We start from the raw sequence: 60,948 nt of genomic DNA, 5'->3' as shown, positions 1-60,948 counted from the left end.
AAGCCAGCTGGATGACTTTGGGCTAGTCACGCTCTCTTAGCCCCACCTACCTCACAGGGGAGTCTGTTGTGGGGAAGGTAAGGTAATTGTAAGCCAGTTTGATTCTTCCTTAAGTGGTAGAGAAAGTCGGCATATAAAAACCAACTCTTCTTCTTGTTCACCTCTCGTCTCTGTGTGTTGACTGGGTTTTTTTTTTCTTTTTTGTTGAGTCCACTGTGACATTTTCTTTACATTGGAGGCCACTACATTAAAGCTCCTTCCTACACAGCTCAGATAACATCAGAAACCACAATGTATCATGAGGAGCCAGCTTTGTGGACTCTTCCCATGGGGCCAGATGTTACAGGGAGGAGTAGGGGTGTGGCTGTTCGCATTGTGACCTCAAGCGAAGGGCTTAGAAAAGGAGGCCTGTGCCATCCCCATCTTAAAACAAGCCTTTGTAAACCAGGGAACAGAAATACCCAAGTCCCAAAGAATGAATCATTCTGCCATTAAAGAAAAATGACTAGCCTTGTAAACCATATAAACATGTTAGTTTTGACTATTTATATCTTAAACATTTCACACTGCGTGTGGGATGGTTGTTGCTGTGCCACGTTTAATTTTGTTATATGTCCATTTCTGATGTAAGGCTGTAAAAGCATGTTTGTGTCAGGCAGGCTTGTAAAAATAACTAATTGTCCAATATAACCAAATAATTAATCCCCAGCAGAGATGCTTTCAGTAACTTTCTTCTTCTTTTCCCCCATCTTCAGAGCATGGTTGTTCTCACGTGGAGTTCTTACTTGCTAATTGAGGTAGTGGGTGGGAAAGCGGCATGCTATAAATCGTCTGATCTCAGAAACTATGGTATTTGCGAGGCCACCAAGGAAGGTTCTGCAGAAGAAGACAATGGCTGTTTATGCTTAGTAATTAGCAGCACGTTCCAGGCTGAAGTACCCCGCATATTTTTTTGATTTCTTCACTCTGAACCGTCATTCCAGTCGTCACTGCGAAGCCAGCACATACCTGCTTCGCATTTCTTAAGAGCCCCTTTAACGCGACCTTTTGTATTTGCTCCGCCCCCGCATCGAAGCATTTACCGAAGGAACCATGAAAAATCACAGCCGCGGCGTAGCTATGCAAACAACCATTGCTAATGGCTATGCAAACGAAGGAACAAAGGAGCAGGCAAGTGGGAGTGGTGGAATTTGTTTGACTTTCTCCTCTTGCATCGGGACCGTGAATAGTCATTTTAAAGGGCGGATTTTAAAAAGCAGCTTTGAGCGAGCATCAAAATCGACCGTGCATAAATGGTCAATGGCGAACTACCTCTGCTTTTCATTTGCCTTGGAAGCTCCTTGCTGGGGTCACCATAAGTCAGCTGTGACTTGATGGCGCTTCACACACACACACACCCCATTGTGGTGCTTGATTTCATAAAAGGTCTCATTTTATAGATAGGAAACTTGTGAATGGATACTGCAAAGCAGAAACACACCCTGCTGCCCATTATGTGGAAACGTGCATCAATTCTAATTGACCCAATCACTGTGTGCTTTTAAGAAAAGGTACCGCAGTAAGAGTTACTCACATTTTTTATTCACTCTTGTCAGGTAGTAGGATTTCCAAACAGCTGATTTTACTTCCAGCAAGCTCCATCTACAAAAATGCCGCTAAGTTAACATTTTGTCCAAACTTGAAGATTCTCTTATGCAAGTAAAGGACTTATTTATAGTTTCTTAGGAACTATAATACTGAACAATCTGAAAGGAATTTATATCCTCGCCAGAACAGCTGAGGGTGATTACTAGCTAGCATGTGGTGTCTTGAAGCCTCCCTAAACATACATTTATTTTGTAGAGCCCTTATGGCTTTTGTATGTGCAAAGGTGTATTTTAGGGGTCTGGCTAGCTAAGCAGGTTCAACCCTGGCAAGTATTTGGATGGGAGACCTCCAAGGAATACCAGGGTCATGACGTGGAGGCAGGCAATTGCAAACTACCTCTGAATGTCTCTTGCCTTGAAAACCCCATGAGGGGTCACCATAAGTCAGATGTGACTTGACTGCAAAAAGAGAGAAAAAGAAAGTGGTTGTTAGATTAATTGTGCTGTGGCCAGCTGCTGTTCTCATAAGAACGTAAGAAGAGCCCTGCTGGATCAGACCCGTGGTCCATCTAATTTGGCATCCTGTCTCATAGAGTGGCCAACCAGCTCCTCTGGAGAGCCAGCAACAGGGCATATAGAGACCAAGGCCTTCCCCTGATGTTGCCTCCTGGCACTGGGATTCAGAGCTTGACTGCCTCTGAATGTGGAGGTCCCCTCTAGTCGCCAGGGCTAGCAGCCACAGATCTATCCTCCATGAATCTCATCCCCCTTTAAAGCGGTCTATCCCTGCGGCCATCACTACATCCTCTGGCAGCGAAATCTACATTTTAATCACTCACTGTGTAAAGCAGTATTTCCTTTTGTCCATCCTGAATCTACTGCCTATTTGCTTCATTGGATGCCCTGGAGTGCTACTTGCAGGGGGGGGGAGTTCTCTTTGCCAACCCATTGATTAACAGTGCAGTCCTTATGCAGAATTTCTTTTTCTTAGAACAGGGGTGGGGAACGTCGGCCCGGGGGCAATTTAAGGCCCTCGAAATCATTTGGTCTGGCCCTTCATCTAGCTCAGAAGGATCTAAGACTGGCTGGGGGTGGAAGTGGCGACAATGGAGGGGTTAAAGGAGGCAGGGTCAGAATGTGGTGTGTGTGTGTGTGTGAGTTCTTAGCCAGTGTGTCCTCATTTCATCCCTGCAGGCGGAGGTAGCAGGAGACAGCTGTAGAATCCGGCCCCCACCATGCAGAGCAGGAGCAACTCCGGCATGTGGCTGGACGGCTACGCCCGGCTGGTGCAACAGACCATCCTGTGCCACCAGGTGGGCAAGTACACCCCTGGTTGGATGCCTGCCTGCTTGCCAGTGCCGGGGGGGGGGCATCTGGGGCAGCTGCCTGCTTGGGGCTTGGTCGGCTAATTTTTAAGTTGATAATTTTGTATGGCCCGCAAATGATGTTATAAATATCCAAACGGCCCTTGGGGGAAAAAAGGTTCCCCATCCCTGTCTTAGAAGATAACAGGCAGGAAGGGGGAAGTCCAGCTCATTGCTCTCCAGCCTCGTCCAGTCCAACATTCAAGCACATTCAAGCTGCCATATTCAGTCTACTTTTTCTAAAGCTGCCCCCTTCGGTGTTAATGGGACTATTTGAGCAGTAGGTGGTGTGTAGAACGCTGAAAGCCATCCTTACTGCACTGCGAGGCTTTCTGCGTGGCGTGCAGTTAGGCCTTGCCTATGTACAAGCACGTCGTTCTTTTGGTTCGATAGTGGGAACATCTGGATTTCATGAGCGTTGCTTCCTGCTTGCTGCACTGAAATGTCCTAAAGCGTGCACTTATTACGTACTACGCTCGGATCTATGCCTGACCTGAGATCTTACCTCATCTTAGAAACTTGTGAAGGAGAACGTCGAAGTGCTAACGCAAATGAGGACCAGTTTTGATAAACCAGGTCAGACGGTGGGTCTCTTCAAAAGACTGTCTTGTAAATATCCAGGAAAATACTACAGTTTTTTATTTGTATTCTTGAATGGAACTGTGCGGATTATATCAAACACTGGACATTTTTTAAAACCACTTCAGGGGCCCAAATGCTTTGTTACCTTTCGTAGTCAATTATCAGTTTATTAATATAGATTTGTAGTTCATGCTGGCACAAATTTTATTTATTTGCTTCATTTATACCCCACCATTCTGCCCAGTGGGGACCAAGAGTGGCTTACATCATTCCCTTCTCTTCTACTGTATCCTCACAACAATCCTGTGAGGTAGGTAAGGCAGTGGCTTTGTGACCGGTCCAAGGTAACTCAGTGAGTTTCCAAGGCAGAGTGGGGATTGGAACCTGGATCTCCCCAATGTTGGATCGTAGTCCAACATTCTAACCACTGCACACACTCTGGGTGGTATGTAAAATGTAACCTACCCAGGTGCTTCCAAAGGAAGTCAGACTTTTCTAGTACTCGCGCCACCTTTCATAGGGATTGCCCAGCAGTAGAAGTTGGGGTGGTTTGGAGATAGGGATGCCAGTTTCCAGGTGGGGCCTGGGCATCCCCCGAAATTACAGCTCCTCTCCAGACTATAAACCTCCCAAAAACCTCCTGCCGATGGCGAAGAGGAACTTGGCAACTCTACACATAATGCACATGAACAAGCCCTCCATTCTTGTTACCCCCCTCCCCCTTTCCCAAGGTATAAAATCAGGCTCTTTGGGGAAGGCCAAGTCTATCAGTTGAGGGAGCAGGTCTCCTCGTGGCCTTTGGCAAAGCCAAGCATAACGCAGTTCCCAGTTTGAGAGAGGCGGGGGTGGAGGAGGACAAGAGAAGAGCTCGTTCTCTTCTCCTCTGCCCCATTCGACTCCAGGCTGCTCCAGGGTTTACAGTGCCTCAGCAGAGCGCAAGGCAGGGGGCGGGAAAGAGGGGCTCATCAGGCATTCTAAACTATTAATGGTCACCAGCCCCCAAAACTCTTCTCCCCCTGTGAGTGTTTAGAACATGCGCTAAGCCAAACCCCAGAAGTCTCATGTGCCCAAAGCCTACCATGGTCACTGTCGATGCACAGTCCTTGAAAGGGAGGCGGCAAGAAGACAAGGAACTGGAAGGTCCTGCAGGTGGAAGAGTGGAGGGTGCCTCGGCTGGGGGAAGGAGGGAGATTTGAAAGGCCAAGGAAGGCTACCTGGGGGTGTATGTCTCCCACTACATAGAACTTGACACCTTTGAACATCTCAGGAACCTTTAGCTCCCCCTCCTCTTCACTCGCCATAGTCTTGCCCAACTAACAGCTACAGCTTCTGCCTTACCAAGGGCTGCCACTACCCTCTCCATTTCCCCCCCCTCCTAGAAGCAGCCTAATCGGGGGAATGGGGTGCATGAGCTGCAGAACAAGCCATCTCTTCTGTGCAATTGAGCCTCCCCCACCTCCTAGCAGCAGCCTAATCGGGAGAACGGGATGCATGTGCTGCAGAATGAGCCTCCCACCTCCCAGCAACAGCCTAATTGGAGGAACGCGGTGTGTGCACTGCACAATGAGGCATCTGCTGGGCAATTGAGCCTCCCGCACCTCCTAGCAGCAGCCTAATTGGGGGAACAGGGCATGCACACTGCAAAACGAGCCATCTCTTCCAATGCAATTGAGTCTCCCCCACCTCCAAGCAGCAGCCTAATTGGGGGAATGGGGCTCGTGCTCTGTAGAATGAGCCATCTCTGCTGGGCAATTGAGCTTCCCCCACCTCCTAGCAGCAGCCTAATCGGGGGACAGGCACACGCGCTGCAGAACGAGCCATCTCTTCTGGGCAATTGAGCCTTTCCCACCTCCTGCCGCCCTCCCTGTCCACCGCCCAGGGACCTGCGCCCTTCATCCCCCTAGATCCACCCCTGGTTAATTCATTTCTAAACATTATCCTGTTCCATTCAAAGATATCTTCCATTCGGCCAAACTGCTCAAAGTGTAAGTGAAGGTAAAGTAATAACACAAATGTGTTTTTGTTTAGGTCACTGCAACAATATCCATGGCCTGGCCAAAGCTATCAACCAGATTGCTGCAGCTTTATTTACCATTCACAAGGGAAGCATTGAAGACCGAATTCTTGGCTGTATGGACAGTTTTGATTTCGGACCAATCTCCTCCAGAAATCAGTCTCTTATTTCCACTAAGAGTGTCAGCTGTGCTGTGATTAACATTTTACAGTTTTAGTTTTTGTCTTGAAGCCAAATGACATTATGGTGGCTTTCTTTTATGCAAGCAGTGATTACAAAGCTGATTGTAAAGGATTTGACCAGCACATAAACATCAGTTTCTGCTTGACTCTTCTTGACTTGCAATAATAACTATCTGATCCAGGAACCTCTAGCGCTTATCTGTGCAATTATGGGCTACCTGTTCCCTTTACTATCGTGGAACGCTCTGCGTTCAAAATCTCCTAGCATTCCTAATGTGAAAATGGTAACTTGTCTTACACAAATTGTACTTGATGCTAGAAATTGCTCATGGGGCTAGAGACTTGCTTTGTTTTTTCAAACGAAAGCTGGGACTTCAGAGAACCTGCTTAACCTATCACTACAACTGCATATCGACATATTGATATTTTAGTGCTGATTTTTTTAAAGGGGGGTGCTATGATGCCACCCATGATGACAGCATCCTGATTATTTAAGGCACATGTGGAAGACTCCACAACTGTGAAAATGCAGTGGAAGGGCAGAATTGCGAAAGAACCATGCCCAAACCAATTCCAATGCTTGTGGCTTGACTGCCAAGAAAATCAGGAGTAAATTGAGAGTGCGGAAAAGCCCTATGTTGCCTCAGTTTTACTTGTAAACTGTTGAGCTGTTCTACTTTATGGCCTGGCGAAGAGTTTTATGGATTATAAACTTTCCCCAATGTGGTTGTATTTCTGACCAGTGGCCTCTTAAAATGGTTGTACCACAAATATAACCTTGGCTGATCTGTATTTTAGAATCTCATTTATGTTCAAAAGAGAGAGAAACACTATTTCAACTATGATTTTTTTTTTCATATTCGATCATACAGGGATCATAATTGCTTGTTAAATTACAAGAATTCCCTTTAGTGTTTATTTTAGTGTTCCTAGATTCCATCTGTGTGTAAACTATTCCAAATAGGGAGATTTACAATCTGTATCTATTGTTCTTCTCTTGACCTGGATGGCCCAGGGTAGCCCGATCTCATCAGATCTTGAAAGCTAAGCAGGGTCGGTCCTGGTTAGTAATTGGATGGGAGACCACTGAGGAAGTCCAGGGTTGCTACACAGATGCAGGCAATGGCAAGCCACCTCTGAACGTCTCTTGACTTGAAAACCCTATGGGGACACCATAAGTCAGCTGCAATTTGATGGCTCATTCCACCATCACCACCTATTGTTCATTGGGGGGGGACTGGGTGTGCATTTCTGTGACATTTTCACTCCAATTAATTACTTTAATGTTATCTAATACTAAGAAATATTCTAAAGCTGCTTGTCCTTCAACGACAGTCTTCTCCATACAATCTGAAATGGCAACAAGTAGTTTTGTTTGTATAAAGGCTACATAGTGGGACTTTTAAAAGACTAATGTCATTTATGCATGGGTACTTGGACTCAAGTATAGGAGCCCCGTGGAGCTCTGCTCATGACCTGAGTTCGATCCAGGTAGCCGGCTCAAGGTTGACTCAGCCTTCCATCCTTTCAAGGTCGATAAAATGAGTACCCAACTTGCTGGGGGTAAAGGGAAGATGACTGGGGAAGGCATTGGCAAAACCACCCCATGGTCACCCCGTGTGATGTCACCCCATGGGTCAGGAATGACCCGGTGCTTGCACAGGGGACCTTTACCTTTACCTATACTTGGACTCATGTTCGCCCTCTGTCTGATTTGAATATTCCTTGGAATTATGCATGTGTTTTCCTTCCATGAGACATGAGCTCACTGCCAGCCTTAACAATGTCCGGCTCTTCCCATTTCTCTGTTAATCCGACTTTTCCCTCTAACCTGAGCTCAGCCCGGTTCAAATAGTCGTGCAGCTGGTAAAGCAGGGGAAACAGCCAATCACGAAGCAACATGTAAAGAGGCGGGGATTCAAGTGCTTCCTGCTTCCTGCTACCTCGGAGCTCTTTCTGAGCAAAAAAAAAAAAGGCTTTTTAAAAACGAGGCTGGGATTTCTCCTCCCCCCTTTTTTTCAGATTTCTCCTTTTTTTTGTTTTTTGTTCTTAACATGCTTCTTTATGTGGCAGTTGGGTTTTTTTTGGTGTGTGTGTGTGATTATCTTTCACAGTGAGCACCGCGAAGTAAGCCAATTACAGAGCAGCATTTAAAGGGGTAGGACTTGATTTGAGCCTGGGAGATTGCCAGTCCATAAATTCCCAATAGGAACTTGTGAATCTGGCAAGCAACAAACCTCAGGTAAAACGCCCATGCATAAATGACTTAACTTGCATGGTGCCCATTGGCATTAACTTGCACCCTGCTGTATAATGCACATTCTTATGCATTTATCAACAGTTGATAAAATGTTAGCCCTTCAACCACTTTTTATATGTTTTAAAAGTTTGACATTTAAGGGTACTTTCTGTCACGACATCAGGAGTTGTTGAAATGTCCATTGGGCTGTGGGGGTAGAGTTGGCTCATTGGTTTCAATGTATCTCTGTATTCTCAGAGTACCCAACATTCAGGGCCCCTCTTTGCTGGGTAGCCCACTCATGCACATTTAAAGAAAAGCAAAAACGAAACTGGCCTTCTTGTATTTTATTTCTCTGACTTCAGCATAAACTGGAAAATAACAGCTTTTTCTAGACAGCCCATTTTGTATGGATGAACCGAGAACCAAATGGATGCACAATAGCACGGTATTCATGAATCTTTGGCTCGCTTCTTGCATTTCTGTTAAGCCACACTGGGCTTGGCAGTACGTGCCTCTGAGACCTCATGTGGTTCTCCATAGTAGCTTTCTGTAGCCATGTAACTTTGGAAAGGATCCTGGAAGCCTTGATACAAGCAGTTTCTAGATGTCCTCTTTGCAAGGACTGCTTGGAGGGTTTAAGGCAGGGGTGGGGAACCTTTTTTCCGCCAAGGGCCATTTGGATATTTATAACATCATTCGCAGGCCATATAAAATTATCAACTTAAAAATTAGCCGACCAAGCCCCAAGTAGGCAGCCAGATGACCCCCCACCCCCGGGCAAGAAGGCAGGCATCCAACCGGTGGTGCACTCACCCACCTGGTGGCACAGGATGGTCTGTTGCACCAGCCAGGCATAGCCGTCCAGCCACACGCCAGAGTTGCTCCTGCTCTGCATGGTCGGGGCCGGATTCTATAGCCGGCTCCTGCTACCTCCACCTGCAGGAGTGAAATGAGGACACACTGGCTAAGAACTTACCCCTGCTCGCGCATTCTGGCCCTGACCCCTTCAACCCCTCCATTGTCGCCACTTCCACCCCCAGCCCTCTCATAGTACAGAGGGAATACGTTTCTCCATGGCCCGGGTGGGAAAGGGTTAACACAGTTTCTTGGGTGGTCCTAGCAGCTTCATAGGTAATGACTCTTCTGCAAGAGGGAAAAAAGGTTCCTTTTCTCAGCAAAACAAACTCACATCTGCCTTGATTAGAGGCTATTCCTGTCCACGGGAGGGGGCAGATCACCAGTCTTAGATCCTTTTGAGCTAGAGATCTGCCAGGACCCACGAAGGGCCAGACCAAAGGATTTCACGGGCCTTAAACGGCCCCCGTGCCAGATGTTCCCCACCCCTGGTTTAAGGGACTCTATGGTATTGAAGTCCCTCCCCTCCCCAAACCCTCTCCTCAGGCTCCGCCCCAAAAATCTCTCGCCGGTGGCAAAGAGGGGCCTGGCAACCCTACCTTGAGAGCTCTTATCCAGCCCATGAGCCAGCCAAGGCAGCCAGCCCTGCAGTCCTGATCTGGGCTGGCGAGGCATGGCCAAGTGACATTTATGTTATAGCCAGCCCTTGTAACAAATGAATTCTACACCCCTGTTCTAGAGGATCATGTCTGGTTGGAGAAAGTCACCCGTCACCGACACTGATGGACCGGTTCTCCCATTCTTGAACATTCATTCTGGTCTGGCAATTGCAGCAGCTTGGTGACAGCCCATAATCCAAACACCACCGGGACATAATACGTCCACTAAAATGTTCAAATATAGAACCAAACCCTCCTGGCCGTGGCTCAGTGCTTCTCTGCAAAATACTATCACAAAGAACAAAGCGCCTTTGAAAACCCGCTTGTAGATGCACGCATACACAACTCATGCATACAGCTCCCCCAAGCAGAGCTGTTTTTTATGCTGAAAGTTTATCGCATAAAATAAAACCATTTATTTAAAGCTTTAAATCTATGCCATAAAAAGTTACAAAAGGACTGATGTGAATCATTTCCAAGCCAGGATTGCTGAATCTGAGACTATACTGGGAAATTGTTTTTCTCTGCCATGACACCCTTTTTCTCCTTTCCCCGTTGCTGCTGCCCTCCTCTTTTACTTAAGAGCAGGAGCTCCCAATACCCCTTCCCTTCCTGTGTTGCCTGTAGATGCCTGCTAACAAGAGGAGGGCTGGAAGCTTCAGATCCAGGCAACAAGGGATTAGTGTTGCCAAGTCCCTCTTCGCCACCTGAGGAGGGTGGGGTTTGGGGAGGGACTAGAGTCCAGTTGCCAAAGCGGCCTTTTTCTCCAGGTGAACTGATCTCTATCGGCTGGAGATCAGTTGTAATAGCAGGAGATCTCCAGCTAGTACCTGGAGGCTGACAACCCTATGAGGGATGCAAGGGGGCAGGCGCAGAGAGCCAGGGGGAGGCCTGGGGAGAGTCTTCTTAAAACATATTAAAATCTTCCAGTTGTTCTCTGTAGTCACCAGCAGATCGATGTTGATTCTAGCAGACTTGCAGCCAATCGAGGATGGATGGCACCCCTACACATCCCATTAAAAAGCCTTGAAATGAGATTGTGATTGCTTCAGCATGGGGGGGGGGGGCGTGACTGCCGTGAAATGGAAATAAGGAACTGTGCTTTGTGTAGGGTTGCCAATCTTCGGGTAAGGCCTGGAGATTTCCCAGAAATAGAACTCATCTCCAGACTACAGAGATCAGTTCCATTGGAGAAAATGGCTATAGGGTAGATACTATGGCATTGTACCCTCCTGAGGTTATTGGATGTCCCACTTGACATCTTTGAACATCTCCTCAGGAATCTTTAGGTCCCCCTCCTCTTTGCTCACCGTAGTCTCGCCCACAAAGCCCTCCCCCTCCATGCTCCCCCTCTCAAATCTCCAGGAATTTCCCAGCCAGGAGTTGGCAACCCTATTGTGTCTCCCCACACCTCTTCATTCGACTCTAGGGTTGCCAGTTCTGTGTTGAGAAATAGCAGGAGATTTGAGGGGTGGGGCCTGAGGAGGGTGGGGTCCTTAGTGGGGTCTAATGCCATAGAGTCCACCTTCCAAGGAGCCATTTTCTCCAGGTGAACTGATCTCTGAGCCCTCTGGAGGTTGGCAGCCCTATTCGACACCCTTGGTGCTGAATTTTGCTAATATGCATTACCTTTCTTTCAGCTGCCCCAGTGGAGAACCCCAGAGCCATAGGTCCAGTGGAGAATCCTTTCCTTTAATTTTATCCAATGGTTGTACCTCTCCACTTGGCAGTTCCCTTGAAGGGTGTTTCAGCAGTAGGTTATGATGTGGCAGGAGGATTGGAGCAGCAAAAGACTGGTGTTCCAAGAGTGGGGGGGGAAATCCCTTTTTAAATTCCACTTTTCCTGTGCAAGCCAAGATTATGTGTGCAAAAAAACAGAGAAGGCAGTCAGAGAATAGAACCAATAAAGATTCTGCGGTGTCAGGATTCATAGCTAAGCAAAAATGTATTCTCAAGTTTGTACATCTAACAATTCTAGTAGATGCTTCATTGACCGCTTAGGAAGCTGAGACAATGTCTGTTTTTACTTCCCCTCCTCTTGTGTGTGGATATTAATTATGTAGACCAGCATTTAGTAGGTGGAAATATCTCCATCCATTCAACTGGCAGATTTTTGGGTGAATTTTGAGGCTGTACTGCTAGTTTAAAAAAAAACAGTATTCCCAAGTCTGTGGTTTTGGTTTTTTAAAAAATAATTGTATTCATAGTGTATTACTGCCAATAAAATTACTGGAAAACATTTAAGAATAAATCAAAAGGGCTTATAATAGAAGCTCTAGCAAAACATTTGAAAATAATTGATGTGTTAAAAATAAATGCAATCTCCCCCCCCCCCCCCCGGATTTAAAGCATCAAATAGTGTATTTTTTCCAGCTGATTTACATATGTATGCATTGGGGAAGATTCCCAACACTTTTCTATATGCCTTTTTAAAAAATTTCAGTCCAAAAGAAAAAAAAAACACAAGAAAATTCTAGAAAAAATATATGCCACAGTACAATCTCAAATGAACTGGGGTGGGGAACCTTTTTTCTGCCAAGGGCCATTTGGATATTTATAACATCATTTGCGGGCCATACAAAATTATCAACTTAAAAATTAGCCGACCAAGCCCCAAGCAGGCAGCTCCCTCAGAGGATGCCCCCCCCCCTGCATGGGCAAGCAGGCAGGCATCAACCGGTGGCTCACTCACCCACCTGGTGGCACAGGATGGTCTGTTGCACCAGCCGGGCGTAGCCATCCAGCCTCACGCCAGAGTTGCTCCTGCTCCACATGGTTGGGGCTCTGCATGGTTGGGGCCAGAGGAAATGAGGACACACTGGCTAAGAACTCGCTCCCCCCTGCCCCCTTTAACCCCTCAATTTTTGCCACTTCCGCCTCCAGCCCTCTTGTACTACAGAGGGAATACATTTCTCCATGGCCCGGGTGGGAAAGGGTTAACACAGTTTCTTGGGCGGTCCTAGCAGCTCCATAGCTAACAACTCTTCTGCAAGGGGGAAAAAGGTTCCTTTTCTCGCAAAACAAGTTCTTGAAGGGCTGTCATATAGAGGAGGGTGCCGAGTTGTTTTCTGTTGCCCCAGAAGGTCGGACCAGAACCAACAGGTTGAAATTAAATCAAAAGAGTTTCTGTCTAAACATTAGGAAGAATTTTCTAACAGAGCAGTTCCTCAGTGGAACAGGCTTCCTCGGGAGGTGGTAAGCTCTCCTTCCCTGGAGGTTTTTAAGCAGAGGCTAGATGGCCATCTGTCAGCAATGCTGATTCTATGACCTTAGGCAGATCATGAGAGGGAGGGGATCTTGGCCATCTTCTGGCCATGGAGTATAGTTCACTGTGTGTGTGTGTGTGTGTGTGTGGGGAGGTAGTTGTGAATATCCTGCATTGTGCAGGGGGCTGGACTAGATGACCCTGGTGATCCTTTCCAACACTGATTCTATAAACATCATATAATGAAAATAGCAAGAAGCCAGACTGAAAAATCTCATTATATAATGGGTAAAGTTTTGGAATTAAGAAATCTGAATAGGTTTTATTCTATTCAATAGGCAACCCATCTGGTCCTGGAGATTTGCCATTATTCACATTTATCATCACTATCCCCCCCACCCTGTCAAAGATAGGACATTTTGGATGACTTTCATTCATAGGGTCGCAATGAGTCGGAAGCGACTTGACGGCACTTAACACACACACACAATTAAAAAAAGAAACAAAACAATATTTAAAAATGAGCTACTTTGGCATAGCTTACCTCGGTTATCTGTAGGGGGTAAGGTAAAATGGAGCAAAATACATTATTTTACCTCACCACCTACTGGTAATTAAGTTATGTGAGAGTTTGTTGAGAGCACGTTGAGGTGTTAGCCAGAATACAAATTAACACAGACCCTTAGCTGTGTTGACTCTGCCACACTGGCAGAAAACGCTTACTGTGGGTCCAGTGTAAACAGAAGAGCTAAATTTATGCTCACAGCTGATCTGCATGGTGGGACGACCCATTTAATCACAATTGAGAAGCCTGTGCACTTACTTAAAAAATAGTCCGAGGGAATTCATCGGGTATAAGCAATAAGGACAGACATCCTCCAAGTAAAAGATTTATAAAAGCTGTATGGATGGGTGGGTAATGGTTGCATGGTCCTACCCATCTGTTTAGCTTGGAAAGAAGGCGGTTAAGGGGAGACATGATAGAGGTCTATAAAATTATGCATCGTGTGGAGAGAGTGGACAGGGAGAAGCTTTTCTCCCTCTCTCATCATACTAGAACGCGGGGTCATCTGCTGAAGCTGGGGGGCGAGAGATTCAAAACAGATAAAAGGAAGTATTTCTTCACACCATACAGAGTTAAACTGTGGATCTCCCTGCCCCAGGATGTAGTGATGGCTGCCAACTGGGAAGGCTTTAAGAGGGGAGTGGACATGTTCGTGGAGGAGTTCGTGGAGGAGAGGGCTATCCATGGCTACTAGTCAAAATGGATACTTGTCATGATGCATACCTATTCTCTCCAGGATCAGAGGATAATGCCTATTATATAGTGCTGTAGAACACAGGCAGGATAATGCTGCTGCGGTCTTCTTGTTTGTGGGCTTCCTAGAGGAACCTGGTTGGCCACTGTGTGAACAGACTGCTAAACTTGACAGACCTTGGTCTGATCCTGCAGGGCCTTTCTTAAGTTCTTCTTATCCACTTTGGTCATCCTCAAAAACCCTGCTTCAGTTCCCCCTACCATCTGAGGCTAGGCGGGGATGACCTGAGAATGGGCCTTCTCCCAATGAGATTCGTGTATCTCCCGTTATCAGTGTCTTTCACCATCAGGTGAAGACTTTTTTTTGTTTTGTCTGGCATAATCCCAATAATGGTTTCTGGGCCCCCTTCTACCGTTGTTTGTTCATGTGTTTTTAACTGAATTTTATATTTTTGTCTGTATTTTATTTAAATGTTTTAATGTTTGTTTGTTTTTTATGTTTGCCTCCTTGTGGACCCTGATAGGGTAAAAGGCTGCATTAAAATGTCTTAATCAAATAAATAATTACTGGGAAGTAAATGGCACTGAAATCTTCGGGTTTTAATTGGTGTGTAATCCTGAGCATGTTTACTAGGAAGTAACTGGCGGGATTTAATTGGGGTGCAATCCTGAGCATATTTACTAGGAAGTAAAGGGCACTGAAATCTGTAGGATTTATTTGGTGTGCAATCCTGAGCATATTTACTAGGAAGTAAACAGCACTGAAGCCAGTGGGTTTTAATTGGTGTGCAATCCCGAGCGTATTTACTGACAAGACACTGAAATCTGTGAGATTTATTAACAATCTTGGGGATGTCAAAAGCACCAATCTTTGACCTTTCTTTTCCTTCAGTCTTGGGGAAAACCAGCATCTCCTTCAGCAGCAGTGATGCACCCCTCAAGGGAAAGGCATGTTTTCCTAACTTTTCTGCCTGCGAGACAAATCAATCGGACTGTATGGGCTGAAGGGGAGGGGGAGAGAGAGAGAGAGAGCAGAGGGGGTGGTGGGTTGGAGGGAGCGGAGGGTATCCGTTTCTTTCGGCCTGGCGAGCGGAGTGAACGAGCTGGCTGAAAACAAAGGCATATTTCAAGGGTGTAGAGCAAAGGTGATTTCCTGTCGGAGGTGCCTCTCTGGGCGCTTTTCTGCGGCTGCTCGACTGGCCAGGAGGATTAGGCCATTTATTCATGGAAGGTTTTGCCCTGGATTTCCCCCTCTTTAGATGCACATTTTCCCCTCCGAATTCTCAAAGCTCTACATGGGTACTTATGGTTGAGTTTTGAGAATATGGATGGGGGAAACGTGCATCTAAAGAGGGGCAAATCCAAGGCAAAAACCTCCCATGCATAAATGGTAATAGTTTCCTTGGGCGAAAATGCATGGTCACTTTAGCCTCCTTTATTCCCTGTTTCAGCCACGATTCAGCCAGGATTGAACGCATGCATTTTGCCGAACGTGCATTCAATCCTGGCTGAATCCTGGCTGAAACAGGGAATAAAGGAGGCTAAAGCGAGACGACAAGAGTCACTGGAAAAGACAGTCATGCTAGGAAAAGTTGAGGGCGGCAGGAAAAGAGGAAGACCCAACAAGAGATGGATGGACTCAATAAAGGAAGCCACAGCCTTCAATTTGCAGGATCTGAGCAAGGCTGTCAAAGACAGGACATTTTGGAGGACTTTCATTCATAGGGTCGCCATGAGTCGGAAGCGACTTGACGGCACTTAACACACACACAAAGCGACCATGCGTTTTTGCCCCTCTTCTCCAGCTGGGAGGGCGGCGATCTCCGCAGGTCGCTTCTGATCGGTCCAGCGAAGGAGATTGAAAACTCTACACGAGGGCTTATTTTTGAGTTTTAAGAATTTGGATGGGGGAAATGTGCATCCAGAGAGCAGCAGATCCAAGGCAAAACCTCCCAGGCATAAATGGCCTAAGCGGGAAGCGAAGGGGGTGGGGGTAGGGGAGTAGACGGTGGCGGCCAGAGAGTATCTGGTTTCTGTTTCCCCCTGCGGATTAAACGTATCTCGACCCACGTGGCAAGAGCTTCCTTGGACCGCTGCAAATCCCCCCAGTTCTTTCGGTAGGGGGCGGGGTGGGGAAGGGTGGATGAGGACAATGGAAGCCTTTTTCTTGCAGAAGACCGCAGGGGGGCTGGGTGTGTGTGTAAAAGAGCTTATCGAGAACTTTTTGTCGTCGACGCTGCGGGGGGCGGGAAGAGCAAAACGGATTCCTTTTAGCATAAAGAAGTCTGGCCATTTATGCCGGGGAGGTTTTGCCTTGGATTTGCCGCTCCCTAGATGCACGTCCCCCACCCCCCCATCCCAATCCTACAAACTCAACAATAAGCCCCCATGCAGAGTTTGGAGAATTCGGATGGGGGAAACGCGCATCTAGAGAGCGGCAAATCCAAGGCAAAACCTCCCGTGCGTAAAAAGCGTGTTTATGGAAGCAAAATGGGATATCGCACAAGTAAAATCCCGCTCCTCTCTTTTGGGATTCCGGCGCCTGGAAGAGGGTGCAGGGATCCCTCCCGCCCCCTCGGAGACCCCCCACTTGCTGCCCAGCGATGCCCCTAATTAGGGGGCTTTCACACAGGCCGAATAATGCACTTTCAATCCACTTCCAGTGCACTTCCAGGCTGGATTTTACTGCGGGAACCGGCAAGATCCACTTACAAACCGTGGTTAAAGCATATTGAAAGTGGACTGAAAGTGCATTATTTCGGCGTGTGCAAAGGCGCCCACTGAAATGGCAAAATCAACCTGCCAGGGCGAAAACGCACGGGAGGTTTGGCCTTGGATGTGCCGCTCTCTCGATGCACATTTTCCCCATCCGAATTCTCCAAACTCTGCATGGGGAGCTTATTGTTGAGTTCTGAGAATTTGGCTGGGGGGGGGGGGGAATGTGCAATTGTCGTCTTAAGTGCCGTCAAGTCGCTTCCAACTCATGGCGACCCTATGAACGAAAGTCCTCCAAAATGTCCTATCTTTGACAGCCTTGTTCAGATCTTGCAAACTGAAGGCTGTGGAAAATATTGTCGAAGGCTTTCACGGTCAGAGTTCATTGGTTCTCGTAGGTTGTTCGGGCTGTGTGACCGGGGTCTTGGTCTTTTCTTTCCTGACGTTTCGCCAGCAGCTGTGGCCGGCATCTTCAGAGGAGTCACACTGAAGGACAGTGGCTTCCTTTATTGAGTCCATCCATCTCTTGTTGGGTCTTCTTCTAACGCGCAATTCGAGGGCGGCAAAGCCAAGGCCAAACCTCCCCGTGCGTTTTGGCCCTGGCAAAAGGTCGTCGAAGTGCACTGACGGTGGCTTGAAAGTGCATTATTCAGGACGTGCGAAAGAGCCATCGATCTTTCTGCAGATCCCGCAGCTAGGGCAGGGCCGGCTTGGGGGGGGGGGGGGGGTAAACCGAAGGGGCGGCGGGGGGGGGGGGAGGTCCGACAGAACGCGTCCCATCCCGGCGGGAGCGATCCTCTCCCGCGACCCCCGCTTTGCAAAAGGAGGAGGGAGGGGAGCTGCTGCTGGGGGGGGGGAGGGAGGGAGGAGCCGGGGCGGCCTCCTCGGCGGGGAGGCGGGCGAGTGAAAAAGGAGCCGACGGCAGCCGCCCGGGGAGAAAGCCGGGCTCGCCCGCCCAGCTTGCAACGGGGCCTTTCCTGGCCGCGCCGTCCCTTTTCTCCGCCGCCGCCCAACTTTGGCAAACTTTGGGCAAACTTGGGGCAACTCCTCCCAACCTTGGGGCAGCTCCGCGCTCGGCGCGCGCTCCCCCGATGTGGTGACCCGGAGGCGCGCCCCGGTTCCCCCGTGCCCGGTGCGACGGGAGAGGCGCGCTGGCTCGGCGGGGGCCGGCGGGGAGCGGCGGCGGGCGGGCGAGGATGGCGCCGCCGCCGGCCGCCCTGGCCGGGCTGCTGCTGCTGGTGTGGGGCTGGGCGTGCCCGGCGCGGGGGGCGGCGTGCGAGCCGGTGCGCCTGCCGCTGTGCCAGTCGCTGCCCTGGAACATGACCAAGATGCCCAACCACCTGCACCACAGCACGCAGGCCAACGCCCTGCTGGCCATCGAGCAGTTCGAGGGGCTGCTGGGCGTGCGCTGCAGCGGCGACCTGCTCTTCTTCCTGTGCGCCATGTACGCGCCCATCTGCACCCTCGACTTCCAGCACGAGCCCATCAAGCCCTGCCGGGCCGTGTGCCAGCGGGCCCGCGCCGGCTGCGAGCCCGTCCTGCGCAGGTACGGCCACGCCTGGCCCGACAGCCTCGCCTGCGACGAGCTGCCCGTCTACGACCGCGGCGTCTGCATCTCGCCCGAGGCCATCGTCACCGCCGAGGGCTCCGGTGAGTCGGGCTGCAAAGCGCCCCTCCCTGCCCCCTGCCCCCTATCCCCTATCCCCTGCTCGCCCCCCCCTTCCCCCAACCCGATCCCCCCCAGCCCCAACCCGCAGCCTCTGCTGCCCGCCGGCTTCTCCCAGGACCCGCATCCCGCTGGGGGGCGCTTCCGCACATGCCCGATCGTGCGCTTCCAGTCCGCTTTCAATGCGCCTTCACGATCGCTGGCGAGTCGCAGTGGGGAAGCTCAAGTGACTAAACGGAGGCTGTCGCAGTTTGGTCGTGCCGTGAGACAAGAGCCGCTGGAAGAAGACGGCGTGTACTAAAACGAATGACAAGTCAGCCCATTGGAAGCAATGGGAGAGGCTGCACAGCCCATTGAAGAGAATGGGGAAAGGGAGTGCCGGTTGACTTGCATTGATTCGTTTTAGTACATCCCGGAAGAAGACAGTCATGGTAGGAAGAGTTGAGGGCGGCAGGAAAAGAGGAAGGACCCAGCAAGAGGTGGATGGACTCAATAAAGGAAGCCCCAGCCTTCAATTTGCAAGATCTGAGCGAGGCTGTTAGATAGGACCTTTTGGAGGACTTTCATTCATAGGGTCGCCATGAGTCGGAAGCGACTTGACGGCATTTCACACACACACACAGCCGTGTTTGTCTGCAGTAGTAGAAAAGAGCAAGAGTCCAGTAGCTCCTTAAAGACTAGCAAAAATATTTTCTGGCAGGGTGTGAGCTTTCGCGAGCCACAGCTCACGAAAGCTCATACCCTGCCAGGAAATATTTTGATTGTTTGCAAGTGGATCTTGCCAGTTCACCCGGCAAAGTCCAACTTCAGAGTGCATTGAAAGGGCATTATTCCGCGTGGGGGAAAGTGCCCTGGGTCTCTCCACACTTGGGGCGCTTTCACACTTGCTGAATCCACTTCCCATGCACTTTGCAGCTGGGTTTTACTGTGGGCGCTTTCACACATCCTGAATCATGCACTTCCAATCCATTTTCAGTGCACTTTAACCGTCGTTTGCAAGGGGATTTTCCCACTTCACACAGCAAAATCAAGCTGCAAAGTGCGTTGAAATTGGATTGAAAGTGCATTATTCAGGATGTGGGACAAAATCCAATTGCAAACTATTGTTAAAGTGCATTGAAAGTGCATGATTCAGCATGTGGGAACACTCGCCTTGCTGAAGCAGAAGCTGCTTCGAAACTTTTTCACACATTCTGGATCATGCACTTTCAGTCCACTTCCAATGCACTTTGCAGCTGGGTTTTACTGTGGGCGCTTTCTTTCATCCTGAATAATGCACTTTCAGTCCACTTGCAATGCACTTTAACAATAGTTTGCAAGTGGATTTTGCCGTTTCACACAGCAAAATCTAGCTGCAAAGTGGATTGAAAGGGCATTATTCAGACTCTCTGCTTTTTGGGACCCACTTACAAAAGTCACACTGTGGGGCTCTTCTCCCTCTCCAGCATAAAAAATGCAGGAATGCCGCATCAGTCCACAGTGGACTCTTTCTGCTCAGCATTTGTAGAGAGATAGCACGACTGAGTGACAAGTATTGTGGTCCATTGGCAAACGCAACTTTGCCACCCAGGTAGCCATAGCCTCCTCTTGCACATCACCCCACCACTCCAACACCCTATCGGTTTAGGGCCCAACTGCGTGAGAGTCAAGACCCCCTTTGGATCCCACCCCTCCAGTTTTAGGATCAAAGCACAGGTAGAGAGAGAGAGAGAGGACGATACCTTGACAGCTCTGATCTGCAACACCCCTCTATGCTCCCTACTCTATGTATTTATTCGGTTAAAACATGCGGACCCCGCCTTTCCTACGGTGACTTGAGGTGTCTTACAAAAGCTTGACCAACAGGCACCAAATGGTTAGACAGATGAAACAGTTGATTGTAATAAATTACAGTATTTATTTAAATATAAGACTAAGTTTTTTCCACAGTATGCCATCAAAAAGGGAGGGGAGGTGTCTTACTTTAGCATGAGTTACAGGACACTTTCACGCATGCTGAATAATGCACTTTCAATCCACTTTCAATGCACTTTAACAATCATTTGCAAATGGATCTTGCTGTTTCACACAGTAAAACCCAGTTACAAAGTGCATTGAAAGTGGATTGAAAGTGCATCATTCAGCATGTGTGAAAGCACCTAGTCATGCCCAATGATATTTTTGTCTCTCTGCATGGATAACATTTTAAAGGGAGTGCCTTGCATCCAGGGTCATCTTCCTTTCCAGTAAAGAGAGTACCTGTTGCATCCTTAGCTGCCACAAATTAATTCTCTACCAATGAATTGCTTAAACAGGACATCCTTTTCCGAAAGGAGGCTGGTGAGGAAGCCCTCTGCATATGCTCTGGGAGCCTGTTCCAGAAAAGAACTGGGCAACATAGAGGAACCTCTGAGGTTGCTCCAAAGCCCAGGATGGAATGGGAGATGTGGCCCATCAGGTCTGGCCCCAGGGAGTGCAGGGCTTTAAAGGTCAATACCAGCTCCTTGAATTGGACCCGGAAACAAAGAAATCTACTTCTGAGGCTAGGCTACAAGGCCTTGAAAGTCAAGGCTGGTCTCTCCTTGTGCCTTTGCTCTCCAACTTGCCATTCCTTTATTTGGTTGAATGGCCTGGTTCATGCCTGCTGAAGAATGAGGTAGTAGAATACAGAGGTGGTGGAGCTGGAGGTCCCATTTTGGACAGGAGGGGACAGATTTCAGTTCCAGATGTTCCTTCGCATGGAATATTAGCATAGCTAGGAGAAGGCTTTGAACCCAGGGGTGTCAAATTCAAATGTTACGAGGGCTGGATATGACATAAATGTCACTTGGCCGGGCCATGGCCAAATTGAGAGCGTGGGGAGGGGGCTGGCTGGCTCATGGGCCAGATAAAGAGCTCTCAAGGGGCTGGATCCAGCCCTTGGGCCTTACGTTTGACACCCCTGTTCTAACCCCTTCTTGCCTGTTGGGCTGTTTTTCTGCCTGAAGGGAGTGTTTAACATGGGGCTCTGTAGTCCTCCACCTGTGGTCTGATATGGGATGGTCCATTCTGTCTCCTCAGCGTTTTGTCATAAGAACATAAGAAAGGCCATGCTGGATCAGACCGAGGTCCATCAAGCCCAGCAGTCTGTTCACACAGTGGCCAACCAGGTGCCTCTAGGAAGCCCACAAGTAAGACGACTACAGAAGCATTGTCCTGCCTGTGTTCCACAGCACTTAATATAATAGGCCTGCTCCTCTGATCCTGGAGAGAATAGGTGTGCATCATGACTAGTATCCATTTTAACTAGTAGCCATGAATACCCCTCTCCTCCATGAACATGTCCGCTCCCCTCTTAAAGCCTTCCAAGTTGGCAGCCATCACCACATCCTGGGGCAGGGAGTTCCACAATTTAACTATGCATTCTGTGAAGAAATACTTCCTTTTATCTGTTTTGAATCTCGCCCTCCAGCTTCAGCAGATGACCCCACGTTCTAGTATTATGAGAGTATTATCACCTTGTTCTAGGGTTACTGACTCCTGGTTGGGCAATTCCTGGAGATTTGTGGTGGGGGGACCTGAGGAGGGTGGGGTTTGGGGGAGGGGAGGGACCTCAGCAGGGTGTAATGCCGTAGACTCCGCCCTCCAGAGCTGCCATTTTTTTCCTGGGGAACTGATCTTGGTCATCTGGAGATCAGTTGTAATTCCAGGCGATCTTCACGCCCCACCTGGAGTGTGGCAACCCTACTTTGTTCCCACCCCGTTATATGGCCTGTGTAAATCAGGCCATTCTGAAGCCCACCCTCCCATGAAACAGTAAACCACCCCCTTTGCAAATCTCCACAGAAACCCCAAATCTTGCAGAGCCGTGTCCATTTTCAGTGATCCCTCCCCCCTCCCGTAATCCTCTCTGATCTTCACAAACTCAAACCATGTGCTGCTGTGCGGATCGGCCAGCTTCTCCCACGAGATGGGCCTCCCCTCCATAAACATCCCTTTCTCTCAGCGAGCTGTCACTCCTTTTGCATTCCTCGCTGCTTTGGCAGATGACCACATGCTCACCTTCGGCTTAAACCGCCTCGCCTGATAACCACAACTCCAGAATCTGCAAAGCCCACCAGGGTTCCTCACCTTGGGTGATCCTCTTCTCTGTCCACACTAAAAAAGAAAAAAAAAAGGATGAATTTTCTTGTCCTAAATCACAGAGAAGCCATTCACCTATTTCATAATCTTAAGTCTTCCTCTTGTATGCTTCGGAAATGTAGCCTCGTTTTAAAAGGGGGTGGGGTGGAGAGATCCAGCGTGGTGTAGTGGTTGAGAGCGGTGGTTTGGAGCGGTGGACTCTCCACGTGAGCGGTGGATGCTAATCTGGTGAACCGGGTTGGTTTCCCCACTCCTACACATGAAGCCAGGTGGGTGACCTTGGGCTAGTCACCTTAGAGCTCTCTCAGCCCCACCTACCTCACAGGGTGCCTGTTGTGGGGAGGGGAAGGGAAGGTGATTGTTAGCCGGTTTGATTCTTCCTTAAGTGGTAGAGAAAATCGGCATATAAACACCAACTCTTCTTCTTCTTCTTCTTCCTCTTCCCCCCTTAAAGCCCAGCCCTATAGCAGCTGGGTGCCCTGACCTGGGTAGCCCAGGCTAGCCTGATCTTGTCAGATTTCAGAAGCTAAGCGGGATCAGCCTGGTTAGTACTCAGATGGGAGACCACCAAAGAAGACCAGGGTTGCTACAGAGAGGAAGGCCATGTCAAACCACCCGTGTTCACCTGTTGCTTTGAAAACCCTACGGAGTCACCATAAATTGGCTGTGACTCGACAGCATTTTCCACCACCATATCCCTTAAAACGCAGGTGGCCATTTTTTTATTGATTGTTGTAAACCTGAGCTCTCCTAGAATCTTGTTGGTATCTATCTGCTTAGCCAAGCCCCAAAAACAATTCCCTGCCCACTATGTCCCTCCCAACTTGTTTCCCTTATTCAGCTTCACGCAAAGAAGCTAGAAGTGAAATCAGTCTCGGGTTGCTCCAGTTCAGACTGCTGATTCAGGGAGAGGGGCTGTGGTTCAGTGCTAGAGCATCAGCTTGGCATGCTGAAGGTCCCAGGTTCAATCCCCGGCATCTCCAGTTAAAGGGACTAGGCAAGTAGGTGATGTGAAAGACCCCTGCCTGAGACCCTGGAGAGCCGCTGCTGGTCTGAGTAGACGATACTGACTTTGATGGACCAAGGGTCTGATTCAGTATGAGTGTGCTCATGTGTGTGTTTATGTGTGATGGTGGAACCTCTCCTCAGATTAGAAACCTTCCCCTCAACTTCATGCACACAGAAAACTAATTACTTGGGGAAAGGCTTACGTGCTGACTTTCTCATGTGCAGAAGTTTGGGTTTTTTTGCCCCTTTCTAAGAACACACCAGATCTGGAGAGAGATGGGTTCATATCCCCACTCACCCATGAAGCTTACCTTGCATTAGGCACTTAACCGACCTTACAGGGTCGTTGTGGAGGGAAAAGGGAGGAGGGGAGAATCATATACACTGCTCTGAGCTCCTCAGAGGAAAAATGGGACAAACATCTGATAGGGAAGACCATTACCAAACCGTAAGCAGCCTGAAGTATTGGGATCCGGGAACGGTTAGTCTGATGTTAGTTTAGTCCTAAACCACAATGCTTTCATATTTCATGTTCTCCTTTCCCATCCAGCGTTTTCCTTTCATTTTTCTCGCTTCAGATCCTTTTGAAAAGTCCGCAAAGGTCAGGAAATCGTAGATAACATAATTGCAAGATCCTGCTTGCATTTGACCAGTTAGAAGTTGCATCCTGAAACAGAAAGCTCATTGAATCCAATGGTGGTGTTTCATAACCCATTATGAACTGACTGATTTTAGGATCAAATGAAATAATTAATACTCATGCATGTTCCGTACCCCTGTGCCCTTTTTGGCCCCTGAAAAGGTAGTAGTGACAGCAGGAATCATTTACACATGAAGGGGAAGTTCTGATTCCTCACTCCTGGGGCAGCCCCCATCCTCCCCAGTGCTACTTCTGGGGGATGGGGAACCCCCAGGAATATCTGGGGAAATTGGAGGTCTCCTATGAGAGAGAGGATTGGTGAGAATCACCCTATCCCTCTGCGCCCCCGGGATCCAAGCCATGGTGTGTGCACGTTTTTCTCAGCAAGCAGGAAGAGGGTTAATCAACCCTTTCTATTTCATGCCTCTATTTCACATTGCTTCCCCAAGCTGCTTTTTTAAAGTAAAAAAAGGGGTCAGTGGGGAGAAGTCACACACCCTTGCAGGTTTGTAGCTTTGGTCTGAATCTCTGTGTGGCTTTTACCTAATGCCCGTAGCCCGGTGAGAGCTAGCATGGCACAGTGGTTAAGAGTGGGCAGACTTCAATTTTGGGTTCGATTCCACGCTCCTCCACACGAAGCCAGTTGGTGTAGTGGTTAAGAGTGGGGGTTTGGAGCAGTGAACTCTGATCTGGAGAACCGGATTTGATCCCCCACTCCTCCACATGAGCGGCAGACGCTAATCTGGTGAACCAGGTTGGTTTCCCCACTCCTACGCATGAAGGCATGGGTGGCCTTGGGCTAGTTACAGCTCTTAGAGCTCTCAGCCCCACCTATCTCACAGAATGTCTGTTGTGGGGAGGGGAAGGGAAGGTGATTGTACGCCAGTTTGATTCTCCCTTAAGTGGTAGAGAAAGTCGGCATATAAAAAAACAACTCTTCTTAGGTGACCCTGGGCCAGTCACAGTTCTCTCAGAACTCTCTCAGCCCATACACAAGCAGGCAATGACAAACCGCCTCTGAACATCTCTTGCCTTGAAAACCCTGTGGGGTCGCCGTGAGTCAGCTGTGACTTGACGGCACACACCCACCCTACTATGCTACCATTTCTGTGTCGCCTGCTTAGACTGACCCTGAGACATGGAGTCCTCAGACGGTGGCCAAAAAACCACAATGAAATCTTGCAATATTTCTTGGTGGGGGGAAAGCAGACATTGCTTCAACGATTTGGGGTTTTTTCTAACCCCCTAGGGCTTTTCTCAGGCTTGTAGGAAAAAATGTCCATCTGTCTCTGGCCCCATTGTGTGGATGTTTTGATCCAGCCTCTTGCCTTGAAAACCCTGTGGGGTCACCGTAAGTCAGCTGTGACTTGGGGGCATCCCTTCCTAGTGGGGGGTGGGCAGTTGCAGGGGGGGGAGCTTTCTTTTTCTTTTTAATCCGCATATGAATTTCAAAGGAGTGTTGTAGAGCAGAGAGAAAGAAAAAAGAAGACTCTAAGGAAGGGGCGCTGCTGCAGGGGTTGGGTGGGGAAAACATTCTTGTACGGAAAAGGGGAATGCTCAGATATAGAGATCCGAACTCTGGGCACAGGAGGAGGGTGCAGGACATTAGTGTCGCTGGTAAGTGGCACTAACTTGTGCGCTGCCGAAAGGCTCGTCGGGAAACCCGCAGTGCGATCCTTAGCAGAGTTATGCCTGCTCTTTTCTGTGGTTTTAGAGGGGTGCAGCTCTCCTTAGGATTGCACGGCCGTACGAGTTCTCCGTACGGCGATTGAGGCTTTGGAACAAGAAAGAATGCCTAATGATAGGATCTCGCGGAAAACGTAATCCCCCTGCAAAAAAGCGAAACACAAGCCCTCTAATTTAAAGGAAGGGTGCCCAGATGCCATGCCGAACAGAGCCTCCACTGCACAGTTGTCTAGTAAGGAAAACATCTGGAAAGGGTCTCCTTGCCCCCCCCCCCAGTCGTTTCAAAAGCCTTTTATACCACGTTGCGCTCTGTGGCTTGGGAGGCAGGACTGTGAGTTGAAAGGCAAAGAAAGGGGTGCCCGGAAGCGGTGCCTGGCTGGCCCAAGGCATGATCGGGGATTTAGGCCAGGCCTGTAGAGCTGCAAGGGGTACGTGGTTCCTCCTGATCTGGCAGCCCATGCAGCTGCTTGGGTCACTTGGGCATTGAACGGGCCCTGGCAGCGGTGTGCCAAAGGAAGAAGCCTTTGCGTGGCCCAGCCTGACGGATTGGGTTTCTGCCTTCCCTTGGCGGCAGTGGGGCTGTTGCCTGCTCCATAAGAACGCCGCGTAAGCTGTGCCTTTCTTCTTTCCTATCTTATTTATTTATTCATTGATACCCACTTTTCTCCCCAGTGGGGACCCAGAGCGGCTTAAAACATTCCTCTGTTTCATCCTTACGACAACCCTGTAAGGTAGGTTAGGTTGAGAGTTCCAGACTAGCCCCAAGTCATCCAGCAAGCTTCCATGGCAGAGTGGGGGTTTGATCCTGGGCTAGCCAGATCCTAGTCATACACTCTAACAACTATACCATGTGGCACTTCTGTCTTGGGACAAAAGCAAGGGAAAAAGAAGAAGAGTTGGTTTTCATATTCCAGTTTTCTCTACCACTTGAGGAAGAATCAAATGGGCTTACAATCACCTTCCCTCCCCCTCCCCACAACAGACACCCTGTGAGGTAGGTGAGGCTGAGAGAGCTCTCAGAGAGCTGTGACTAGCCCAAGGTCACCCAGCGGGCTTCATGTGTAGGAGTGGGGAATCAAACCCGGTTCTCCAGATCAGAGTCCACCGCTCCAAACCACCGCTCTTAACCACCACACCACACTGGGAGCGAACAAGGATCTTCCCTTCATCCAGCAGACCGTCGGTGTAACCGTTAGCCATCAGGTGAAGCAACGTGGTGCAGTGGTTAGGGTTTGGGGCTGGGAGTGCGAGGGTCAAACCCCCCACTTAGTCATAAAGATCACTGGGTGACCTTCTCCCTCCGCCTGATCTAAATGGCAGGGATTTTGTGAGGGTAAAATGGAAGCAGGGGGGCGGACTGTGTGTGTCCCTTGGCGTAGCGGTGAGATAAAAAAGGATAGGCAGAAGTGATTTTACTGCCTCTGCCCAAGGAAGAACGAAGTGGCTGGAACACCTGGGAGGGCCAGCGTGGTGTAGTGGTTAAGAGTGGCGGGATGGAGCGGTTCCTGCAGGTTCACACGTGCATCTCGCAAAGACAGGGCTCTGGATTAAAGCTTCAAGTTTGTGGGCATGCTCGTACAAAGCATTCATACGAAGGCATTCATCGCGCGGTGGCGTGAGGGTTGATGTGGGAGCCCGTCCGACAGTGCAAAGCAGAACAGGCCTGTGTTCATGCTCCGGAGCGATTCTGCCTTGCTTTCGTGAGGGCGGATCCCTCCATTCTCTCTCAGGTGGACGTGCCGCTTAGCTCTGGACCGGTTTTGCTGCAGCAGAGCTCCTGCCGATATCCTGCAGCGTCATCTTTGAGTGTGACCCCCTTAAAATGTCTTCTGTCACGGTTTCTTTGCCTGCTTCCCCCGTCGAATAGCCCCGTTTTCTCTGCCTCCCTCGGGCTAATTCTAGCTCTCGCTTCTCCCTCGGCCGTGTATTTTGACATCTGCTCTTCCAGTTCCAGCCATGCAAAACCTCACTCCCCGGGTTTGTCTGTAGACAGACGGCAGACTGTTGTTACAGCTGTGTTGGGCTGATACCTGCTGGGAACATTTCAGCGCAAGTGGTTTTCGAGCACCCAAATTAGGAGGGGAGGCGGTGAATGTCCCATATTGAGAGCGTTCGCAAACGCCTCTCCCGGCAGCGCGGAGATGCTTTCCAAAGTGCCTTAAAAAACAGATCGGCACTGAGCAGGGCTTGGCACAGGCCCGCAGCCATTTAAAAGCCGTCGCATTGACAAACCGAAGAGAAGTTGTTTCTGTCGAATTGCCCCTGAGTTACCTATTACCGAAGACCGCAAGGCACACAATAGCTTCTTTGAAGGAATCCAGCGTGAAATCCATGAACGCTTTCTTTCACCGAACGGGAACATGATGACATTTCTGAATTCTGAGGGGTTTAAAAAAATTAAAAAAAAATTAAACAAATATTCCAGTCACTATGTAGAAGTCATCTCGCTCTCCCCCCACTCCAGAGGAATACAAATTCACCTCCTAAAAGGAGAACAAAACATTTCTATTCTAGTTATGAACCAATTTGAAAACGGGTGTAGCCCCAAACGTTGGGAATTTGCCTCCGGGCCAAACACCAGTGACTTAAACGGAGGGGGGATCTGGAACCTTCGTTCTAGGGGTCTGCAGCACCATTTTTGGCTACACCTCTTGGCCAACGTGATAGGCTTAAGGATGTGTCGTGTATATGGGGTGGGGTGGGGGGGAGCAGTGAGAGGTGGGGTGGAGTGGAGTCCCGGCAGATTATCACATGGCTTGGGCATGTCCCGTGGTCAAGGATTTGCACAGGGATGGAGAAGACTCACCCTCGGTGCATGATGTGCGCAACTCGTGATCGCAGCCGCACAATGAAATCAGTTCAGGGAGGCTGCTGCGTAGAGCGGCCAGAGACAGACCTCCAGGGACCCAGTCATATGCTGCTGTCATCTGACTGCGAGGTCTTCTCGGGAAGGGCCCCAGTGGGGTTAAGGGTCTGCCTGGGCCCTGAATGGGGAGACCAATATTCCTTCAGCCTCCTTGATGCATGACCCCGCTCTTCAAGGGTTAGGGGCAGCAGGGGGAACCAAGATGCAGGAGCATGTCTTCCCCACTTCCTCCAGCATATCTTGGAAACAGTGCAGAGAATAGGATTGTGAAATACATTTGTTCAAGTAGGGAAGCTAGCTCGTGGCTGGGGGGTTGGGGTTGGGAAGCCATAGGGCCCTTTCGCTGGAGAACCACCAGGCCAAGCTCTGTCAGCGTGGTGTGGTGGTTAAGAGCGGTGGACTCTGATCTGGAGAACCGGGTTTGATTCCCCGCTCCTACACCTGAATCCTGCTGGGTGACCTTGGGCTAGCCATAGCTCTCTTAGAGCTCTCTCAGCCCCACCTACCTCACAGGGTATCTGTTGGGAGGGGAAGGGAAGGTGATTGTAAGACGGTTTGAGACTTCCTTAAGTGGTAGAGAAAGTCGGCATATAAAAACCAACTCTTCTTCATTCAAGAACAGCTGAGATGTGGAAATCCTCCTATGTTGATTGTTTTAAAGTTAACACAATTTAACAATGCAAATAAATGGTTTCCCCTTCTGCTTTGATTGTTGGTTAGGGTTGTGCGAGAGAAGATTGGGGTTAAAGTTCTGAATTTCAGTCCCGGACTCATTTATTGTTTCAGCTTATCTGCCAGAGACGGTTGCCTCCTATCTCTGCTGTAGTGTTAGAGTTTGTGCTGTTTTGGGGGTAGATAATGAATCCTATTTAAGGGCAGTCAGTTTTGCTGCCTGGGACCATTAGACTCTGTATGGGGAAGTCATATAAATCCACAGAACGCCTTTTGGACTTTAGGAAGTCAGCCTGTCCTTACGTGGCCCAAGCTTGATAATGTATCAAGCCAGTCTCACTTAACTGAGTGGGTCTTGTGTGGGTGTAAAGTGCCTCCAAGTCACAGCCAACTTATGGCGACCCCTTTGGGGGGTTTTCATGGCAAGAGACTAACAGAGGTGGTTTGCCAGTGCCTTCCTCTGCACAGCAACCCTGGACTTCCTTGGTGGTCTCCCATCCAAATACTAACCAGGGCTGACCCTGCTTAGCATCTGAGATCTGACGAGATCATTCTAGCCTGGGCCATCCAGGTCAGGGCGAGTAGGTCTTAGCTCTGAGTAAACACCCATGGAATTCAGTTCTTAGCACATAGCTAGGGTTGAAATAGGGTTGCCAGCTCCAGGCTTGGAAATACCCAGAGGTTTTGTGGGTGGAGCCTGAGGAGGGCAGGGTCTGGAGAGGGGAGGGACTTCGGTGGAGAATAATCCCATAGAGTCCACCTTCCAGAGAAACCTTTTTCTCCAGGCGAACTGATCTCTATCGCCTAGAGACCAGTAGTAACCCCAGGAGAGCTCCAGCCACCACCTGGAAATTGGCAACCCTAATCTGAAACCATGGTTTAAAGTTAACTAACCACAGTTAGTCTTAACTAGGGTTGCCAGGTCCCTCCTTGCCATCGGCAGGGGATGGGGGGTTGGGTAGGATTGCCAGATCCAGTTTGGGAAACTCCTGAAGATTTGGGGATGGAGCATGGGGAGGACAGGGACCCCAGTGGGGTACAATGTCATACAGTCCACCCTCCAAAGAATCTCTTTTCTCCAGGGGAACTGATCTCTGTAGTCTGGAGAGGAACTGTAATTCCCTGTGCCATCTGAACCCAGCCTTTTTCTGCAAGTAAAACTGAAGACAGACACATGTGAACGAACAATTATGGATCAGTTACGGATCAGTATAGAACTTCCCAGTGCAGGTTTTTAGCTTCTGCTGTCTTCAGTGGAATCATTTCATACGTTCAGATGGGGATACTCAAGAAATCAATTTATATACAGTGAAATCAATTTATATACAGTGCCCTAAGTAAAACTTAGGTCACAGGAAAAGACAATCATGCTAGGAAAAGGTGAAGGCAGCAGGAAAAGAGGAAGACCCAACAAGAGATGGATTGATTCTATAAAGGAAGCCACGGCCCTCAGTTTGCAAGATCTGAGCAAGGCTGTTAAGGATAGGACGATTTGGAAGACATTGATTCATAGGGTCGCCATGAGTTGGAAGAGACTTGACGGCACTTAACACACACACACACAAGTAAAACTTGTGGGAAGTATACAGTGTTGTAATATGTGGTTATATATATGCTGCTTAGAGTTGGTATCCTTGTTTGTAAAGGTGGTTGTAAATTCAGGTTATAGGTCAAGGACCAAATGTGGCTCTGTACAGAACCAAATGTGGCTCTTTTAGAAAGAAAAAGATCTTTAAGGTCTATTAGAGGGGTAGCTGGGAAGCCAGAATAACCAGGATGTGAAGAGACTGGCAAGCAGAAACTGCAGGACTTCTTTAGAGATGGTTCACGGAAAGGGAAATGGTGGAGGTGAACAGCTACCAGTAATCCAAGTGCGAATCATGCTCAGATTTATGCCCATTCACTGAACTGGACAGGAGGCTCCTGAATGTATTTGACGGGGAATATTACTTATTGTGAAGTTTCATGTGAGGTTTCATGTATGCCACTTCCTAACAAAAAGGACTTGGCAATAGCCAGTGTTTGGGCTGCAGAAACTTTACGGACCATTAATCAATGTGTCAATTATCCGTACATTTAACATACATATTTTTAGTTATGTGAAAGGACAGTCTTGTACTTTTCTTCGTTGATCACTTGCTCTGAATTCTGACGTAGCTTGGTTCTTTAATTATAAACCGTTGCTGACCCGTTATACATAAAAACTGGGATCCATGAAAGGAATATGTATGCATAAGAGAAAACCATGCGCATAGCTGGCGCTTGTCCTGTTTTTATTGTATCAGTTCCCACTACTGAAAAGGCACGATTACACCTGCCTCTTTGGCAGTGGGGATGGATAAGTCGAGAAGCCAAGCTCCTGGGACACACACATTTCTCTTGTGTTCACATATCTGACTCTTCTTTGGATCTCAGCCACGGTCATGAAACGGGTGTCCTTCCCTCCCTTCTGGCTGCTCAGTGAGTCTTTATAAACGTTGCTGCAATTCTAAGAAGCCTCTGTTGCTTTAGTAGGACAAATAAATATGAAGAAAACCCAAATATACAGCACATGCTGAAACACCATGGCCATTTATGCATGGGAGGTTTTGCCTTGGATTTGTTGCTCTCTAGATGCACATTTCCCCCATCCAAATTCTTAAAACTCAAAAATAAGCCCCCATGTACAGTTTTGAGAATTTGGATGGGGAAAATGTGCATCTATAAAGTGGTAAATCCAAGGCAAAACCTTCCATGCATAAATGGCTCATGTCTCTAATGTGAGTGTTGAATACATTGGGCACGTTCACACATGCCGAATAATGCACTTTCAATCCACTTTCAATGCACTTTGCTGTTGGATTTCACTGTGTAAAACAGCAAAATCCACTTGCAAACGATTGTTAAAGTGCATTGAAAGTGGATTGAAAGTGCATTATTTAGGATGTGGGAAAGCACCCATTAAGAAACTGCTCTTCCAAAGTAGAATACTTCAAGAAATACCTGAGACATTTGAAATTTGGCATTGTTTGTTCTTCTGTATCAGTCCATATTCATTTGTTCGAGTGCTGATCTACAGTCATCTATGACAACAGCTTTTTTTTCTCCCTTAATATAGTCTTAATATCTAATATTTAGTATATTAAAATTGAAGCATTTTAATATGGCTGTGTTGACATAAGCCAATATTAAAAATACTAACACTTCTTTACGTATTTAACAATTCATGCCAGATTTCCCTATGGATTCTAATAATGGCAACTGTAGAGGCACCAGCATGGGTGAGTACATTTTTTTAAAAATCTAATCTTACCTTGTGTATTTTTAAAAATTCTTTGCAGTTCTGTTGGGACTAAATATTAATGACAGAGATTTCTCTGCTTCGCCCAGAAACTGTATAGAGAAATTCGTACACAATTATAAGAAGGTATGGAAGTGAATATGGAAGTGAATTTCACTCAGTGGTTTATTGACACAATGCAAAACCGTGGTTTGATATAACTATGTCTGGCTCGTGACACCAGGATTCATCATGCAGACCATCATATAAGTCCTAGTTTATCTCAGCAAAAGCTGGTTTCATCACTTTTGCTCTTTCCCCTGCCTCCGTTGCAGAGACCTGGTTAGTATCTAGTTTGTATGTCATGTGGATCCATAGTTAAGACTAACCATTAGGGGTGTGCAGATCATTATGCTGAATTTTTGAAACTCCCGAAAAATACCTTTTCAGTATTTTTCGTGGGGGGCGTTACTGGCAAAAAGAAATGGTGGCAACAAATGGGAGCCGAAAAAGCGACCCTGAATAATGCTGATTTTATTCGGCATTTTGGGGGGCCGCTATGCCCCCACCACCATTTTTCATCCCTCCCCCTCCCCTTCACTTACCCAATGCCTAGGCTCACTCCGAGTGAGCCCAGCCTTTCATTTCCTCACGCGACCCCAGGGAGACAACACAACCTTCTGTTTTTCCTCCCCACCCCAATCAAGCTCCACGTGTTACTTGGCTGGGGCGGGGAGGGAATGAAGATCGTGCTGCCAGCATGGTGTAGTGGTTAAGAGCGGGGATTTGGAGCGGTGGACTCTGATCTGGAGAGCCGGGTTTGATTCCCCTCTCCTCCACATGAGCAGCAGAGGCTAATCTGGTGAACTGGATTTGTTTCCCCACTCCTACACATGAAGCCAGCTGGGTGACCTTGGGCAAGTTACAGCTCTGTTAGAGCTCTCTCAGCCCCACCTACCTCACAAAGTGTCTGTTGGGAGGGGAAGGGAAGGTGACTGTAAGCTGGTTTGAGTCTCCTTGAAGTGGTAGAGAAAGTCGGCATATAAAAACCAACTCTTCTTACAAACTCCTTCCTTTCTTCTCTCCACAACAGACACCTTGTGAAGTAGGTGGGGCTGAGAGAGCTCTTAAGAGAGCTGTGACTAGCCCAAGGTCACCCAGCTGGCTTCATGTGGCGGAGTGGGGAATCAAACCTGGCTCTCCAGATTAGAGTCCACCGCTCTTAACCACTACATCACTCTGGAAGGAGGATGTTTGGGGGCTAGAGGACTCCTGGGAGGGGATGCCCATCTTAGACAAGCCCCCGCATGACCTCCTTGGACCCGCAATGAGTTCGAAGACAAATCTCGGCCTGATTATTTCTTTGCCATGTTATTTCTGGTGAGTGCTGTCTGTGTGTCAAGCAGACTCAAAGCAGCTCTTATCCCTGGCAAAGTCAACTGGCAAAGTCTTGTGTGTAAATATCCCCTCCTGTTTGGCTAGAAATGACGTTTTTCGGTTTCATAAGATGTTTCTATAAAGGGGCTTGGAAGATGCCCCAGCTATCTAGTTTAAAAAATTAATAATTTTTCTTCAACAGATTTTTGCCAGGTGTAAATATTTGTGGTGCGCAGTAATGCCCAAGAGTTTTATGGCAACCAAACAGTCCGCATAGTTGTAAGGTTTGCTGTATATTTATAGTGACATCCAAGGCTACCGTCTTCAACAACCTGAAGCTCTCCTGCTCCCTTCAACGACTTCTCCTTTTCTGCCTTGCTGCCCCCATGCTTGTAACTCCTTCCCTGAACACCTACATAATCATTTGTTTATTTCCCATCATCATGGAATCAAGTCAACTCTCATAGGAGCCCCAAAAGGTCTCCTGTTAAGGTACGGACTGGACTCCCAAGTTAGAATCATAGAGTTGGAAGGGGCAGCCAGGGTCATCTAGTCCAACCCCCTGCACAATGCAGAAAATTCACAACTACCTCCCCCCACACCCCCAGTGACCCCTACTCCATGCCCAGAAGATGGCCCAGATGCCCTCCCTTTCATGGTCTTCCTAAGGTCATAGAATCAGCATTGCTAACAGATGGCCATCTAGCCTCTGCTTCAAAACCTCTAGGGAAGGAGAGCTTACCACCTCCAGAGGAAACCTGTTCCACTGAGGAACCGCTCTGTCTGTTAGAAAATTCTTCCTAATGTCTAGACAGAAACTCTTTTGATTTAATTCCAACCCGTTGGTTCTGGTCTGACCTTCTGGGGCAACAGAAAACAATTCAGCACCATCCTCTATATGACAGCCCTTCAAGTACTTGAAGATGGTTATCATATCCCCTCTCAGTCTTCTTCTCTTCAGGCTGAACATACCCAGCTCCTTCAACCTTTCCTCATAGGTCTTTGTTTTGATTACGCACGCGGTTTCCGACTGTCAGAGGTCGCTCTCCCCCTGTGTTTCCCCGGGTCTTGCCCATGTTTTTAAATTCGAGATAAAACAGGTCCCTGGAAACTCAGGGGGAGAGCGAGGCGACCTCTGACGGTTGGAAACAGCATGCATAATCAAAACAAAGGCCTGAAGTCGTCAGAGGGGTGATGGCGAGTGAAACAGCCGTGCTTAGAAGACCTAACCTTTCTCAAAATTTTAAAAGTGCCAGCTGGTTGAACAAGGTTGGGGGCTCCTGCCCTAAACAGACAGCACGGACAGATCGTCTTTGTTTGGAGGACTCCCATAGGGCTCAGTAGAGCCACATTTTTTGTGGGGGGTTGTTCCATAGAGGTACACGAGCAGTGAACTCAAGTGACCATTAAGGGGACTGGGAAACCTTTACATGTTACTGGCCGTAGCGTACTTAGAGGAGATTGAAGCTGAATGAGTGATGTTCATGGGTCTCCTGTTCCAGCCATTGGCCAGTTGCATTCCTTGTGAGAATCCCCATGCACGTACATGGGTGAGGGATGGGGTGAAAATGGAACTTCATTGGGCCATATGGAAATCCTACATGCCTAAATATGCCCTCAATACAAGTGCGTTGAGCCCATAGAGTAGAATTAGAAAGGCCATATATGCAGGGCTGTTTCCCCATGGTCACCCCCGCTGACTGCTCCGGACCTTCGTTTTGATTATGCACCCCTTTCCTGACCATCAGAGGTCACCTCTCTCTCCCTGTGTGTTTCCACGCATTTTGCCTGCGTTTTCCGGATTCTCACTAAAACAGCATCCGGAAAACACAGGCAAATGCAGGGGGAGAGCAAGGCGACCTTTGATGGTTGAGAAAGGCATGAATAATCAAAATGAAGCACCGGAGCAGTCGGCGGGTTGACCACGAGGGAAACAGCCCTGCATAGCCTCACTGGCTGGTTTTTTAGACTTTTCTGTAGCTCATATTTCCCCTTGTACTTTTCAGTGTTGATTTTTCAGTCACTGATAAATGTATAGGATGCCCTCCATGTCCTCTCTGCTATTAAGAATAAAGAGAAGGGCCACTGAGAGAATCAGTGGTTCTGTCTTCTCTTCCTTTGCTGCTAGGCATTTAATGTTTTTCTGTGCTTATACTGTAGCTCTGTGCTGTGTTCCACGAAGTGGTAGAAACAGTTGTCTGCTGGGGAGAGGTATTTTGCCAAAGTATACATGAATTCCCAGAAGCCAGGTACATGCCAAAACCTACTGAAATTTTTTTCCTGTCCTTATTATATTAAATCTCTGGCCTGGGACTGCAGATGTTTGCAGACCAAATGGGATGTGCAAGCAGCCTATGTGTTAATCGATGGCCGTGGAATCTTGGAAGAGAGGTTACCATAGCATGTAGCATCTTATAAAGAAAGGATGCCAGCACCAGTTGGGGCTGGGTTTCTGCTTGGGGGCTCTTCAATCTCCTCTTTACAGCCCCTGTTCCTCTGAAAACCCTTCCTTCCTCAAGGAGAAGAAGGACTTGTCCTGAGTGGACCTTTTAAAACTTTATTTAAGAAAAGGCATTTCTTCATAACATGATAAACAAAAAACTAGAAATACATAGAAACAGGTATACAGCACAGTAATACCAACAACGTTAGCTGATATGGAAAAGTGATCGGTGTAATTTAAATGCCATTGAAGAAAAGAAAGGTAGTTTATGCATAAGAGTTTTACCTGAGGATCGTTGCTCGCTGGACCCACACTTTCCTGTTGGGAATCTATGCACCAGCAGTCTCCAAGCTCAAATCAAGTCGCCGCCTTTTTCAATGCTGCTTTGTAATTGGCTTACTTTGTAGAGCTTACTGAGAGAAAATCCCACCCACCCCCAAACCCAATTGCTGCATAAAAAAGCATTTAAGAACAAAAAATAGAGCAATCTGAAGGCGGCCGGGGTGGGGGGTAGGGAGAGAAATCCAAACCTAGGTTTTAAAAAGAAGAAGAAGGTGAGTTGGTTTTTATATGTTGACTTTCTCTACAATTTAAGGCAGAATCAAACCAGCTTACAATTGCCTTCCAGTGATTTACACTGGAATGTGGACTCTTTTGCAATAGGAGCCCCGTGGCGCAGAGTGGTAAGCTGCAGTACTGCAGTCAAAAGCTCTGCTCACGATCTGAGTTCAGTCCCGACAGAAGTTGGTTTCAGGTAGTTGGGTCAAGGTTGACTCAGCCTTCCATCCTTCCAAGGTCGGTAAAATGACTACCCAGCTTGCTGGGGGTAAAGTGTAGACGACTGGGGAAGGCAATGGCAAACCACCCCGTAAACGTAGTCTGCCTAGTAAATTTCAGGTTGTGACATCACCCCATGGGTCAGTAATGTCCCCCTGCTTGCATAGGGGACTACTATTACTTTTTTTCCCCTGCAATCAATATTGGTTGTATCTGAGTTGGTTGAGGGGTGCCTGACCAACTTACCTTTCGGTTTTCAACGAAGTCTGCTGCAGTCACTTTCCTCTTGATTCCTGTTTTCTCCAGTTGTCTTGTCTGAGTCCTGATTGATGTGTACACCAGAATGTCATTGCAGTAAAATGTCCAGGACCCAAGCGGATAGAATGGACTGAACCTCTTAAGAATGCATGAGTAGGATCGTGGATGGTCTCCTTGTGGAGCGCTTCCATCTGCTAAAAACTCCCCACAGGTGGAAAGCCAGCAGGGAGAAGTAGAACCTTGGGTTAGTCACACTCTCTCAGCCCCACCTACCTCACAGGGTGTCTGTTTTTTTTAATTATTTTTTTTTATTTTTTCCCTTCATTTAATACATCCATATAAAAATCAACATTTAACACTAAAGTTTGATAAAAATAATAAAAAATCTATAAAATAGCTATAATAAACATATAATGACTTCCCCTCCACCCTCTTCTACCTACAAATAGTGTACCTGCTTTTGCTATTTAAACTAATCTCCCCATTGAGTAATGAATTTATATAAATATTTACTTATCGTATCTGATATTATTCATTAAATATCTTATTATATTCATAATACAAAGTATACATGAGAGATTAAATCAAAGAATATTCTTTAAACGGTCCCATTAAAAAATAACTTTCACAATTCTCACAGGGTGTCTGTTGAGGGGAGGGGAAGGGAAGGCGACTGTAAGCCGGTTTGATTCTTCCTTAAGTGGTACAGAAAGTTGGCATATAAAAACCAATGCTGCTGCTGCTGCTGCTGCTTCTCCTCCTCCTCCTCCTCCTCCTCCTTCTCCTTCGCCTTCTCCTTCTCCCTGCTGGGCTAGCTTTCTATATGTGTGGGGTTTTTTTAAAAAATGAAGGAACTTTCAAAGCTAAGATCCACCACTTGCAGTCTGAAGTCATGCAGGCTTTGTCACCTCATTACACCCTAGATGTGAACTGGGAAACCAGGAATTTTTAACCACAGTCTATGTGAGAGGGCAAGAAGAGGGTAGAAGCCCCATTTGTTTGTGCACAAATGTCAGGTTGTTGTGACATCTGAATACAGCCATAGAGAGAAATCTCTGGCATATAAGTGGCATATAAAAACCAACTCTTCTTCTTTATTGAACTAATTTCAGTGCCTGGGAAGGGAATGTTGAGCTTTGCCCTCCCCTCCTTTTTCTGTGGGTTTGCACTAAATGATGCTGCTTTTTGAAACAGTATGTGAATATCTTTTTTTATTATTATTACAAAGCTATCTTTTATCCCTTTCACTGAATTTTTCCTATACATTTTCTAAATGGCTAATTGTACATTTAATTTGATGCAGGTGTGGCTGCCAACATTTATTTCCCTCGCAGAACTGACATACACAGGGTCTTCCGTCCTCTGTTTTATTTTCATTAACAACCTAGGCTTGCCACCTGTTGCTTATTTCAAGGTCGTTTTGTTCCTTCAAAATGCTTCATGGAAACACACACTCTAATTGCAAAAAAAAAAAGCTTCTGTCTATTACAAGACTGGTACCGTATACCCTAATAGAGTACTGGAAATTTCCCAACACACATAACATTATTTTCCTAAGTCACTACAATTTACTTTCTACATTTAAACAGTTGCTTTCCCCCAGTGTTTCCAGCTGCCATTGGGTTAGATGCAGTTGTCCACTTACACGCTGGTTGCAGAATTTCCCTGCTTTCCCTTCCCTAGGGATCAACTTTTCAGGGATCAGAAGGGACTTCTGGGGGGAGGAGAAAGATTGCAGATTGATGATCCTCCAGTAGTGGATCATTGGATCGTCTGCCTCATCTTTCTTAATCTGCTTTCCCTCAATATACAGTATTTTCATCTTTGGTTCTTTTTACAATGTTCTCCTTGTTGCGTGATTTTTTTCATTCTTCCCTGTAGATTCCTGTGGCCTGTTTTATATCACTTCAGGCTTTTTTTAAATATCAGAAATTGCCCTGTGGTTTCTATCACAAAGCCTAGCACAGTTCTGAGCTCTTACAGTTTTTGAACCATCTGTCTCCTAAATGCTATTTCTGTCCCCACTCCTTTTACCACTTTCAAGATTTTGGACTCTTCTTTACTTTTTTTTACGAAGTCTCCCCCCCCCCCCCCGCATACCTGGCAAGCCCCTGGAGCTAATGTGGAATTGTGTATTGGAAGGGGACATTTTGGGAATTTCCCTACCCTCAACATTTCCATTCTGTGAGCTCTCAAGGGCTCGAGTTGGGGTTGCCAGGTCCCTCTTCGCTACCGGCACCTGAGGAGGGTGGGGTTTGGGGAGGGACTTCAATGCCATAGAGTTCAATTGCTAAAGCAGCCATTTTCTCCAGGTGAACTGATCTCTATCGGCTGGTGATCAGTTGTAATAGCAGGAGATCTCCAGCTAGTACCTGGAGGTTAAATACAAAGGAGGCACCACGGAGCCTCAATGAGCAAAAAAATATAATGTAAGACAAAGAACCGTATACTATCTGTTACCCAAAGCTAACAACAATACATCCTATAACATCCGTGAAACAAAGCATAAAACATCAAAGGGTCAATATGTCTAACAATGCCACCAATAATAGATGAAGATTGCAGAAATAGTCCAAAAGTCCATAAATCCAATATTCAAAAATAGAACATACGAGAGCAAAACTGCTGGAAATGAAGGCACACATGGAAACCTGAATTTGGCAAAAACTAAATAGTACCTGGAGGTTGGCAACCCTAGCTTGAGTAGATTAATTTCCATTTCCCATTTTTAACTGAGTCTCGACTACACTAACCATTCTGTGTCTCTCGGAGCACATTCAGACCTCATTACGCCATTTGTCCCCTTTTGGTTAATTTACAGTGTCACAATTTCTGCCTACATTGAGTTGGGATAGACCCTGACCTTGTCTGTGGATGGCCTGGTTTTGCTGCTTTTGTAACCTGCACAGGGGGAAGGGTTGCCAAGCATATGCCTGGAACCCCCAGGAGACATTTGGGGGTGGGCCATGGGAGCAAAGACATTATGTAATGTGTGATGTCACTTCTGGGTGGAAAACATAAAGATTGGCAGGATTCCTAGAATGATGTGAGAGATGGTTTTGACCTGGAAGTAATGTTGTGCATCATGTGATGTCTCCCCCCCCCCATTTTCCTCCCACTGTTCTGTTGAGCATGGGTGGAGTGTGGAGAATAAAATGGAAGGCTGCCCACTCTAAGCTGGCAACTAGCAATCCGAACAGGAAGTAGCTAGTTTACCACTCGATATGGTGTTGGTAACAATAAGATTTTACAGCCGTGTTTGGGATAATTTTCACTTTTTCACCAATAATGTATTGTAATGACCTTGACTATTCTAAAGGATCCATTTTGTATGCTTATGTTTTGTGTCTCACTTTTGAAATAAATCTTATTTTGAGGATAAGCTCACGAGTTTTGCCTTTAAAGATTTAAGGAACTGCATCCACGTTCCTGAAGAGATTTCCCAGTGATTGGTCCCAATTTGAAAATTAGCATCATCCTCAGTTAAACATTTTTTAGGAGCCCTATCAAACCTAAGCTGAAATCTTCAGTCCACAATGTGATTGCCAGCTTTGACTGAGCATTTACTTGACATTGAAGAAAATGGGGCTGGTGGAGTGATCAGACCGGTAAGGCAGAGCCCCTAAACCAGGGGTGTCAAACATAAGATCTTATCCGGCCTGCAAGCCAACCGAGGCAGCCACCCCTCCTCGATCTGGGCTGACAAGGCATGGCCCAGCCCAATCAAGTGACATTTATGTCATATCCAGCCCCCGTAATAATTGAGTTCAACACCCCTGCCCTAAACCTTGAATGGTTAGATAGAAGAGGGACTTCAGATAGGTGTAGTTCTTGAACAGAGTTTCCAAAAAGAGGCACCTGCTAAAATCCCGTCTTTTATGTAACCATTGAAGGTACCAGAATACGTTTGCTTTCCAGCACATCATCTTAGTTGCATATGCACATTGAAGCCCAGGGTTGATAGCAGAGCTGGAGATCAGTTGTAATATGCTATATGGGTTGTATTGTCAAATGAATATATTACTTGTTGAAAAATAGTAAAAATATATTTTTTTTAAAAAAAGATAGCAGAGCTTTAAGCTTCCAGTGCAAATTCTTGAGTTTTTTAAAAAGGAAATGTGGACAAATCAAAGCATGTGTCTGACACTCTCATTTGTATCTTTACTCTAACACCGAGAGTTTCTGTTTTCCAGAGCGCTGCAAATGCAAGCCTATAAAAGCTACTCAGAAAACTTATCTTCGGAACAATTACAACTATGGTAAGCATGGATTTCTGGGAAAATAATAATAATACAGACTTGAAATGAGTGATGAAGAGGGCAGAAAAGGTTTGAGTGAAATAGGGTATCAGGCAGTTGGCCTTGCCAGTGCACCTTGTCTCTCTCTAACATGTCAGAGATGTTTCATACACTGACTCTTTGTTGACCAGTTGTAAAAAATAAATGCAAATATCTGTCAGCTGAAATATTTTAAATTTTCTTTCCCTGCATGGACAGGATCAGGCTGTCATATTCCATAGTGATAACACAGCCCTTGCATACGTGTCTGAAAATAGCCGAGTCCATTTTCTCTCAAGTCAAGGACCCCACATGTTCATATTGTGGACTTGTCTGCAGTTTAAAAAGAAATGTTTCAAGTGCATTTATTCATGCACAATTAGCACCGTTCACCTTCAGATAGCCAGTTGATGCTGTTTATGTTCTGGATTTTTTGGACTGGGTGGGTGGTGGAATTTATGGTGGGAATTTTTGGCCTTCTGATTCTGTTTGGAAGGGTTCCAAAAACTACAGTTCCCATCTAACCTGGCAGGAAGAAGATTGCATGGGAAGACTGTTAGGGTGGAGTCCAGTAGCACCTTAGAGAGCAACAAGAGTTTCAGAGTTTTAAGCTTTCAAGAGTCAAAGGTAACTGTTTTACTGCAGACCAACACAGCTACCCCCTTTGGAAATTTAGTGTTATAGTACATACATGTTAAAGTGCAGATTTATTTTGATGCCTAAACATAACTAGGGAAGTGCCCGCATTCTCCACCAAGAAATGTTACCACCCCCACCCTCCACAAACACACAAACTAGTTTCCCATGTTAATCTGAATGTATGTTCACGTGTTTGTGGGGGCGTGGTAACACATGCATCTACAGAGTTAGTCAGCACCTGACTGTATTTCCCAGGAAAATTTTCTTAGGACTGTAGTGTTAACTAACTAAGTTAAGAGAAGATACAGGGCTCATTCCTGAGCTTCAGGGCCGATTGGGCTGAGGAGGAGCGCAGGGGACCGTGCTGGCGTCTTGGCCCCCTATGCCAGCACCCGAGCCACTTATACTGCCCAGAGTGGCCCGAATGCCAGCGTTGGGGCGCGCATGCCATCCTTCCGGCGCTACTGCGGTAGTGTGGCTCAGGGACACCAGCATAGCCTTGCGCCAGTGTCCTAACGGCACACTTCCGTGCACCATCTTCCTGGTGGGCATTCCCAGGGCAGTCCCGGGCTGCTCCATGGGAGGAGCCGCCTTTAGGCAGCCTCCAAAACCCTTTCGGGCTGGAAATGCCCCCTTTGCCCTTACCTCCAGATATACCATCTTTTAAGATAGCATATCCCCGTGGAACCTAATGGAGTGGTTCCATGGGCCTCAAGGGTAAGGGAAGGATTTTTCCTTCATTGGGAGGGGGGCTGAATCCTCCTTTGGAGGCAGCTTGGCGGTGCTGCCTCCAGACACCAGCACAGCCCCTTCCCTCAGGAATGGGCTGCCCATCTGCCTTCCATACTAAATCAGATCCCCAGGGTGGGTTATAATGAATTTAAGTATAGTAATAATATGAAAAAAGTACAGTGAGCCAGACAATAGCACCCAGTTTTCTCACAGATTGAAAAAAACACAAAAGTCAGCACTAACGAAGACATCATAAGAAACCAGCACATCATTCATTCCATAATGTAACTGTATCTTAAAACAGATACCACAAGCCTGTTAAAACCACATTCAGCAGGCTGTGGAACATTAGGGATGGGAACTGGTCAGACATTCTTTTGAAGAGCACACCAGATTTGGCAGGATCTTCGTCGAAAATTATTGTACTGGGGGAAATTAACTTAATTTGGTGATTTCGATGTTTGGGGTTCAGATTCCACCTTTGTCATATACTCTGTTCATGGCCCTGTGTCAATTACATACACTCAGCTAGTCTAACATTCCCCACCCCCCCAAAAAAAACTGGTTTGATAAATACTTATGAAACCTTAGATATTCTCTGCCTTCTAACCCCATTTATCTATCCCAGTTTATAGAAGCTGAGGTTGAGCTGGCAATAGAAGTTTTGGGTCTGTCAAGGAAACAAAAGGTGTGGTGACCAGATTGGCAGCATGGATTGGGAATAGTAGCACCTCCACTTTTTCGAGAAAGCAGCCGTTCCTTTCTGTAATAGCAGCTGCTGGAACATACTTTGTCAGGCACCACAGGGCCCAATTCATATCAGAACTGTGGCCCCAGGAGTGGAAGGGCCTTTGTTCCTCCCCCCCTGCAACATTTTCCTGAACTGAAATGGTCCCAGGGAACAGTTTATCTACCCTTCTGGTAGGCTGTACATGCTCTGAATACCAAAGAGACTTGTTTAAAAAAACATGTTGTATGGTTTGGCTCTAATAATCCATGTAATCATAAATGTGTACGGATTATTGAATGTTTTAATAGTGAGAGGAACAAATACAGGTCCCCATAACAGATATTGCCCTGACCTAGATGGCCCAGGCTAGTCTGATCTCATCAGATCTCGGAAGCTAAACAGGGTCGGCCCTGGTTAGTACTTTAATAGGAGACCACCAAGGAAGACCAGGGTCGCCATGCAGAGGCAGGCAATGGCAAACCAACTCTGTTTGTCTCTTGCCTTGAAAATCCTACAGGGTCTCCATAAGACGGCTGCGACTTGACGGCACATTCCACCACCAACAGAGGTACTAGTCAGTATGAAAATTAATCCCAAAGTTAATCACAATCCATTCCATTTCCTCAGGGGCAGCAGAGAGCCAGTCCATCCATCCATTTTTACAGAAGAACTTATTTATGAGACTTAAAGTGTGTTTTCACAAAGCAAATAATAGCTACAAGCAACGTGTTGAACTTGATAATACTGTGTGCTGCTAAGCTGTTACAGAAATAAATGCCAAAAATCAATTCAATTCTAAGTACTTTATTTTTAAAAATATCGATACTGCTTAGGTACCAAACCAGATGGTTGATATTAACAAACGTACTTTATGACGGTATCTCTTACAAAACGTTCAGGAGAACAAGGAAGATGGCTGAAAACCCAGCCCACCACCCATATACTGTTAAGTGCAATGGAAGGCTTGTTGCGCTACAGAAAAATAAGATTCCGATGTGGACATCCTTCTGCATTTTTTACCCAAACCACTAGCCATATATCGAGGAAAAAACACAGAATACAGCAGTGTCGAGAAATTTCCAGAAATACAAAGCAGATAGATATAAATACAACTGTTTCTACAAATATGATGCTTCCAAATACTATACAATGTTTCTTTAAGAAGGGCTTAATGATGTCAACAATCATAAAGTAAAAACAAACAAACAAAACCCTTCCTTTTCTTGAAGCCCTTCTCAGCTCAGAAGAAGGAAGGTAGGGTTTTAGAGGAATATAAACACTCAGGATGACATACGTGTCTGGGTTGCATCATTTTAAATAAACTGTCTTTCCCCCTCTTAGTTATTCGGGCTAAAGTAAAGGAGGTGAAGACCAAATGTCACGACGTCACTGCAGTAGTTGAAGTAAAGGAGATTCTGAAATCTTCCTTGGTGAACATTCCTAGAGACACGGTTAACCTGTACACAAATTCTGGTTGCCTCTGCCCACCCCTTAATGCTAACGAAGAATACATCATCATGGGTTACGAGGACGAAGAACGCTCCAGGTAACTAAATTTCTTTCTCCCGTTCTCCCATGGCCACTGAGATGGTGCAGTGTTTGGCAGAAACACTGTTTACAGAAGCCTGTCCAGTCCTTTTCTGCGGCGAGATCAATATATTTTGCTGACTGCTCAATGTACCAGTTACTGAAATTACCTGCTGCTTCCTTCCCCCCCCCCCACAACTCCCTCTGCCCTTGTCTAAGCGTGGAAAAAATATCTGCAAGGTTTACCACCTTTCCCACTTTTTCAGAAGGTGGAGGGGCTGTGGCTCAGTGGTAGAGCATCCACTTGGTATGCAGAAGGTCCCAGGTTCAATCCCCGGCATCTCCAGTTAAAGGACTAGGCGAGTAGGTGATGTGAAAGACCCGCCTGAGACCCTGGAGAGCCGCTGCCCGTCTGAGTAGACTGACTTTGATGGACCAAGGTCTGATTCAGTAGAAGGCAGCTTCATGTGTTTTTTTAAAGGTTTATTTACCTCATCATTACCTCACTTTGCCCCCCAATGGGGGACCCAAAAGTGGCTTACAACATTCTTCCCTTCTCCGTTTTATCCTCACAGCAATCCTGTGAGGTAGGTTAGGCTGAGAGTGCGGGATTGCCCCAAGGTCAATCAACAAGCTTCCATGGCAGAGAGGGGATTCAATCCTGGGTCTTCCAGATCCTAGTTGAACACTCTATAAGCACTACAATTCGGCAAAGTGTAGAACAGTTAATATTTGAATGTGATCCCTGTTTCTCACTGGACTGCTATTTTCACCTTGAACATGGACTATATTACGGACTATCCTGTTCCTCATTGGATCTATTTTGCACTCATCGCTTACATTTAGGATTTTTTTCCCCTCTGTGATATGTAGGTTACTCTTGGTAGAAGGCTCCATAGCTGAGAAATGGAAGGACCGTCTTGGCAAAAAAGTAAAGGTAAGACTAACAGCCCATTCCTAAACAGGGGGTGAATGCCCATGGCATCCTCCGAAGTTCCCAATTATTACTGAGGACCCGTTTGGGTATTTGTAGATCCCTCAGCGTGGTGTAGTGGACTCTAATCTGGAGAACCAGGTTTGATTCCCCACTCCTCCACATGAGCAGCGGACTCCAATCTGGAGAACCAGGTTGGTTTCCCCACTCCTACACATGAAGCCAGCTGGGGGACCTTGGGCTAGTTACAGTTCTTTCCAAACTCTCTCAGCCCCACCTACCTTCCAAGGTGTCTGTTGTGGGGAGAGGAAGGGAAGGCAATTGTAAACCAGTTTGAGTCTCCTTAAAAAGGTAGAGAAAATTTGGGTATAAAAACCAACTCCTCCTCCTCCTCTTCTTCCTCTTCTTCTTCAGATTGGCTCCAGCTTGCCTTTTGGTGTTTCTTTACCTGTGCGGAGACCTCTACTTTTATTCACTATACGCCCCAATAAGGGGGTAGATTGTTTCCTCTATTAATAACTCCTTTGTTTCCTTAAGGAAAAAACTGCTGCATCTCCTTAGAAAAAATGTCCACAGCCAATCTGTCTGATTTCCATTGGTGCTAAACCTCTTGCTAGATGTATCAGCTAGTGTTATAACCACCATCCTCACCCCCAGTTCACTCCCTTGAAAGCAGATACACAGTTCGTGAAAAAATAAAGTAACCGCCAATGCCGTTCCTGTGCCATTGGGTATACTTGATCACGTACATCAGGCCTTTGAGATCGTTTCACTGCTGCTGCTTGAGCTGTCCTTTCCCTTTGAGCGCCATGCCGATTTGCCTCAATTGCCTTTGTTCTTCCGTTTCTTTTACTGCTGCCAGAGCATGAAACAATCGTTCCCTCAGTTCATCCCTACAGGGGCTTGGAGAGAATTAAGTCAGGCACTTTAAATACCTGTCTTTTGGGATTCCGGAGGGGGAAACGCTGGTCTTTGAAGGCCTTACTGTTATTTCTGTATTCATGGAAGGGTCACTTTGAATCAAACGAAATTCTTTTGAATTACTTGGCAATGTGGAGAGAATTATGATGTGAACTCTTTCGTTACGGGCTTTATCTGTTAAAACAGGAAGGCCCGCGGTTCACTTCTTTAGCAGAGCTGAGCCTCAATAACTCAGGTTTAATTTAGAAATAGAGTGTTTCTTGCTCTCATTGCTGAGAAGAAGAAAAGAAAGAAACCACAGCATTGCTGTCCACTTCTTCATGAAGACACTGATTTAGACCAGAACCACTTAGCTGGTCCAGGCCTGCCAACCAGGTTCAGTGGTGTAGCAGAAACTTGATGAATATTCTATTTTAATGCGTACAGTAGACTAATAAAGCAATCCTAAGAAGAGTTACACTCTTCTAAGCCCATTGACTTCAGTGGATTTAGAAGAGTGTAATTGTAAACCACCTTAGCGGGAAGAAAGGCTAGATAGAAATGTTATGAATCAGTAAATACATGGAAATAATAATTGATTCTTAAATTTGTTACTACATTGAAAGATAGGCAGATAGCCATCTTGGGTTCTTTCTTCATAGGTCCTCCACTGTTGTCTAGATTACCAAGCTCTGACACTTTCCAGATGTTTGGGGTTTTGGTTTGTTTCATACAGTCGTTCGAATCCCAACCCAGGACCAATAGTGCAACATTCCATCTGGCAGCGTATGTCTTTTTTTAAAAGCATGGCCCGGATTAGTGACCTAGAATTGGATCTGAATAAAAAGAAAAGATACGCAGGGCACATAAATAATGTAAAAGTTAAAATGAAGGCCGGGGGGTGGGGGATTGGCTGGAGGACTACCTTGCTACTTTTCAGCCTGGAACACTAGCTGATTACTCTTTGGGGAGCGTCGAGAGGGGGAGCAGCAGGAAGCTGCCCACTTTCACCAACAGAATCACATTTTTAGAAGGGTGTAAATGGGGCTTACAGGAAGGCACTGGCAAACCACCTCTGTTAGTCTCTTGCCATGAAAACCCCAAAAGGGGTCGCCATATGTCGGCTGCGACTTGAAGGCACTTTACACACACACGCACACACAAATGGAGCTTAGGCATAGGAGGAGGAGACTTATTACTGCTGACACAGCATGTAATACCATGGGGTTCACCAATTGTGTTGAGCCGGTGGGCATTTAGGAATGTTGAAGATGGGGAAAGGGCAAAATGGAGGCCATAGGGGTCAGTCGCAAAATGGCGGCCATGGGATGTTGAGGCCAATTATAGGATGCTGGGAGATTGCAAGCCAGCCATTCTCCTGTGATGGAGGCAGCTGTTTCTGACTGGCAGACATAAAATGGATGCTTCTTGAGATCTTCTGAAGCACACTGCAGAGGGGGAAGAAGCCAGGACTTGCTCTTTGCTTTGGGGAAAAGATGCTTTGTTGATAAAGCAAATGAGCCCCGGAAATCCATTGGCGGTGTGCTATGGCCCCAGGGGGTGCCATATTGGGGATCAGGCTCGTAGTAGAAGAAGAGTTGGTTTTTATATGCCGACTTTCTCTACCACTTAAGGAAGAATCAAACCGGCTTACAATCACCTTCCCTTCCCCTCCCCACAACAGACACCTTATGAGGTAGGAGGACTGAGAGAGCTCTAAGAGAGCGGTGGCTAGCCCAAGGTCACCCGGCTGGCTTCATGTGTAGGAGTGGGGAAACCAACCCGCTTCACCAAATCAGAGTCCACTGCTCATGTGGAGGAGTGGGGAATCAAACCTGGTTCTCCAGATTAGAGTCCACTGCTCCAAACCACTGCTCTTAACCACTATACCATGCTGGCTAGTAGCCAAATAAGGTCTCCAACTTTTGAATTACCACATTCCATCTTCCATAGTTGTAATAACAGCAAATGTGCTAGCAGGGGAAGAGTTGAATTTTGCTAGGTATTCATCTAAGGCTGGGAAAAACATGACCTCTTTATAATAATAAATACACCCTAGAGGGAAGACATCTGGATTCTCTATAATAAATGGGCAGCACCTGCCTGTTTATTGCACTGAAAGCTGACATGTTCAATGTGTGATTGTGTTTTGTCATAGAAGACATAGCGGAAGTTCATGGCTTGTTCTAATACACTGTCTCCATCGCAGAAACCTTTTTCCTTTAGCAGCCTGCTTAACATTATTTGATGCTGTTCAGCTAAACTGGCCTGGAGCCTTGACATGATACCCTCATGGGTATCATGGCTCGTGGTATATATATATATATATATATATATTTTAATGGCATTGTATACTTAGAAGAGAAGAGTTGGTTTTTATACCCCACTTTTCTCTACCATAAGGTATCTCAAAGCGGCTTACAATCACAATCCCTCCCCCTCCTCACAACAGGCACCCTGTGAGGTAGGTGGGGCTGAGAGAGTTCTGAGAGAGCTGTGACTGGCCCAAGGTCACAACAGCAGGCTTCATGTGGAGGAGCAGGGAATCGAACCTGGTTCTCCAGATCAGAGTCCGCTGCTCATGTGGAAGAAGAAGAAGAGGAGTTGGTTTTTATATGCTGACTTTCTCTACCACTTAAGGGAGAATCAAACTGGCTTACAATCACCTTCCCCCACACACACACACAACACAGACACCCTGTGAGGTAGGTGAGGCTGTGAGAACTGTAACTTGCCCAGGGTCACCCAGCTGGCTTCATGTGGAGGAGCGGGGAAACAAATCCAGCTCACCAGATTAGCCTCCACCGTTCATGTGGAGGAGTGGGGAATCAAACCCAGTTCTCCAGATCACACCCCACTGCTCATAAACACTACACCACGTGGGGAATCAAACCCGGCTCTCCAGATTATGGTCCGCCTACATGCATATGCTTCCTCCTCATGTAGATGCCATGCCCACAATCTCATGGAGGCACGGGGTGGGACTAGCCCGCTCGTACATCCTCCCCTTCTACATACTTCGATTGAATACACAATTGCAGTGAGTTCACAGGGCTTTGATCATGAACATTTCATTCCCAGCATAGAGAGGCCAGCCATACAGCTAGATAGTAGTGTTTTCTTTTTGCTGGTGAGGGCGGGATATACATTTAATAAAATAAAAAATAAAAAGCATTCCAGCATTTGCCTTTTGTCAAAGGAAAAAATTCAAGCCGGGACTTCATGTAATGATGAAGAAGAAGAGTTGGTTTTTATATTCCAACTTTCTCTGCCACTTAAGGAAGAATCAGACCGGCTTACAATCACCTTCCCTTCCCCTCCCCACAACAGACATCCTGTGAGGTGGGTGAGGCTCAGAGAGCTCTAAGAGAGCTGTGACTAGCCCAAGGTCACCCAGTGGGATTCATGTGGAGGAGTGAGGAATCAAACATGGTTCTCCAGATTAGAGTCCACCTCTCTAAACCACCACTCTTAACCAGTACACCACGCTGGCTCTCAAGAGGGTAAAAGGAGACTAGCCGCGCATGTTAAACAAGTCTTGTGACGCCTGGGTTCAAATCCCTATTTGGCCGTAAAGCTTACTGATTATTCTGGGGCAGGGAAAAGTCTCTTGGCCTTAGGTATCCATAGAGTTCTGAGGATAAAACAATGGGGGAGGGTCTAAGCACCTTTCCTACACTTCTTGGAGGATGAGCACTATTTAAAATGCAATATAAGAACAAACTGACACCACAGGAGATAGCCGAAGGTGTATCACAGGAAGAGAGGATCCAATCAAATAATGAAGACCCAATCCACACATGAACCACTTCTGGTTAGCACCTACTGATAGTGAATACCAAGATAAGGGGAATTACTTTCTGCATTGGCATCTCCAGGATTTACTGAGGCCAAATAATTCCAAAATTAATTCCAATTTAATGCTACTCTGTATTTATTTGATTCCTTTCCCCCCACGTATTTTGTTTAGTTGCCCATTTTATGACTCCCATTTGTTTTAAATTAACCCAGCATATCCCAGATGCATTAGATACAGTTGTGGGCCGAGTTAGATTTTTAACGGCAGCCGTTAATTCTAAGATCACGCTTAGCGTGGCTTTTTTTTTTTTATCATGTTAGCGTCTGAGTTAAGCAAGAAATTTGTTGGAAATTAGGCTCTGAAGTTATCATAGAAAGAATATTTTAGGGGAACTATAATGTTTAAATCAGCAATAATATGTATATATGTTTGTAACATTTTAAAATTTTTATTCATGTAATTCTGAGTGTTGTGAGTTATATATTTTGTATGTTTTTAATCTGAATATTGTTAAGGTCTGTGACTAAAACATCAATAAAATTAGTAGAAAAGGGCAAGAGTCCAGTAGCACCTTAAAGACTGACAAAAATATTTTCTGGTACGGTATGAGCTTTCGTGAGCCACAGCTCACTTCTTCAGATACTTCTTCAGAAAGCTCATACCCCACCAGAAAATATTTTTGTTAGTGCTACTGGACTCTTGCCCTTTTCTACTACTGCAGGCAGACTAACACGGCGACCCACTGTGAATTAATAAAATTGAGTGACTGATTCCTTTTTTAAAAAATCGTGCCCTATCTCCAAGGAGATCAGGAAGGCGGTGCGAATGTACAACCCTGTAATCTAATGCATGCTTACCTGGCGGTCAGACCCATTGAGTAAACCTATGCCAAAGATTTGCTTCTGAGTAAAACATGCATTCCTGGGTTCAGCTGTGCACATTCAGTATTATTTAGAGGAGGGGGGGGGAACGTTTAAAATTGGAAGCCTGCATTTCCAAGGGGGGGGGGGGACCAGCACATCCAGGGAGGCACAAGGGAGAAATGAACCTCAGCAAAGTGATTGTTTTCAGAAATCCAGTGGGGCTAGGTAATGGTACACTGGATGATGAATGGGGAGTGGGGGATGTGTGTGTGTTAAGCGTGTGGTTTGGCCATAGCCATAGAGGTCTAAAGCGTCTGGTTTGTCCTTCCAACTGTGCTTGACATGCGATTCTCCTCCTGCCCAGCTGTTACATTCAAATCACTTGGCTGATTTCCCCCCCCCCCCTTCCGTTCTGTTTTCTCAAATGGGCCCACAGGTGGCTTCACTTAGACTTTATTTTAAAAAATAAATAAAGCTTAAACGCAAGGCACTTCTCTGCTAGAATCATCATGCGTCGGTGCTGGCCGGCTCATTCGCACTGTGAATACGATCTCCAGGGTGGCCGGGAACTGCGTGATTAAAGGCACTCTGGAAGGAGAAAAGGCAACGTTTAGAAACCAAGTAGCCCCCCCCCCAAAAAAAACCCATTACTGGTGTTCTAATAACACCTTTGGGGCTAATCTTGCAAAACATTCATATGCGTATAGATTTTACTTTCTCAAATCGTTCACCGGCTTTAGCCAGAACAGCAACTAGCGTTTAAATAAGATTCTGCGTACAAGTAAAACTGAGTTACAGCCTCCCCCATCCAAAATCCAGCAGTATTTGAACTTTAACCCAGTTCTTAAAACCTGTCTTGTAAAAATGGCTCATCCCTGTCTATCATATTTTCTCAGCCCCAACTACCTGCAGTGGGGGTGTCCCACATGGTTTAGTTGTCTCCCCATATTTGTATGAGATCACAAATAAGATCATACATTGTTTGGAATGGGCCCGGGTTCGATTCACGATCAGGGAATGTGGGGAGGGGGCTGTGGCTCAGTGGTAGAGCATCTGCTTGGCATGCAGAAGGTCCCAGGTTCAATCCCCGGCATCGCCAGTTAAAGGGACTAGGCAAGTAGGTGATGTGAAAGACCTCCGCCTGAGACCCTGGAGAGCCGCTGCCGGTCTGAGTAGACAATACTGACTTTGATGGACCAAGGGTCTGATTCAGTATAAGGCAGCTTCCTGTGTTCAGGTGTACCTCACAGGGTGTCTGTTGTGGGTAGGGGAAGGCAAGGAGATTGTAAGCCGGTTTGATTCTTCCTTAAGTGGTAGAGAAAGTCGGCATATAAAAACCAACTCTTATTATTATTATTTTGTGCTCCTACAGACCAGCAGTTAGCGATGAAAAAAAGAAATGTTTTTAAAGCATTTAAAGCCTTCTCGACTACCTTTATTATTATTTTTGAAGAGTGATGGGAAGCAGGGTGGTTTTTGAAAGAATGTGCCGTCGCAGCCCATGTTAAACTGACTCTTTTCTTTTGAAATCCTTCAGCGCTGGGATCAGAAGCTCCGCCATCCTGGAAAGGGCAGAAACGAACCTGGGCAAAGCGATTCCGTTCAGAAATCCAGCAGGACCAGCAATCAACGGCAAAGACGCAACTAGAAGTGAAATGTCAATTGGGGCGGGGGGGATCCACGGACTTTGCATAAATTAAAGACTTGTCTCATTGGAGCCACAAAGGAGAAATTGCACTATTGCACGTTATATTCTTTTGTTTACTATGAAATTATGTTGTAGTCAATATTAGTTTTACCTTCCCTCTCGTTCTTTCTGGCATCCATAGGTGTATAGACACCCAGAAAAACTGTATATTTTACTCACAGATCTCTGTGGATCCCATTTACAAAAGTTTTCTTTTTTAAAAAATTGGCAAATATGATGAAGTTAGCGGCTACCGTGGGTATTGTTTGTATGCAATTAATGCAGCCCAGAGGTCTGGGCATGTTATGGTGCATTGTATGGATTTCTACGCCTAAGCAATCCCTGGATTTAGTACACAGCTCTCTGAAGGTAATGGTTTCTTAAACAAACCCAGCCATAGGCCAGTTTAGACGGCCATCTTTTGGAGTAGAATCATAGAGTTGGAAGGGACCACCAGGGTCATCTAGTCCAACCCCCTGCACAACGCAGGAAATTCACAACTACCTCCTCCCACGGTAGAGACTGTGATAGGGGAGGGAGATTGTTCCTTTGGGTGTCTTTTGCCCAAACCGCCATATGGCTATAAAGCTTCACTAGGAACTGGCATTAACATCCAGCATATGTGGGGCCGTAACTGCACAGTTGGCAGCTAGGGCTGCCAGCTCAGGGTTGGGAAATACCTGTAGATTCTGTAACTTCAGTAACACAGTATAGATCCTTGTGCTGTGGTGGCAGCTGCTGCCAAAACAACGTTTAAAAAAAAAAAATCTGCACAGCCAATCAAATCTCCAATAGTCCATCAGAAACCTTGCTGGGCAAAAGCCCTACCTGGCCCCACGAGTGTTGCCAGGTCCCTCTTCGCCACTGGCAGGAGGTTTTTGGGGCGGACCCTGAAGAGGGTGGGGTTTGGAGAGGGGAGGGACCTCAATGCCATAGAGTCCAGTGGCCAAAGCAGCCATTTTCTCCAGGGGAACTGATCTCTGTCACCTGGAGATCAGTTGTAATAGCAGGAGATCTCCGGCCACCACCTGGAGGTTGGCAAACTTAATGGCAACCAGTACACAGTCTTGGAATTAACTGCATGGTTTGGGTCTGTGTGCAACAAGGACGCGAAGCGGGAATGTGTGATTTGTCTCCCACACTACGCATCCCTTTTTCTCGGGGAGAATCACCTGATTGTTGTTGAATACAAGAATGGGATCAGGTGTAAATTCAGAACCTCCCTTTTTCTATTTGTGAAAAACAAGGGCCTTATATATAAATGAATGAAGAGAGGTAGGGGTTTTGCAAAAGCTGGGGGTGACAAACACCACCAAGAATTTTTCAAACTGTCAAAAGTAAATGAAATTGGGTGTTGTGGCATTTAGCGTGTGGAAATTCACCTATGTGGGAAGGAGTTTTTTGTCGCCCTTAACCCGAGTTCATTCTCCTCCCTCTCCCCCTTTAAAATTCTTGTTAGTGGAATGGAAGGGGGATTATACAAAAAACTCCACAAAGAGCTCAGTTCCTATCAGTTCAGGTCTATAACACGTTGGTCCCTCTTGCGTAAACCGCTTGCAGTAAGACTAGCTTTTAAACGTTAACCATGACAAATACCCCGCGGTGGACTTGTTTTCGAATGTCTTAATCCTTGTGGGAAACAAGTTGTACAAAGTTGTTTAAGTCTTGCCAGAAGTTATGTTATACTCACCCTCTGATAACATTCACCCCCCTCTCCCCCCTTTCTTTTCTTGAGTGTGAAGTCATAGGACGAGACAATCTTTATCGGGCTGGCTGCTTCTTGGCATAAGCCTGTATTTTATCATTTCAGCTTTGATGCATTGACTCCGTTTCAGGGCCTGCTGTTAAACAGCAATGACCTCTGGTCAGTACTGGAAATATATAAGGAAGGAATTACGGCTACTGAGATGGTTACAGCCGTACTCCAGCTAGTATGGTTCAACAAAAACAAACAACTGAAGCAACAGAAAAGAAACTTTACCCTACCTTTCCCACCCCCTTCCAAAAAAGGTACCCTTTTAATAGCCTGGGATATATTTCTGTTGAACATACGCCAGCAGGTCATCCTGACGATCTCTTCATTTACTCCTTCCAAGCCCATGCCAGTAGTTTGAAATTGCAGTTCTGCCCCCCTCTCTCTTTCTCTCTTGTTTTAAGTACAGATATCAGTAGTATACTGAACTTTAAAAAAAAAGACAAACATTTTAGCAGAAAAGTTCAAAAATCAGTGGGAAAACATTTCAACCTTCCAGGACGTTCGGTTGCAGATTTAAGAGTAGCAGTTCTCTTACAAAGGAATTTCAAAGGGAGATTGGAAAGAGAAACTGCTGAATTACAGTTGATATTCAAACTAAAGTCAATGCATTTACCTGGGCTGAATAAAGACCTTGCATTCATGGCTCATGACCAATGCTGATTTCTCCACCCCCATCTCTCCCCTGGACATCACAGACTCTTCTGCATACCACACCTAATCCCATCATGCCTGCTATTCACATTTACATACGGTTAACATTTACATACTAATACTTGTCTGAATTCACTCTCCTCTACTTAAAGACAGATGGATTCACATTCTAGCTGTATCTGAAGAAGTGAGCTGTGGCTCACGAAAGCTCATACCCTACCATAAAATATTTTTGTTAGTCTTTAAGGTGCTACTGGACTCTTGCCCTTTTCTACTATTTTAGCAGAAAATAAAACATTTATGTTACAAACGGCATAAGCATTTTCGCTAGTGGTTATGGTGCGTCCCCTTCTGTGACGGCTACTGTTCAAGCAATAAATGAACGTGAGAAACTTTTCCAAAAATATTCGCAGTATTTATGTAGGCCTGTTCTAGGCATCCTTTAGTGCTGTCACACTGTGGCATGACCAAGAAACAGTTCAAATGCAGGTAGGAGCAAATTTCCTTCTCAGTGGCTGCGGTCCCTAACGAAGGGTTCTGCTCCCTGCAAATGGTAATCCTGAGGGCATATGTGAATAGCAGCTTGCTGTCCTTATGGACAAATAAAATGCTGGGGACAGCTGTTACCAGTTGTGGCCCATTCTCTAGTGACAGGGATGCTACAGGAAGCGACAATGTCTGCACATCGCTGCAATATCCTTTCCTTCCACAAATGCGCTGCCTCGTAACAGGACAGGCGTGTCATGTTTGCATTGTTTTCCAGTTCTAGTGCTACTGCGGTTTAGTGCACACGCTTAACACACACACATCCCCCACTCCCCATTCATCATCCAGTGTTTTGTAAGCCGCCTAGAGTCTCGGCAAGCAATACGAGCTCTAAATCTAAATGAAGATAAGAAGAAGACTTAGTTTTTATTTGCCGACTATCTCTACCTTTTAAGGAGAATCAAACTGGCTTACAATGTCCTTCCCTTCCTCTCCCCACAGCAGCCACCTTGTGAGGTAGGTGGGGCTGAGAGTTTGGAGAGAACTGCCAATTCTGACACAGGATGGTGGGTGCAGCCACAAAATGACCACCGCAGGAGGCAGATGCGCACACACACACACACACCAAGAAAGCCCAAATGCAGGGGACAAGATGAGTAATTTTTTAAAAATACATTGGGAAAGAGGAGAGTGAATGCCCACACTGATGACAGCTTTTCCTTTATTTACTTCATTTATACCCCTCTTTTCTCCCTAATGGGTATGCAAAGTGGCTTACAACATTCTCCCCACTCCTCCACATGAGCGGCCAACTCTAATCTGGTGAACCGGGTGGGTTTCCCCACACCTCCACATGAAGCCAGCTGGGTGACCTTGGGCTAGTCACGGTTGTCTCAGAACTCTCGCAGCCCCACCTACCTCACTGTTGGGAGAGGATGGGAAGGAGATTGTAAGCCGGTTTCATTCTTCCTTAAGTGTTAGAGAAAGTTGGCATATAAAAAACCAACTCTTCTTCATTATCACCATCCTCTGGGACCATACTTGGCAATACTTGAGCAGTCCTTGATTTTTATAACACTCACTGTGAATTTTCGTAACCTGCGCTATTGCTCTTTTTCTATTTAAGGTTTCTTTGAGACGTGGATTCCCCCCCCCCTCTTCCCCGTAACACAGATATAAATAGTATACTCCTCTTAAGGACTCCCCCTCCCCACTAATAACATTTAAAACTATTTCAATGGCACGAAAAGCATTAGATCATGTTAATCACGAACAAATACAGATGGCCTGAATAAGCTAGCAAAAATGCGTGCGACGGCCAACTTGGACCATCACGCCGATGGCGGAAATGGCGATATTTAGTCCTGCAGCAAACGTAGGGAGATACGTGTGAGATTGGGGGGAAACGGGATGTATAGGATGGCTGATTAAAACCATACCGCACCTGCTTATTATTATTTCAGGAAGCGAAAACACAACTATGGTCTTGGATAATTAGCAGGACGCTGCTTTCGCGTAAAAGTCGATTTTCTGTTTAGATGAGAGCCACTTTACATAGGATTGCATTGGAAACCACTCGATTAAACTGGGACCTGTCATTACAGGCGCTGATATTTTATACATTGCCCTGACCTGGATGGCCCAGGCTCGCCTGATCTTGTCAGATCTCGGAAGCGATGCTCACAAGTAAAGGGAGTCCACGGCAGGAGAAAACCAAACGTCACGACTGTACAAAAGAACCTAATTCTTGCAGGGAGTCAAACAAAAACACACCTACCGCTTGATAAAGCTCGTGCCAAACAAGCACCAAAGCGGGGCAGCTCGTCGCAACTATATCATTTAAGACAAGATCGCGTTTACAGCTGCATCTTTTTAAGACAAGGTCGTGTGTATTGACGTCATGTATTAGGTTATTTTTCCTGATATTTTTTTTCTGCTAAGTTCACACGGCACCTTGTTTTTGTTACTTGGAAATTTGATACAAAAAGCGATTGCTATTCCAAAACCTGGTGCAAAACCTGCTTATGCATGATATAACTAGCAATAATAAGCTTGTTGAATTGGTAAGTCCAACTGGTTCATGTGCTTCATTACACGGTGCCTTTGTACAGTCATTGGGTTTAGATCTCAGAAGCTAAGCAGGGTCGGTCCTGGCTAGTATTTGGATGGGAGACCACCAAGGAATACCAGGGTCGTGACGCAGAGGAAGGCACTGGCAAACCACCTCTGTTAGTCTCTTGCCTTGAAAACCCCACTGGGTTGCCATAAGTCAGCTGCAACTTGACGGCACTTTACACATGCTCTACACATTGTAAAATCCAGGCAATTCGTTCCGTCAGTCTGCAATCTGTCAGACAACCAGTGCGTCTCACACATGCTTACAACTCAGAACCACCTCTTCCTCAGAAAATTGTTTTTTTGCCAGTGTGTGTGTTGGGGAGGGGAAGAGGGGGTGATAGGGTTACCAGCACTGCTTCTGCTATGCCAGGAAATTTTGAAGGGGCCTGGGGAGGGCTTGGCTTGGGTAGGTTGTGTCATCACTTCCTGGTGATGTTCTAGGAACGTCCCCAATTTCTATGATAAAGAATATAGAGACATGGGAAATTTTATAGAGCCTCACCATGAAAGCCATTTTCTGGCAATTTTTTTCTGCTCAGGTTTTTGAGGGTGGAAGATTGGGGCTAAGGCCAAGGTTGACCCATCATGGGTGGGCAATTGGCAAGCCTAGTGGGCAAGGAGCATTGGACTGGCAGAGGTGGCAAATGGGCGAGCTGGGGTCTGCTGGATAAGGACAAGAAGGAAAAGAGCTTCCATGGGTCTCAGCCTGCCTATCGCTTGTTCCACAGTATGAGTTTAGGGTGGCATACATGGCTGTCCTCCATTTTATCCTTATGACATCCCTGTGAAATGAGCTCAGCTGATGGAAGGACGGGCGGAAGTGAGTTGCAAACAGGGATCCTGTACTCTAACCACTACACAATGCCGCCTGACACTGGAAGAACTGTTCGATTCCAGTCTGTAGCATCTAAAGTTGTTTAACTGAGATAAAACACACACACACACAAAGTTTTGTAAAAGGAATTTTAAATTCAGGAAAAGTGCCAAACACATTTCTGGGTGCAGCAAGTCTGGGTTTTAGAAGGTGTAACAACATTTGCCAGCATATCCCCGTGCTACACACTGAGAGTTCTAACACTTTTTTTAGTTAGGCACAAAATTCGTTTTATAGGTAAAGGTAAAGGTCCCCTGTGCAAGCACCGGGTCATTCCTGCCCCATGGGGTGACGTCATATCCCAACGTTTCCAAGGCAGACTTTGTTTGCAGGATGGTTTGCCAGTGCCTTCCCCAGTCATCTTCCCTTTACCCCCAGCAAGCTGGGTACTCATTTCACCGACCTCGGAAGGATGGAAGGCTGAGTCAACCTTGAGCCGGCTGCCTGGAACCAACTTCCATCGGGACCGAACTCAGGTCGTGAGCAGAGCTTTTGACTGCAGTACTGCAGCTTAACACTCTGCGCCACGGGGCTCCTTCGTTTTATAGAGTTAGTTATAAATAAATCCAGTGTGGGCCACATTAGTTACTTTCTTTGTAGACAGGGGTGTTCTTTGTTCCATCAAGTAAAAAAAAACACACACACACACACACACTCGCTATTACAAGGCTGAACATTTTCCTGCAACATCCTAGTAATTCATGGATCTATCCTAGGAAATGCCTGGCACAGTCAGTTTCTGTTTATCATAATGTAGCCAATTAGTCCCAAATGCCTTCTTCTTCTTTTTTTAAAAGAACGTCATGATTAGGAAAGGGAAATGAATTCTAATCCTGAGGATTACTTCAAGCTTGGATGTCGTTGTACATACCACTCTTCTCAAGCCAGTGCATCTGGACTTCAAATATGTTTGCGGGTTATCTAAGTAGTTAGGAGAGCTGTTTAACAAAAACAAAGTGTCTATTGTTGCTTCGAGGGGGAATAAATTAGCTCATAGGCCTGTCAAAAGGAGAATGGGGATGAATACTTCGAAATGGCTGGAATTAATTGTGTATCTCATTATTTTTGCGTTGGTGCCTTGGAAGTTTTAAGAAGGCTGATTGGGCCCTAAAGGTCATTATTTTCCTGCACATTTGCAATTACAGAATGGAAATAGCACCCTGGCTTGCCATACGGCTCCTTTAGACCTCATAAAGATGCGCCGTATTTGCACTAGAGTTTCCTGTGTGTTTGGAGAACATCTTTATGGAGCTTGCTTGGGAATTAGACATACTCATGTAGTGGTAGTGCATATAGTCCACCACATGTCTGCCAATCCCCAGCTGTTTGAACTGAAAAACAGCTGTTAAGCCCTGGATTTAATTGCCTTCTCCCCTCCCCATTGTAGTGGTGTAGTGGTAAAGAGCGGTGGACTCTAATCTGGAGAACCAGGTTGGTTTCCCCACTCCTCCACATGAAGCCAGCTGGGTGTCCTTGGGCCAGTCACAGTTCTCTCAGAAGTCGGCCCCACCTACCTCACAAGTTGCCTTTTGTGGGGACAGGAAGGGAAGGAGTTTGTAA

The 60,948-nt window shown here is 46.6% G+C and overlaps 1 protein-coding gene across 1 annotated transcript; it reads left to right on the top strand.

Annotated features, from left to right (window-relative positions):
• The first annotated feature begins 17,858 nt into the window (after positions 1-17,858).
• On the top strand, positions 17,859-53,480 carry FRZB (frizzled related protein). The gene is made up of 6 exons (XM_056861198.1): positions 17,859-18,312; positions 32,514-32,561; positions 41,609-41,674; positions 45,135-45,339; positions 46,194-46,257; positions 53,354-53,480. The coding sequence occupies exons 1-6, from the start codon at positions 17,859-17,861 to the stop codon at positions 53,462-53,464; spliced, it is 948 nt and encodes a 315-aa protein (XP_056717176.1). The 3' UTR covers positions 53,465-53,480.
• Positions 53,481-60,948: the final 7,468 nt, after the last annotated feature.

This window comes from Euleptes europaea, chromosome 15 (genome assembly GCF_029931775.1).
Source record: "Euleptes europaea isolate rEulEur1 chromosome 15, rEulEur1.hap1, whole genome shotgun sequence".
NCBI lineage: Eukaryota > Metazoa > Chordata > Lepidosauria > Squamata > Sphaerodactylidae > Euleptes > Euleptes europaea.
Note: the sequence above shows the minus strand (reverse complement) of the source record. Positions and strands in the feature narration are given on the sequence as shown.

What these genes read in the sequence shown, in the direction of transcription:
- FRZB (XM_056861198.1), top strand. Translation starts at nt 17,859, where the DNA reads ATGGCGCCGCCGCCGGCCGCCCTGGCCGGGCTGCTGCTGCTGGTGTGG. An exon ending in GAGGACGAAGAACGCTCCAG is followed by an intron (nt 45,340 to 46,193) that starts GTAACTAAATTT and finishes TGTGATATGTAG; the next exon opens with GTTACTCTTGGTAGAAGGCT. An exon ending in GTCTTGGCAAAAAAGTAAAG is followed by an intron (nt 46,258 to 53,353) that starts GTAAGACTAACA and finishes GAAATCCTTCAG; the next exon opens with CGCTGGGATCAGAAGCTCCG.